At 48.2% G+C, this 72,089-nt stretch overlaps 4 protein-coding genes across 4 annotated transcripts; 3 read left to right on the top strand and 1 right to left on the bottom strand.

Annotated features, from left to right (window-relative positions):
* The first annotated feature begins 7,437 nt into the window (after positions 1-7,437).
* LOC136543013 (uncharacterized) lies at positions 7,438-8,526 on the top strand. Its single transcript, XM_066535601.1, has one exon. It carries the CDS (start codon positions 7,438-7,440, stop codon positions 8,524-8,526), a length of 1,089 nt encoding a protein of 362 aa, XP_066391698.1.
* Positions 8,527-21,796: 13,270 nt separating this feature from the next.
* Positions 21,797-22,509, bottom strand: LOC136543012 (uncharacterized). The gene is given in 2 exon segments (XM_066535600.1): positions 21,797-22,302; positions 22,305-22,509. Coding segments are annotated over 2 exon segments (711 nt in total).
* A 2,508-nt stretch (positions 22,510-25,017) lies between these two features.
* LOC136543011 (NAC domain-containing protein 86-like) lies at positions 25,018-25,574 on the top strand. The gene is made up of 2 exons (XM_066535599.1): positions 25,018-25,174; positions 25,261-25,574. Exons 1-2 carry the CDS (start codon positions 25,018-25,020, stop codon positions 25,572-25,574), a joined length of 471 nt encoding a protein of 156 aa, XP_066391696.1.
* Positions 25,575-45,117: 19,543 nt separating this feature from the next.
* LOC136543010 (uncharacterized) lies at positions 45,118-46,202 on the top strand. Its single transcript, XM_066535598.1, has 2 exons — positions 45,118-45,653; positions 45,737-46,202. The coding sequence occupies exons 1-2, from the start codon at positions 45,118-45,120 to the stop codon at positions 46,200-46,202; spliced, it is 1,002 nt and encodes a 333-aa protein (XP_066391695.1).
* The last annotated feature ends 25,887 nt before the right edge of the window (positions 46,203-72,089 follow it).

Below are 72,089 nucleotides of genomic sequence, written 5' to 3'. Positions count from 1 at the left end.
CATCCGACATGGTCGTTCTAACATTATTCATAAATCTTATATATCTCTCTTGTAGTTTCATAAACTACAAGAGAGATATGTTAGATTTGTGAACAAATTTACTTTCACTTTGTCATATGAAGAAAAGACCAAAACAAACATTGTACATCTTGATGAGTTATACAACTTTGTAGTTGAAAACTTTTTCATTTGAATTAATTTACTGCTTCAAAATGTGCTTTGAAATTTTCTTTGCCGAGTGTAAACAAAAAACACTCGGCAAAGAGCTTCTTTGCCGAGTGTCAAAAAAAAAACACTCGGCAAAGAAGCTTTTTTGCCGAGTGTCAAAAAAAACACTCGGCAAAGAAGCTCTTTGCCGAGTGTAAAAAAAAAACACTCGGCAAAGGCGTCTTTGCCGAGTGCCCGAAAAACAACACTCGGCAAACCACTTGACACTAGGCAAAGAGCCGGTCTCCGGTAGTGAAATGTCGGTAAGAATATGGATGGGTACGTCCAATGTGAAAACATACGGTTCGGTCCGACGTGAGGAACTGACACGGGACTCCCAAATCTGGACCAAGATATAGTGATTGAAATTTTGACTAACATAGGTATAATATAAACAAGCAAAACTGTCCATGCACTGCAACGGGCTTAATATGTCGTGGAATCGAAGTACATATCATCGTTAGACGCGAGCTGTTTATGAGTATGGGTCGTGATCTTCGGATTTCATACTGGACTGAAAGGTGTAGGGATATTTTGGAAAGTAAGAAAAAACGGTTGGAACAATTCCTTCCATGCATGGGCAGATCTGCTATTGCTATTACTAAAAGCACACACAGAAACAAAATGAACCAAAAACACATTTCGGAGTAGACGTTTGTATCATCGGAGTCCATTTTTATGTAAAATCGATAGATTCTTATCTCTGGGTCAGACTTTTTCATTTCGTTGATCGTACGACCCTTGATAGAAGGGCTAGCTGATCGTGCTGTAGCAAGGAAGCTCCTTTATGGCGGCATATCATCGCCGGAGCCCGGAGGCGTCACCGACGCAGGCAGCATCAACTTCGGCCTCCTTGACGTTCCGTGCCAGGCGACGAACTGCTTCATTGCCAGAATAATAAAAATTCTATAAAAACCGTACAATAAATTCACATTGCAACGCATCATCATATCATATAATAAATTCCATAAAAATTGCGAGAGCACCTTATAATAAATTTATTACGAACTCCGTGGATCTCAATATTCAGTATCGGTACAAGGTGTTTGGGACGGTAGCAGGATAAGAGCAGAGGACGGCAGCAGAGCAGGAGGACGGGGTCAGAGGAAGTTGTAGACGGAAGCGATAGCTTGTACAATAATCTTTGATACCCTCCTTCTCCTAACTCTCGGTATGTATAACGCTTTGCTTCATGCCTTGGCCCATTCGGCGCCCGAGACGCGCCGGTTAGCAACTCTGGGCCGGCTGGACCGTCGTAGCTGTGGCCCATTCATCTCCTGCGTCTTCAGCCCGCCCTCAGCGAGCAGCTCACGCCCATCTTCAGCATCCGTTGCCGGACTCGTCACAGAAGCCGGTCCAGTCGTAACACCCCCCCCCCCTTCCTTGCGCGCCGAGCCGGTCCCAGACGGCGGCGCGGGGAAACTGCTGACGAAGGAACTCCAAATCCTCCCAAGTAGCTAAAGACCTGGGCAAATTAGACCACAAAACGAAACCTTGTGTGATGGAACGCGTACCCTTGGTGATGGATCGAGTTCGCAGAATGCGTTCTGGAACGCTCCAGAGAATCACTTCCGAAGGCGGGTGACTAGTGACGGAATGAGAATTCCCCACTGACTTCTTGAGCTGCGAAACGTGGAATACCGGATGCACCGATGACGAAGCTGGAAGCTCAAGTCTGTAAGCCACTTTGCCCACACGAGCCAGAATACGGTACGGCTCGAAGAATTTGAAGGCCAGTTTTTTTTATTGCTACGATGTGCTAAAGAAGACTGCACATATGGTTGGAGTTTGACGAACACCAGATCACCCAGCTGAAACTGCCGTTCAGACCGATGCTCTTCAGCTTGTTTCTTCATCCGTTGCTTAGCACGGTTCAGATGCTGGCGAATCACCTCAGACATTAGAGCTCAGTCCGACAACTAAGTAGCCAAATCTGTAATTGGCGTGTCTGGATGAGCGGAGACCCCAAAATGGCGCGGTGCATAACCATACAAGACCTCAAAAGGGGATCGCCCCAAAGCTGAGTGCCAATTGGTGTTATACCAGAACTCGGCCTGATCCAACCACTGTCGCCACTGATGCGGACAAGCATGGACGAAGCATCGCAGGAATGTCTCAAGGCATTGATTGACCCGTTCCGTTTGCCCATCCGTCTGCGGATGATAAGCAGTGCTCATTCTCAGTTCAATGCTAGCCAACTGAAATAGCTCGCGCCAGAAATGACTGGTAAAGATTTTGTCGCGATCCGAGACAATGGCTTGCGGCATACCATGTAACTTATAGACTTGCGACAGAAAAGACTGAGCCACTGATCGAGCAGTAAAAGGATGCTTGAGAGGTAGAAAATGACCATACTTGGAAAAGAGGTCCACCACCACTAGTATGCAGTTATAACTGTGCGAAGATGGCAAGCCTTCAATAAAATCCATTGATATGACCGACCAGGCACTGTCAGGCACCGGCAAATAAGGACGGCACCAATCCCCGTGCCACTGGCATCAGTCTCTACCGCAAAGGGTCGACTGAAATCGGGCAAGGCCAACACCGAAGCAGTTGTCAAGGCATGCTTCAAAGCTGAGAAGGCCTGATCCTGGCTGGATGTCCAAACATAAACAACACATTTGCGAAGAAGATCCGTCAAGGGTTTGGAGATGATGCCGAAGTGCTTAACAAATCGCCTGTAGTATCCTACCAGGCCCAAGAAGCTACGCAGTTCTTTAACAGACCGTGGAACTGGCCATTTCAGAACCACCTGAACTTTTTTAGGATCAGTGGCCATGCCCTTCTCTGAGATGACGTGCCCCAAATAATGAAGCTGTCGTTGTGCAAAGTGACATTTGGACATCTTCACCTGCCACTGATCTTGCTGCAGCAACTGGAAGACCAACCGCAAATGCTCAACATGCTCTTCATAGGAGCGACTGAAAATGAGAATGTCGTCGAAGAAAATGAGTACACATTTAAGCAACAGGGGGTGGAGAGTAGTGTTCATAGCCTTGAGAAAGGTGGCTGGCGCTCCTGTGAGCCCAAACGCCATGACACGAAACTCGTAATGACCGGAATGAGTTTGAAAGGCAGTCTTTAATTCCTCTCCACGCTGCAAACGAATCTGGTGGTAACCCGCTGTCAGATCGAGGCAAGAAAACCAAGATGCATGTGTGAGTTCATCGAGAAGCTCTTCAATGACTGGGACCGGATACTTAGCCTTGACTGTGATGGCATTGAGTTGTCGGAAGTCCACACAAAAGCAATATGTACCATCTTTCTTCTTGACCAACAAAACTGATGAAGAGAATGGGCTAGAACTGGGTTGGATCAGTCTCGCTTGCAACATTTCAGCCACCTGACGCTCAATTTCATCCTTAAGCAAAGGGGAATAGCGATAGGGCCTTACTGAGAATGGACCGGCACCAGGATGTAACGGAATGGCATGGTCGCAATGGCATGCCAGCGGATAACCAGTCAGAGGAGCAAAGACAGACTGAGACTTTGTTAAGAGTGCTGCAATCTCTGGTGGAATAGGCTCCTGACGAGCTACAGCATCCTCCGACAAAATAGCGGTAACCTGAATGACCGAGCCGGTGGGCAGGCTCATCAGCTCACCTTGCAAACAACTATGGCCTTGGCCATAGGGAATGAGCATCCACTTGTTGTGCCAATCTACCTGCATCGGGCTGCGAGAAGCCAACCAATCCATGCCTACAATCAACTCATAAGATGACAGAGTCAACAGCTTGGCTGCGGAGACAAAATCACAATGCTAAACAGACCAAGACAACTGAGCAATATGAGAGCAACAAGCCACTTGAGAACCATCAGCTATGGTGACTTGGAGAGCAGGGCTGAAAGTAGTGACCCCAGACAGCTGAGAGGCCAGAGCCTGACTGACAAAGGTGTGAGTGCTACCGGAGTCCACCAAAATCCAAGCCGGATGACCCTGGACAGTGCCCACAAACTGAATAGCGCGCGCGAGCCGATTTCTGCCTGATGCTGCCATGGAGATAGCTGCACAATGGGGCTCTTCCTCATCCTGAACCGGTGTAGAATCCGAGTAGCCCTCCGAATGGCAGATATCCCAGAACTCTTGCAGAACATGAAGTTGGATAGACTCTGAACACTTGTGGCCGCGCACCCATTTGTCGCCACAATGGATGCAGAGACCTCTAGCTCGGCGGTAGTCGCGTAGGGTGTTCAGCTTGGATTCAATGCCTCGTCCACGCTTGTCCTGTGGCTCAGCTCCTAGCACGGCTGGCTTGTCCTGGCGCTCAGTCCGAAGAGGTGCCGGGGGCAGAGGCAAGGGTCCCCGTGGCGCCGCCTTGGCAAAAGTGAACGGCTCCGGCCGCCGCACATCTCGCCGTCGTCCCGGCTCCACCAACTCTTCCTGCAACAAGGCGAGCATGCAGGCAGTATCCAGAGTAGAAGGACGTTGCAAATGCACAGCAGCACAAATATCAACGCGAAGGCCATCGACAAAGCGCATGGCATAGTACAGAGGATCAGAATTGCGACCATAGGCTATCAATTGCTCAACCAGCCCGGTGTACTTGTCAATATATTCCTGCACGGACCCAGCCTGGTATATGTGGAAGAGCTGGCGGATCAGAAAAGCATGCTGATCCTTACCAAATCGCTCCATGACATCCTGACAAAATGATTCCCAGGTTCCCTGACGAACTTGATCTTCCACCGACTGAAACCAGCGAGCCGCGGCTGCAGTCATGTGCATGGTGGCGACCTTAACCCAACGATGGTGTGGTACCATGTACATGTCGAAATAATCCAAACAGTGTCCTAGCCACAATTTTGGGTTCTCTCCATCAAATGGGGGAAAATTCATTTTGGGTATGTGTTCGTGAGATACCTCCCTAAACCAATTGCCCCCAGGAACCCCTTCCCCATGCCAAGGACAACGCGAGAGGCCATCTCCCCCACCCGATCCACTGGGCACACCGGCTATGAGCGCTGACCCAGAGTAAGAACGAAGTAGCTTGGGTTTGGGATCAGGATTGGCAGGAGTGAGTGTACCCTTGACCGGGGATTGAGTTGGATACTCGAATCCCCGGTGGCTTGATTCCTTGCGGTGACCTAACGGGCTGAATTTGGTCTAGCCAGCGGGAATCGTCGCCGCGGACACCTTTGGAGGCGACGGCAGCACCCTGGTTGGCACGGCCGACGCAGCATCGAGGACAGAGCGGCTCACAGTCTTGCGCAGCGTGGTCATCTCTTCCCGCAACGTCTCCACCTTCTCCTCCGTCTTCCGAATCTCGCCCACCTCCGCACGCAACTCGTCCACCGTCGCATCCACCTTCGGCCGCCAAGTGTCGAACGCCTTAGCGGCATCCTCCAGGGAGCCGACGCGCTTGCTGACGGAGCTCTCCATCAAATCCATGCGGGCGGTGAGATTCGCCTGCACGGATCTGAGTTCGTCGAGGATGAGCTTGGTGTTGGAGTCCATATCGCCCAGCTGCTTGCGAAACCTAGTGAAGTGGTCGTGGATGATTTCATGGGGTCCAGCGGAACACCGGCGACGATCTCCGCACAGGGCAGCGAGCAGGCGATGAGATTTTGGATTCGAGCCTCTAAGTACCAATTTGTTACGAACTCCGTGGATCTCAATATTCAGTATCGGTACAAGGTGTTTGGGACGGTAGCAGGATAAGAGCAGAGGACGGCAGCAGAGCAGGAGGACGGGGTCAGAGGAAGTTGTAGACGGAAGCAATAGCTTGTACAATAATCTTTGATACCCTCCTTCTCCTAACTCTCGGTATGTATAACGCTTTGCTTCATGCCTTGGTCCATTCGGCGTTCGAGACGCGCCGGTTATTTACTCTGGGCCGGCTGGACCGTCGTAGCTACGGCCCATTCATCTCCTGCGTCTTCAGCCCGTCCTCAGCGAGCAGCTCACGCCCATCTTCAGCATCCGTTGCCGGACTCGTCACAGAAGCCAGTCTAGTCGTAACAAAATTGTACATGTCACGGACATATTTTTCATTTTTTTATAGTAACAGTTAAAAAACGTCGTTGGCCTTCACAATTACTTCACCACCAGCATTGCATGCCAGGCAACACGACACGAGCTAGGTCCGTGTGAACCCGACGATGACCCGCAATGCCTACACATCTTTCAGTCATTACCGATGTCGTGTGTGTTCAGATCGATCGAACGCCCTGCAGGGGTTGGTGGCATTTGGTATGGCAGCGATTCATGAGGATCAGCACCATGGCGACTTGCCACGCATGTCTTTGGCCTGTTTGCTGAGGCAGCGACATCCAGATAGAGGCGGCTCCTGTGGACGTGTCATGACGATAGGCATTGATTTGCGACGTCCAGCTCAGTATGCTACCTTGTGGGTTTTCTGTGATTGGAAACAGCGACGACTGCGGTGTTTGCTCAGGCACGGCAACCTTATTGCGGGGAGGGGTTCTCAGGTGGAAGCCTTGCTTGGCTTGTGCCGATGCCAACAATGATGATGCATCAGCGCCATGTCCCTCTATGGAGGCATTGTTGTGAGGCCCCTTATCTCTCCGAGGTTTTCTCCGGTTGAAAAGCTACTGCACTGAAGGCATGCATGGACGTCTTTCCCTCCCTGGAGGTAGCGTAAAGGAGATCCTCTGTTGTGCCCATGTTATTTTGTCCTTGCCGTAGTGGTGGTTGGTGGCAACCTGCGGGGGTTGGCGATGGCTTGGCTGGAAGCGGTTTGCGAATACCAGCGCAGAGGCACCTGCTCACGCTTGCCTGTGACCAGGACTGCTTCAGCAGCGATAGCCAGCTGAAGGCGTCTTCTTGTGATCGTTGTTGTGGCGGCGCTACAACGGTAGCCCTAGGTTTATTTCGCCAGCGGTGGTTCTATGGTGGTTTTGTTTTTTGTTTTTCCGTAAAGGTTTTGTTGTACTTTGCTTCTATTCTATTAATACATGCACAGAAAATTCCTTGCTGGTGCTTTTTGAAAAAAAAAGATCGATCGAACACCGTCTAGCTAGTAGGCCTTGGCCTTGCCTAATCGTGTATTCGTGTCGCCGTCAGTCTTCCTCGCATACGCTCTGGCATGCACGCATGTCGCATGGAGGATTGTATTGCAATTGCCTAAGGAGGAGTCCATGTCGAAGTCAAGTTGGCAGATCGAGTCCATGTCGAACCCACTCAGATTCTAAGTACATGTACTGTATGTAGTGACTAACAACTCCTCACGTCCCGTGCCCCGTCACACCGAACCAGATCCGATCGGTGACATGGCGGCTACGCTGGTGGAGGAGCTGGTCGAGGAGATCCTCATCCGCATCCCGCCGAAGGAGCCTGCCCACCTAGTCCGCGCAGCCCTAGTCTGCAAGGCCTGGTGCCGCATCCTCACCGATGCCGGCTTCCTCCGCCGCTACCGCAGGTTCCACGGAACGCCGCCCCTGCTCGGCTACATCCAGAACCTCCACAACCGCGTCTGTTTTTTCCCCACCTCAACCGCCTCCCCTGTTTCCGCGGCTGCACTGACATTGAAGACGATGCTCGATCTCAGCAGCTACTTGGCGGCCCTAGACTGTCGCCATGGTCGCGTACTGATCCACATCCCCCATAACCGGGACCAGCTCATCGTCTGGGACCCCATCACCGGCAGCCGGCAGCACCTAAGTCTGGCTCCTTACATCCACTCGCAGTCCTGCACAGGGTCTGTGCTATGCGCAACTAAAGCCTGTGACCACCTCGACTGTGGCGGTGGCCCATTCTTCGTCGTCTTTGTGTGGACGTGGATGAACGATGCCGTAGATGGTATGAACATACAGGCGAGCATCTACTGGTCAGAGACCAGTGCGTGGAGCACCCCGACCTCCATTGATACCAATTGCTACATCCATATGACTCCAGGTCTTCTTATCGGAGATGTGTTGCACTTCACAATCAATATTCATGAGGGGTTAAGCATCCTCAAGTATGACTTGTGCAAGCATGGTCTATCCGTCATCGACGTGCCACGAGGGGCTTGGATTCCGCTTGTCATGAAGGGAGAGCATCGAGAGCTACTACAACTTGCCACCTTATTGGACAATTGCATATACATGTGGTCGCAACAAGATGTTACTAATGGCATTCATGGTTGGGTGAAAAACAAGGTTATGGACCTCACCCCACTACTACCTGAACTTGGATATCACACACGCACGCGAAAAGTAATTGGCTTTGCAGAGGGTACTGAAATTATTTTCATTAGCACATATGCAGGAATAATCACACTCAACCTCAAGTCAAGGCAAGTGAGGAAGGTATGTGATAGGAAGACCTACACTATGTTCCCCGTCCTACCTTATATGAGTTTCTGTACTCCAAGGTAGCCACAAACACATTATACATATTTGTGTTACATCATAGTGATCCCCAAAAAGTTCAACAATACATAAAAAAAAGGCATTCATCAAGTTGTAATGATAGCAATAAGCTGTTAAATTAGATAATCCTGATCACATATGTAGCAATAAATTACTACCAAATATCTTTAATCCTTGAATTTCTATGCAATGCAATATTATTTCTTCATGTTTTTGAGCCATGATTTGTAAATAATCAATTATCATGTGAGACCAATGGGCAATTACAATGATGTATAAATTACTCTCAACTATCTTTAATTAATACAGATTTGTTTTAGCCACCGTAACTTTGGACTCTCCATTTGACACATTATATATCTATTTTAATCGTCTCAATGATGGCTATTTCATGGTGGGATGATAAAATAAAGTTGACTTCCTATTTCTCTTTTTTCAAAGCAATCTGCGTATCTTTTCTTCTGCTTGCCCTCGGCATACATATTAATTAACTTGAGCCTCATGCTTGTTGTTAGCAGTTACAAAGGTGTTGTTTACATCTTTCGTTTCTGTTGGCCAGCAAAACCCACTGAAGTCGATCAACCAATACCTGGATTAAAGTGGCTTAATTTGTAGCTAAACAAATCCTAAGAAATTATAAGTACCAGCTCCCAATGGCTTGATTGGATAGAGGGTAATCCTCTACAATCAACATGTATGGGAGAGATTGGCATGGAAATGATTTCAGTTGCACATTGTAATCCATGTTTACTGAGAGAATTTTTTATCCGAACAAGCCCTAAAACATCACTACACCATGACACACATTTGCCTATAGTTATTTGTTGGCAAAATGTGGGTTTCAAATAGGGCTGAGGCCAAAATATTTTTGTTAAATAGCGACCAAAATATTGAGGCCCGTGTCCCTCTCTATCATATCTCCCACCCGCTATTATTCTATGCCCCAAGCACAGTAAAAGAAAAAAATCCCCATGTCATTGCCCCAATCGCACATTGCCCCCACGCTACTGGCCCCGAAAGCCACCGTCGCCCCCACGCTGCTGGCCCCAATGCCGCAACCGCCCCACTGTCCACTGCACCAAAGCAACACTACCCAGGGTCGTCCACCGCCCCCACAGCCCACCGGCAGGGAAGGTGTCCCAGGCCACCTGCACGGAGCTACCTTGTGCGTCCGTCTACACCAAATATTGTTACGCCTCACTCTCCCTTGCCACCTCGTGGTCGAGGCCATCAGACGACCCAGCCAAAGGGGTGGCACTGCATACATGACTTGTCACCTTATTGGACAATTCCATTTACGTGTGGTCGTAACAAGATATGTTACTAGTGGCAATCTTGGTTAGGTGAGAAACAAGGTTATGGACCTCCCCCCAATACTACCAGAACATGGATCACACAAATGCGCGTGAAAGTGATTTTCTTGGCAGAGGGTACGGACATCATTCCCACTAAGATATTTCAATATTTGACATCGAGTTTGTCTGCCTCGCTGGATTTGAAATCCAATTCGTCTGTGTTTCAAAATTTGACACTGGGGTGCGAATTGTTTCGATTCTAGGGATTTCAGCCATTTTCTCTCATTTTCCTTTTTCCTTTAATCTTTTCATCTCTCCAAGCCACCTAAAAGGACCAAACTACCCCTGGCCTTACTGGAACATATCGATTCCCTTCAAGTTCCTTCCGTCATGACTCATACGAGTAGGCTCGTGCAAGATGGACGAGCAGCCGCCCGTCCGCGCCCATCCGCCGCCTCTCCGCTGGCCCTCCGCTGCCAACGAGCCCCCTCCACCCCTCCACCGCATCTACTCATCTGAGTCCGGTACGTGGAGCACCCCCACTTCAATTGATATCGGTTGCTACATCAAGCTCAGACCTGGTCTTCTTATCGGAGATGTGTTGTACTTCATCACCATCACTATTCATGAGGAGTTAAGCATCCTCAAGTATGACTTGTGCAAGCATGTGCTATCCATCGTCTATGTGCCGCGAGTGGGTTGGACTGCTCTTGTCATGAAGGGAGAGGATCGAGGTCGACTAGGACTTGTCACCTTATCGGACAATTGCATCTACATGTGGTCACAACAAGATGTTACTAATGGCAGTCATGGTTAGGGTGAAACAGAAGGTTATAGAGCCCTAGATGCTACTACCAGATGGTGAATCATACAGGCAAAAAGTGATTGGGTTTGTAGAGGGTACAAACATTATTTTTGTTGCCACATCTGCAGGAATATTTGTGCTCAACCTCAAGTCGAGGCAGGTGAGGAAGGTATGTGAAGGAGAGACCGAGTATATATACCATATCTTACCTTATACGAGCTTCTACACTAGTCTTGTACACATTACACATATTTGTGTTATGTTACGGTAATCGCCAAAAAGTTCAGCCAAACATAAAAAATGCATTCATCACGTGGTAAGTTAGAGTAATTAGGTGTTAAAATTAGACGATCTCGGTCACATACATAACGAATTACTCTCAACTATCTCTAGTCCTAGAAGCGTACACATGATGCAAGACGATTTCTACATGTGTTTTGTGCCAAGAGTTTAAACTAGCTGTTATGATGTAAGGGCAATCTGGAATCATAGTGCTATATAAATTACTCTTAACTATGTTCAATATATGGATTTCTTTTGGTTGCCATAACGACTTTCACATCTGGACTCTTCATTGGACAAACTATATGTTATTTTCATCATCTCTACGGGAGCTGTATCACATGGTGGGATCAAAAGCATTTTTTGTCTTCATATTCCTCCTCTGTGCCTAGCTTTCGACGTGATCATAACGACACATGACAACCCACACCACCGTGAACATACTGCCTAGGGTTGTGCCCTAATTCTCAACTACTTCGTTTTCCAAATTGCATATATATGCACCAAATAAATGACCAGAACCAGCCAACGACGTGGCATCTAAGTAGTCCCTAAATGACTTTAAATGAAAAAAGTTTCAAATAAAATGTTTTAGATCACGTCGAGCTCTACAATTTTGGTAAAGGGTGTGTCTCCATTTGAGATTATTTAGAAATTTCAAAAAATTGAATCTCAAATATGTGACTTTAAAACAAATCTTTCAGAAATTAAACAACTTCAAATCAATATCTAAGAACTTAAAACACATATTTGGAACTCTAAACAACTTTATAAAAACATGTCAACTAAAAGGTTGTAGATTATATTTAGAAACACAGCTTTGGTATATAAAATGGCAACATCTAAGGTTGTTTGAAAATTTAAAATTTAAAATTTCAAAATTTGTGATAGTAAAACAATGTTTTGGGGCTCTAAATAGTTTGAAATTAAATACTTCTCAACTACTAAGTTCTAGATCCGTGAGGGATACAATTTTGATATAAAGTTTGTCTTTACCCAACTACATATGGAAAAGTTATGGATTATTTCTTAATACAACTATTTTTAGAAACTTTAGGCACTTCTTTTAATAATGATTTTTTAAACTTTGTAGTTGAAACTTTTTTATTTGAGTTCATTTAGTAGCTACTCGGTGGCCCCGGACTGTCGCCATGGTCGCGTACTGATCCGCATCACCGGTAACCGGCTCATCGTCGGGGACACAATCACCGGCAGCCAGCACCTCCTAAGTGCGCCTCCTGCGCCTCCTTACGGTTACATGCTGTCCACGAAAGGGTCTGTGCTATGCGCATCTAATGCCTGTGACCACCTCGACTGCGGCGGTGGCCCGTTCGTCATCGTCTTTGTGTGGACGTGGAGGAAGGATGCCATAGATGGTACGATCACAAGGGCAAGCATCTACTCGTCGGAGACCGGTGCCTGGAGCGCCCCCACCTCCATTGATACCGATCGCTACCTCCATGTGAGACCCGGTGTTCTTATCGGAGATGCCTTGTATTTCACCATCAGTAATTATTTGGGGTTAAGCATCCTCAAGTACAACTTGTGCAAGCATGGGCTATCCGTCATCGATGTGCCGCGACTGGATTCTACAACCACACTTGTCATGAATGGAGAGGGTGGAGGGCTACTACGACTTATCAGCTTATTAGACAATTGCATCCACATGTGGTCGCAACAAGATGTTACTAATGGCATTCATGGTTGGGTGAAAAATAAGGTTATGGACCTCACCCCACTACTACCTGAACGTGGATCATATACACTTGCGCGAAAAGTGTTTGGCGTTGCAGAGGGTACGGACATTATTTTCGTTCGCACATATGCAGGAATATTTACACTCAACCTCAAGTCAAGGCAAGTGAGGAAGGTATGTGAAAGAGAGGCGTACTATATGATCTTACCTTATATGAGTTTTCATACTCCAAGGTAGTACCTTTGTACACATTATACATATTTGTGTTATATCATAGTGATCCCCGAAAAGTTGGAGCAGACATAAAAAACGACATTCATGAAGTGGTAATTAGAGCAATAAGCTGTTAAAATTAGACGATCCTGACTAAATATGTAGCAAATTACTCTCAACTATATATCTTTAATCCTTGAAGCTTATGCAAGGCAACATGATTTCTACATGTTTTCGAGCTATGATTTGTAAATAATCAGTTATATTGTAATGTAATGCCAATCGGGAATTATAGTGATGCATAAATTACTCTCAACTATTTCTCTTTTTTTTGGCAAATGCAAATGCACGAATACATGCAAACCCTACACCTTTGACCACTTACGAGAGACTGCGCAAGCAAATCTCGATATTGACAAATTCACCATATATAGCCACCTCGGTATCGATGAAAACACGTCTACCGTTGAAAACATGACGTCGTTAAATCCTAAAATAAGTCTAGAAAAGTACAAGATTTAAACCCGGGTGCACAGATTCCATCACAAGAAACCTAACCAAACTGAGCTAGGCTCATTTCATACTCTCAACAATCTTTAATTAATATTGATTTCTTTTGCCACCATAACTTTGGACACTGTAATGAATGCATTATATGCATTTCGATTGTCTCAATGAGGGCCTTCTCAATTGACTTCACATTCCTCTTTTTTCAAAGCAATATCTGTATCCGACCGCACTAATTAGCAGCCATTCATCCAAATTCAATTTAGCGAACGATCTCGAGCATGCCCAGTCAATTTCCTTTTCGGGAAAGCACTGTGCCGCTGAGCCATGCATACCAGCCATCATTCTCCCCGTTTCCTTTCTCTATTGTGATGTCACCATATGAAAAAAGAAAAAACATTTATTTCAAATTCCTATAACTTCTGAATGGTATACTTATTTTTAATTCCGTCTGCACCGATATGTTCTACGCGACAAGGCGAACAAAACTAGACCCTACTTGCATATGTTTCGAATAATTTTTTCGTATTAGCAATTTATGTGTACTAACTTATGACATATAACTTATAACGCATAACTTATAACGTATAACTTATACAAAAACTTAGAAACTTAAAAGTTATGAAAACACAACTTATGTACAAAAGTTATGAACCATAACTTATGTTCATAAGTTTTTCCGATAAAAACTTGTGCTAATAAGTTCTGCTCTGTAAAATATTATACTATAAAGTTGTGATATATAAGTTATGGTAATAAGTTATGCATAAAGGTTATGTGTATAACTTGATAGCTTCAAAAAAAAAAAACTTATGTGTATAACTTGCTTATATAACTTAGATATATAACTTGATGAACGACTTAGATGTAAAGATGGATATGTAATTTATATTCAAGAACTTAGATGTACAAATTAATATCATAACATATTAAAACTATATACGGAAAATAACTATGTAGCATAACTTATAAATATGTAACAAAGAAAAGATAAAAAAATGAGCCAACAAAAGGTTTCAAGGACATGTTATTAGCCCAAAAAGTCCATCTCTTGTGCTTTACTCCTCGTCCAGTCTGCAGTTCCTGTCCAGCAGGCACCGCCTGCTGCTGCTTGTGCTTGTCGAGCAGTTCCATTGCCTCGATGTAGGCAGACTTGATCTGCTTCCTGCGGCTAAGCAGAGAGAGGTGTCTGATGGGCAGCTCCTCGGCCCTCTAGAGCGCAAACTCCAGCTCGCTGATTGCAATCTGGAGCCTCTCCATCAAGTGGCCTTAGGATGCCTTCTCCTCACGCTTGCCCAACACAAAGGAGACGCCTCTGCTCACGGTCTCCTGAACAAGGGCTGAACATAACATTTCCGCCATGACAGGCATCTATGTTCAGTACAGTCCTCTCCACCAGGCAGTTGAGGATTGGATCTGACACGTGGAGACAAATAAAGGGAGTAACTTTAATTTGATGAATAAATAATATCGACTTGGTAGCCCTTACCTTAATTCTCCTCTAGATTGATGCAGCCACCCGCGTGTAGCACCAAGTGCATGCCAATGAGAGCCCTGGTATTGAAGCAATGAACGGTCGGGACAAGGTGAGATCAAGAACAGAGCACTAAGACTCTAAGAAGTGTACTGCTTGTATTCCTCTAATTGGACAACCAAGCTTTATACAGTGCAATAGAAAGAAAGTGGAGGTAGCTGGTCCATGTTTTGAGCTCAGTGTGTGAACAAGTTGAAATGGGCGGCTAGAATGTGTGATCAAAAACAGAGCTGGATAGGTCAGGGAAATGAAGTGAAGTGGATGGTTCCGTTCCTAGGATAATGGCACAAGGAGGAAGCTGCCGTGTAAATTCTGAATGTAGTTGTAGGCCACTTGGCTGTCGCTGTTGGATTTTGCCCCATCATGTTCACAGGGACTGAAAATTCTTCAATTAGTCTTCGATCCTCACTGCCTCATTTCACTTTTAAGATGAACGGTTACCAACAGCCTGTTCGCTTGTTGGTTTCAGCCAGGGCTTATCAGCCAGTCAACAGTGTTTTTCTCTCACAACAAACCAGCACCAGCCGGACTTATCAGCCCAGAAACCAACCAACAAACAAGCTCCAAGGTTTTGGGATTCATTTTGGAAAAAATATCGGTCCCAACCAAAATGGATGAATTTCGGGAAATTTTAGTCCAATTTCAGACTCAATTCGGTGAAATTTTGAGATTTGAAGCACAAAAGTCGTTTCGGACCTAACCGAAATGGACGAATTTCGCCGAAATTCGGACTGTCTCAGTCGAATCCTAGATCCTTGACATTTTACGTGGCTGTAAATGATGTGGATCTAGCAAGCATGACCACAAGGTTAGTAACTAGTCAGTTGTTAGGAGTTTCAGTGAAAGTAGTATTAGTGATCTTGGTCAATTAGAGTTAATGTTGTCGCCTAAGGTAATGTATGCTTCAGTTAACTTTTCAGCCAATTATTTTTTTTCAAGTCTGCTTGGCCCCAGCCACTAGAAACTGAACTCACCTAACTGTTTTATCTTATAGATTGAATTATTTCAGTTTAGTTACAGTTCGATTTTCGACAATAAAATTTTTGGCTGTTCTTGTTATACTCACCATTATCATGATGTAATAAGGACAGTTTTTCATGATTATATTTCGGCTTGGATGAGTTATTGTTTATTGTTTCAGTATCTGTCTCAGTTTTTACAAGCAAAACAGACTAACCATCTGATCTGCATCACATGAGTTTTACAACGTGTGAGCGGCCTCATAAGTCATAACTAGCAGAGTTGGCACTGCTAGAGACAACCTTACTGGTAGCCGGTAGCCGTTAACCTCTTCTAATGTAAATGATGAGCTGTTAATAAATTCTTTACATCTTCCGTAGTTCAAATAATGGCTGCAGGTTTACAGTTAAGCTTACACTACAATAGGATGAATTTTTAAAGCCCCCGTGTAGCACCAACTGCAGGCGATGGCAGGCTTGCTATTGAATTGAAGGAAATGAAAGGGCTGGGATAAGGTGAGAGCAAGAACACAGCACAGCACTGAGAGTTTTACGTACTGCTGCTTTTATTCAGCGAATCGGACAGCCAAGCTTTATATATAAATTAGTAAAGAAAATGTGGGGGTAGCAGCGCCATGGTTTTGAGCTCATCAATGTGTGAACAAGTTGGAATAGGCGGCGCTGCTCCAATGTCTGACCAAGAAAAGAGCAGGAAAATTCAGGGAGATGAAGTGCAGAGGATGGCCCTCTGTTCCTAGGATAATGGCATAACGAGGAAGCTGCCGGGTAATTAAAGCTTGCGATGGCTGTTGGCTGGCCACGTGGCCGTGGCTGATGGATTTCGCCCCATCACATTCACAGGCACGGGCACTGCAAAAACTTGATTTGGTCGGCCAGCCCCTTGCCGTGCGGCCATGCGTGCTGCTGTGTGTATACGCATGCAGGTTGAAACGAGGTGGAAAGCTCAAGGAAATGCAGATGACGACACAGAATGTCAAGCAGGCCGACCGATCGGCCAGGCAGGCAGAGTGTCACAGGCACTGCCGAGTCGTCCCGTCCTATGCGATGCGACCCTGCAGTTGGGCGGCCATCTTGGTCTTGTACCTGCTGCCGCTTGCTCTGCTTGATACTCATCAGTTGCTACGTGTGGGCTTGCCTTTTCCACCCTATTAATGCTTCCACCACCAGCCTTGCTGTTCAAGGAAAGCAAGCCTTGCTAAGGTGAGATTAAGAACAGAGCACTGAGGCATGACAAATTAGTTTTTATTTGTCAGACAACATTTTTCGAAGCGCGGACCTTAACAAATATTAACATTTTATTTTATATATATAATACAGAGCCTTGATATTGAAGTACCGAGGTGGTACATACAACAAGTCTAACTAAGCACAACTGACTTGCTACCTTTGAACTTCTACCGCTTTCTCTTGGAAACCCTCCGGCTGGGTCTTGGGATGGACTGCCGCAGAGTAACGAGTGCAACACCATGTGGAGAAAACCAATACAGAGCATAATCCGTGGGTTCTGGTTCATGGACCAAATAATCGAGGGCATCTGATCTTGCTATCTCCACCAGTTGTTACACACTACCACCGTTTCTATTTTCCTTTTTGCCTCCATACCAAACACAAATCTCCCGTTGAAGCAACAAGTAAAATGAGGCAAACCATACCGCCGCGCCCTCGCCACCGCCGGAGCCCACTGCTCCGCCGCAAACACCAATGCAGAAATGAGCTGAAGGCGGTGCCCCCCCCTCGTGGCCGTTCGCCGCCATGGTGGCCCTTCGCTGTCCCTGCCGGTGCACCAACGCCAAGGCCCCGGACTTTGCCAGGGCCGTGCCATGTCTGCTATCCATCCTGCTAGCTCCCAGCACTGCTCGCCATCTCTGCCTGTAAGTCTCAAGTTTCCTCAGCTCGATCATCTGTCATGGCTCTGTCGGGGCTCTCTTTTGCTACGGGCCTTAAGGTCCAAGATGACATCGGCCGTCTCTTGGGACTGCCCGTCTCTCTCCCGGTTCTTGGTCCCGCCTCCTTTGCACTGGTTGTTGCCTTTGGGAGATGCAAGTTTCGCCTGGATCCCTCTTCTGTGAGCTCCATCCTCCAGGCCACCATTGGTGGCTCGGCTCTGCATTTTCATGCCTCCCTCCTGCATGATCGCACCGTCAAGTTCTTCGTTTCTTCCAAGAGGGTGGGACTTTACATCTCTGAGTTGCGTTCCTTCTCATGCCAGCAATACTATCTTACCTTCCATCTTTGGGGTGATGGTGGTCCCAGCTGGAGAAGAGAGTTTGAGCTCTTTCAGGAGGAAGAGGCGCGTTCTTGGCAACCTGCCAATCAACCCCGTGTTTCTGTGTTCAAACGGTTGGGCAAATCCTTTGCTGATGCAGTTAGATCTTCAGCTCCTCCGCCTTCTGGCGCCAACAGTACTCCCCTTGGAGTTACTAATCATGGTGCACCCGCCCATTCAGTTGGCTCTAATCGCCGCTCTGTTTTTCACCGTCTTCAACCTCCGGCTGGAGCTCGTGTTCACGGCGTCCCGACAGCGCTATCTTCCAGACATCGCTTCGGGGACAGGCCCCTGCCTCCATTCTGCCAACGCTGCATGTCTTTGGGCCACCATAGGGCCGCCTGCCGTAGGCCAATCAGGTGCCATACTTGTTTCAAATGGGGACATACAGCAGTCAATTGCCGCATGGGGAAGCCGGTCAAACCGCGACATATTACCGACAACAGTAAAAAGAGAGCGGCGGGTTGGTTCAGCTCGTCGGCCGCTGGGCCGTCCTCAGCCAGCCCACCGATTTTCGGGTCCTTTGCCGAAATGGCTCGAGCCTTGGCCACTAATTCTTCTTGGGCCGCCGCGGGTGCCGCGCCCGTGATTAATGCGGCGCGCCCGGCTAAGCCCATCACTATTCAAGCGAATACAATCCGGGACCCGCTTCCTCTTTCACTCCAACTCGACCCTTCCGCTTTCCCTGCCGCTTCCCCAACGAGTCCCCCTGAAAACCCCACCGTGGAGCTACAGTACCCATCTCCGCAACGCCAAGGAAACAGCTCACCGTCGACGACGATGGCGTACCGGCGCGTCGACCCCCGACCCTTCATTCCTGACGGCTTCCAATGGAATGACATCCCTGGCGGTGGCCCTGATGAGGCCACAAGCAAACAACGAAGACTTGGCCATCGTCAACTTTGATCCTCTGTTGTGTAATCAGCTCAACTTTGCTGTGGTTAGGAACATAGTTAGAGATTTTCTGGATGGTCATCATATGAATCATCGGGCTGTTCTGCCAAGCCACCTGGGTCAGGCCTATGTGCGGTTTCATCATGCCTATGATCGGTATAACATGGTTAGATTAAGCCCAATGCCTTTTGGAAATATTCACATCTCTTTCACTGGGTCAGGCCTATGGGCTGTTCTTTAACGATGAGTGCCGGATGATGCTTTTGGGGTTTCTGGAGGACTACAAGTCTGAAAGGCACATTCAGAATGCCATAAGTGAATTTGGTAGAATTATTTTGTGGGAAGAGAGTGACAATTTCCCGGGAAGACTTATAGTCAGGGCTAGAGTGAAGAGTGACAAGTGTCCATGAAGTGCCTCAGTTCTTAGTCTATTCTGACCTTTTGGGTATGAATGGTGACTCATGGACTATACAGTGTGAAGTCATGCAGTACCACCCTCTTGACCATGGACCACCAGTAGAAGATCCAATGCCAGATGAACTAGAGCTGGAAAATGCGGTACCGTTTGACTTTTTTGGTCTTGGTCAGCCTGTCATTCAGCAAGATCAAAACAATCAGCACAATGAGGAGGTTGAGCAGCAAGGTCAGGAGCAGCAAAACAATCAAGAACAAGACCAGCCTCTGATGCAGCAACTGAATCCCTGGGATCCATGGCCTGCCTGGCCTACTGAGCTTCCAGCCCAACCAATGGCCCAGCAGGTGCAACAAATCCAGGACCTAAATGATGAGCCTGTTCAGATGGACATTGATCTCAATGAACATGCAGTGGCTGACCCTCTGGAAGTAATCATTAACCCAGCCAACCCTCCACCCATGGAGTTCCTGGAGCTTAATGACTTTATTGAAGAAATTGAAGAGAACATCCCTCAGCCAATCATTCAAAACCCAATGGGCCTGATTGAGAATCCAGAAGTGCAGAATGTGGCCCAGTTGAATCAACCTGTCTTACCTGAAGTGGAGGGCTTCCCTCTACCACCTCTTGATGAATTAGTTGGGTGTACAATTTTGCAAGATGGATGCTGAGGACCTGACCGAAGAGGCTTTAACAAAGAAGAAGAGGCGAACTGCTGCCATTGGTAAAGAGAAGGCTGAACAAAGTCATCAGGTGGCCCTTCCTAAAGAGGAGGACATGGATTCAGGGAGCAAGGATACCTCAGATGATGAGAAAAAGTTTGAGGATTGAAGAGCCCTTTTTGCTTCAATCTAGTTCCATTTTGTTGATGGTTTTTTTAAGAACCTTTGCTACATGCTGTGCTTATAAGCAGTTATCTTGTACTCATGTTGTTATGACCGGCACCCATTATACAAGCCGTAGGCCCATGTTATGGCAAGTGGAGCCGGCCCAGGGGCCACACGGTACTGTGGCATGCGTACTGTAGCGCATGAAGATTAGATTGGTTTGGTTTGTTAGGAAAGAGATATGTTAGATTGATTCGGTTAGGATATTTCCTTAGAGGTCAAGTCAGTCATCTCTATAAAAAGAGAACCCTGTATCAGTTATAGTCAAGCAGAAACAAGAATTGTTTCCAGCTTCCTGAAGGGAGCCGGGATTTCCTAACCCTAGCCGCCTCCTGCCGTGCCTCGCATGAACAGTGCTGTCGCTACTGTAGCACCACGAGAATTCTAGGGCTGCAGCAGCAGCCGCCGCGCTCTCACTGCCACGGCCCCTTGCCGACGTCGAGAGTACAGACCACGTCCTCCTCTCTTCCACCCCTATAACCTACGCAGTAACACCGGTAGGGCATCAAGTCCTATCAGCCTGGTATCAGAGATGTCAGGTCCTCCATCCACATCCACGCAGCCACCGTCCACCTCCGCCTTCCTGTGCCTGCCATCAGCGCCAGCACCGTCGGCCGCGTCGGGGTTGTCGTGCGCATCCTTGGGAGCGCCCCTGACGTTGGAATCTTTGGCCGCCGACGTGGCTGCGATTGCCCGCGGCATGGCAGCCATGCAGGCAACCCTGGCCGCCCTCATCCCACCACCTCCCCCTCCACAACAGCCGGCACCACCACCACCACCGCCGCCGCCATAGCCGTCGCAGCCACAGGCGATCTTCCCCTACGGCATGCCCCAGACCAGCGGGACGGGGGTGCCCTCCACTTGCTGCGGTGGCCAGCCTCGCCGTCTCCCATCCCGTCATGGGCGATGGGCTCGACGACTCCGCCCATCTACACGATGGCCACGACCCCTACACCGTCGGCAGCCGCGGTCGCGGTGTCCTCCGGGGTGCACCAGCCGCCCACGACCAGTGGCATCTTCTATGGAGGGACGGACGGTACCCTCGTCAACGGTGGAGGCGGGTACTCCGGCGGCGCCCTATCCGCGAAGGACTCGTCTGCCTCTGCTCCCAACGACGTCCACGCCCCTCCCAAATTTTACAAGCTGGAGTTCCCGACGTTCGATGGCGCCATTGATCCGCTCAATTGGCTCAACCACCGCGAGCAGTTTTTCTGCGGCCAGCGAACATTGGCTTCGGATCGCACATGGCTAGCTTCGTACCACCTTCGCAGCGCTGCTCAAACTTGGTACTATGCGCTGGAACAAGATGAAGGCATGCCGACCTGGGAACGCTTCCGCAACCTGTGATAGCTTCGTTTCCCCCCCCCCCCCCCCAACGCACGGCACGCGGCTGGCCGAGCTCGCCCGGCTACCCTTCCAGTCATCGGTCCAGGAGTATTCGGACCGCTATAATGCCATGCTCTGCCATGCTCGCGACCTCAATCCTCGCCAGAAGGCGAAACTATTCATGGGTGGCCTCCCTCAATCCCGATTATGTCCGTGTCCTCCGAGATTCTTAGCCTCATGCATAGATAGAAGCGTTTCTCAAGCTTCCTGCAATCGTCATATGTATACTCTAGTATGACCTCTACGCCACGCCCTTCCACAGTCACGGGATGTAGATACAAACTGAGTAATTGGCTTGGTTTCTTTACCATTATTTCACAACCGAGAGTTTTCCCTTCAAACAGATGCCTGACAAATGGATAGCGGAAGGTGACATGCTGGAGCGGGCAGCTTGACTCCACCTCTGCTACAAACTTTTCAGCCCAGTCTGCATACCTCTCAAATTTTTGGGCAACGGAGGAACTCAACTTCTCCTTGCCCAAGCCAACAAGAGAAGAGATGGACAAATTCACAGCTCTATTAGCAATCCTCTGAAGGTAGGAGGAACTCCTTACCACCGCTTGCCCGGTCTCTTCAAGCTCTTGCGGCATGTACATGTTGAGCAGGTCCATCCCCTACTTATGACTCGCTTGAAAATCTTCCATCTATGTAGCAAGGAGACATATGTGATTGCTATCTTTCCAGTCTTCTCGAGGACAAAATCTAACCGAGAGACTGCAATCTCGATCCTTGCAATGGTGTCAGCTGTCAACACCTTGTTGTCCAGTCTGGTTGAAATGTACGAGAACACTTTGCTCACACCCTCCTCAACAACGGCTGAAGGTAGGGCCATCAGGTTTCCGTACAGCTGTTTTGTATATCTGCCGAGGATACAAAATAATGAGAGCTGTACCTTGACGCGCACATATATATGAGAGAAGCTTGAATTCCAAAGGATACATATGGAATCTTCACTATAACACAACATACTTTTGCCGACACTTTCTATTGTAGGCAAAGGGCAACTTTGCCGACAGATAACCTCCCGCGAAATTTTTTCCCGACTGTTTAAAAACAGTCGCGCTAGAAGCCGTTGCCGAAACTTTTGCCGACAGTTAACAGAATCTCCGACACTTTATGTGTAGGCAAACGGTCTACCTACGCCGACAGTTGAAACCTTTGCCGACAGTTAAGACCTACGCCGATAGTTAAGACCTTTCCCGACAGTTTATATGTTGGCGAAACCATTTCCAAGCATTTTATGAAACATGCCCTCGTCAGCAAGTAAACCGTTGACAAAACTATATAGCAAATATAAATATCAATTCAATTTGAATGATTTGACAAATCCACTTTTGTTCACAGAGAAGGCATCACATTGAGCAAATTCACTTGATTTTATAGAAATAATATATTAAATGTTCCATACATACATCAAATGGATATTGCAAGTTAAAGTGATTATCATAGTACTCAGAGCTATACATATACAAGTCTAGGATATAGATGAGGCACTAGAAGACATATATAGACATATACTACAAGTCTTGTGCTAACTGATCATTAGCAGCTCTAAACATAAAATCAGCCCAGCAGTATGTTCATTAAAATAAAAGCATTATTATAGAACATTGACACTTGCTATATCAAATGATACCAACGGTATCTTTAGCTTTAGCTTTCAGAGCATATCAATTGTCTCCTTGTCCAGCTCCCGCCCCTGCTCCTTGCATGAATGATTAGCTCATATTTTTGAGCCTCCATGTTCAACTCGTGCAGCATCTTGCATTAGCATTAAGGAATGTATGTAACACCAGATGTCCTGCATAAACATGAGGAAAAAAATCATCACAGTACGTTGCATTAGAATGAAATCATCACAGGTGTTTTGGGCACTACTATACAAATGTCCACCAAAAAGTTAGCTATAGGGATATAATAGATTTCATAACTGAAAGCCCTTTCTGGAATGTCAATCAGATCCCCTTCCAGGTCAATAGCTATGACCAGTTTGAGCTAGACAGAGATGGTTTGGACCCTCCTACCTTGAAATTCTTGGCAACATGTCACAGCAAATTACCCTCCGAGAAGTGCCATGATAACAGATTTAAGATAACCAATATGCTGAAGAATACTTTTCTGTAGATGTTAGCAAAATAATAGTGTTGTATTCTATCATGTTTCTAAGCATCCGGCAAAACTAAAGTTCAGAAGTCTACCTTACAAGCATCTTCATCGTGAAACTTTGTTGCTAGCGTGTTGCCTCTGCAATGTTCAGAGTGCCCCTTGATGTCAACACACCACCTTAGAACCACCTTTGGACTGTTCCACCATTTGAACAGGCATATCAACAACAAAAGCAATTTGCAAATCTACATTTAGCTGCAAAATTTGCTTTAGACCACATGCAGCTGAAAGGGATGCATGTCTTTTTCTGTAGAATTGGGTAAGACTAGTTGCAGACCTCTTTAAATGCATGTTGTCATTGTAGTGTTGGGGAAGTTAAGAACAAGAAAACAGCGAGTTACCACAAGATGCATAGAACGATTTGTTACCCAACCAAGGTTGAAATCAAATAAAATCTCTGTTATATTGGTTGAGACTGTGATCATTGTTTATAAAAACATCCATTAAAGAAAGAAAGGAACTAGCTAGATCATATCTATTTACGGGGGAAGACAATCAAGTTTATGTCCAGAGACGTATATGCTAGACTAAAAAAGTGAATGACGATCCTTAGTACTCGAGTACTCCTTTATCAGAATCCAAAGCCAAAAGCTTTGTCTGATCTAGATGGCTAAATAGATAGCAATGCAAGTTCATTGACACTGGAAGGCCTCATGGCTGCATGGACCTTTAGTTTTCTTTTTACCTTCCATAAACTTTCTGTTTTGCAACACTGATCCCGATACATAGAGACATGTTACTAAAACACCCTCCCTTTAGTCCTGTTCTCTTCTATGACACTTCAAAGAGACCAAGCTTCTGAAACACAAAAACAAGTTCAGTGAACAAAAGAACATACCCCCACGGCACAAGAGGGCAATGCCGTGACAACTTTCATGTCCCAATACAGCCCTACACAATCTACTAGCATGAATATCATAAAGGTGTGTTATACAGAAAACAAAAATAAAAGTTTGTTTTGTTAAAAGATAAGAAAAGAAGATCCAGCGGTGCTGTAAGACGTCCAGAGCTTGTGAGAGAATCCTGTAAAGGGAAACACGGCTACTTGTAGGGCAGGCTTTGAATCATTTCACGGAGGAGCTAAAGAGCACAGTGGCCGGCAACAGAAGGGAAAGACAAAGGGTAAAGACAAAGAGAAAGATCAGCAACAAAGGAGGCAGCGAGCTGGGAGGCCATGGCGCCGGCTGATCTCCCACCAGGCTTTAGGTTCCATCCAACTGATGAGGAGCTTGTGAACTATTACCTCAAGAGGAAGGTCCATGGTCTCAGCATCGAGCTCGACATAATCCCTGAAGTAGACCTCTACAAATGTGAGCCTTGGGAGCTAGCAGGTAACCTGAAATCCAAGTTCATTCAGTTGTTCATCCTGAGATTTCATCACTCCTAACTGAAATTTGAGATATCTTTGTTTTGGAAGAGAAATCGTTCCTGCCTAGTAGAGACCCCAAGTGGTATTTCTTTGGGCCAAGGGATAGGAAGTATCCAAATGGATGCCGCACAAACCGTGCAACCCAAGCAGGATACTGGAAATCAACAGGCAAAGATCGGCGAATCAACTACCAGAACAGATCAATCGGCGTGAAGAAGACATTGGTCTACTACAAGGGTCGAGCTCCTCAGGGGCTGAGGACCAACTGGGTGATGCATGAGTACCGCATTGAGGAAAGCGAATGCGAGAACACCATGGGGATTCAGGTGACTCATTCATGTTCCTATGCATCAGTATTATGAGTTAAACCTTGTGTGTTGCTTCTATTGCATTTAGTGATCTTAGTCTGCATTCAATTGTATCAAAAATTTAACCGACTTCCCCAAATAAAAGTTGTTTGTTCTCTGTATCAATCAATGTTGTAGTAACCATGTCCTTAGATACACAAGAATTTCAAGGATATTATGCTAAAGAAACATTCACATTGAAACATACAGACAAATTAGGGCATTGTTTGTTCTAGGAAGCTACGTTGTTTATGCATGGAGTGCATGTAAAGTTAGGGCCCTTATCCCTTTTCTCCCCGTATCCTTCTGTGGCCATGAAGTATTCCTTGCTTCCATGGACCATAGTTCCTTTGCAAAGTACAGCAGAAGTTTCTTTCTAGTTATCTAATGGGTCATAAATGGTACACTTTTTCTGGTGCTCTTGATAAGACAAATTTAACATCCAATTCCTGGTTGGGGATGTGAAATGATAACACATGATTGTACACGGTTTAGTATGTGCCTCCATCACCTAATGATACAGACTTCAGAGTATACATATTCTGGGTCAGTTGCATGTGGATCCTACCTTAAAGCTTAGACAGATGTGTGGTGTGACCCAGTGTTGTGTCGGTGGCTTTACACTTTATTCTCCATGTCCCACAACTACTTTACTTAATAGTAGAAAACTTAAAGCCAGAACCCATAAAATGTCTGACTGACCCCATTTGAATTAGATCAGGCAATACAGGTTCTGTTAGAAAAGGCATTAATTGAAATTTCTATGAACAAATAAAAGTTGAACAAAGATTATTCATGACAACCTAATTCACTTCTAAAGCAAGTGCCATAGTAATTATTTGGAGGAATGAGTGATTGCTCGTGTTCTAGCCGCAAGATATTAACTCTGACTTCTTAGTAGACATTTCTATGAACTAAAGAAGAGTTGAGCTAAAAGCATTCAACCCAAGTACACAGTAACCACAAAATTGGTTCACGGTTCATTCCCAAGGACATAAAACTGGAGCAGTACTTAGCTAAGAATGTAGAGCAAATAAATCACCTAGACAAAGGGGAAAGGTGGAGGGAGAGAGGATCTGGGGGAGGAGTTAGGAGACCGAGGAGGAGAGGAAGAGGGTGACATACCGCCAGATTCAGCGGGCGAGGTAAGGCGCCACAGCCGCCGGTGATGATGAGGCCACGCACAGGCTTGGTCGGCCGGCCTGCGCCGGTCGTGGCTCGCGATGCATTCGGCGTCATTGAGATGAGGCAGCTAGAGTTTCGTCGACCACAGTAGCATAGGCGGATCGGTGGAAGGAGGCAGCGCCGAGTGGCACCCGCGCTGGCAGCCACCGGCAGGCCCTAGGCGCATCGCCGAGGAGGAGGCGCTGTCGGCCGGGGCTGAGGCGGCCACCCTCCGCACCAGCGCAACACCCGGCGGGGGGCGTCGTCGGCCCGCGCGGCCACGAGGCGTGAGGAGGGCGTGGGGAAGGAGGAGGAGGAGGAGGGCAGCCGTCGCCGCGTCGAGGGCCGGCGCTGCCGAGGTGCAGTGGCGCCGCCGTGGCCGCGTCGGGAGAGCTGGGGAGGAAGAGAGAGCGCTACAGGAAAGGAATCGACGGAAGGAGAGAGAGGGGGGGGGGGGGAGGGGAGGAGATATTTTTACCCAGCGTGGGCCTTGGCCGACACTTGCACAGTTGCCCTGTATAGGCTACTCGACACTTTGTAAGTCTTCTAATTTTTGCCGACACTTTTTCTGCCAGTAGAGAAACGCCGACAGATAATTTGTAGCCTTACAGTCTTATTGCCGACAGATGATTAGACATTAAAACGATATACAATTGCCAACACATAATATGTCATCCAAACCTGCCTTTTGCCAACACATAAGTGTAGGTAAATGTGTGTCACGGTGTAGTGCTTACTATCTTACAGAGAAGAAACATTATTATAGACCTCCGCGTGCTGTGAACATGGCCACTCCACAACGGCCAGATAACAATAGGCTCCGTCAACAGCCATGTCACAGCAGCCAATCACGAAGTGACACGTCGCCCAAGGGGACCCACGTGTCACCGACGTGGTGGACAAACCGCGAGCGCAGCTGGTTCTTCCAAAAACCACTAGTCGCGCGGCCACAGGTCAGCCTAACAGCAGGTTGGGCGCGTGGTGCAAATGGCGGCATGAGCGTCGAGGGAGGTGGGCCTACTCAGTGGCGCGTCCAAAACATTGGAACGGGCGGCGCGGGACAACAGGTGCGAGGGCGTGCTTACGTTAGGTGGGGCTAGGATGTCATCGGCTCTGAGAAAACACAAATCGCATGAACGGTGAAGATGGATCCGCGTGGCCTCCAATCCAGCCGTTCAGGATGTCTACGTGAGCAATCCATGACGAGCTGGTCTTCATGTACAGGTGCCAAGGCAAGACGGGGCCAACTGCATGCGCGGATGCGTGCGTTCACTGTAGGGGCAGCATGGTCACAGGTTAGCAGGCCGGATCCAGGTGTGGTTTCGATCTTTGTGGCCATTTGTGTGGCGACAGGAGGGTGTGGCCACTTGTTTTGAGCCATGTGTCGGCTGTTTTGCCGAAACCATGGGCGGCGCTAGTGGTATGCGGTTAATTTTTCTTTGATTTAGCCACCCTACAAATACACAGAGCAGGGGCGGCTGATAATAGCCGCCTCTATATACCAGCCGCCCCTACAAATCGACGTATTTGTAGGGGCGCTCGTATTACCAGCCGTCCCTACTGTGCCATATGTAGGGGCGGCTGCTGTGCTGGAGCCCAAACACGCCACTACAGGGGCTGCTCTAATGTCAACCGACCCTTAAAAAAAGTCCCGGGCTGCTCTAATGTCAACGGACCCTTAAAAAAAATCCCGTTGCTATTAACTGTTTTTCACATTACATTCCCTATGATTTGAGCTGCAGTACTTTTCTTCTATTTCTTCTTGCTGGCAGCTAGCAAGCATGCATGGCGACGACGAAGACAAAGACTTGCTGTGGATGCTAGAACCCAAATGGCAGTGTCAGCATGAAGTGACACGCACTACCGACACGCACTACCGGAGACCGGCGCTTTGCCGAGTGCCTAATGCACTCGGCAAAGGCTACTTTGCCCTCGGCAAAGCCTTTGCCGAGTGCAGCACTCGGCAAAGAGCCTCCGGTAAAAAATCCGTCGGCAAAGAATTCTTTGCTGAGTGCCTTTTATCAGGCACTCGGCAAAGTCTTTGCAGAGTGCCCGACACTCGGTAAAGTTGGAACAAAAAAAAAACCCGAAAAAATGGAAAAAAAAAGATTTTTTTAATCGGTGGAGGCCCCCACCGGCCAGTGCCCGCCCATCTCCGGCATTTTTCGAGTAAATTTCGCAGCATTCGAACCCGCGACCTCCCCTGCGCGCGAACCTCCTCTACCACTACACCACGCTGTCACTTGTGTCTGGATTCCGTTTTAGTTCCTAACATATTATACTAAACCGAGTGTAAATTTCTTATTTGAGGCCCTAAACGAATTCAAATAAAAAAGTTGTAAACTACAAAGTTTCATAACTTTTCGAGATCTACACTTTTAGTTTAGGAAGTTTTTCCATCCGAGGTCGTTTACAAAATTTGAATTTCAAAATTTTGAAATTCAAACGCAGTTTTGATGACAAGATGATTTCAAATCAAAAAGTTACCAACTACAATGTTTCATAACTTTTCGAGATCTACAGAGTTTATTTTGGTTGTTTTTTCATCCGAGGTCGTTTGAAAAGTTCGAATTTTAATTTTTGAAATTCAAACACAGTTTTGCATGACAAGATGATTTCAAATCAAAAAGTTGCCAACTACAATGTTTCATAACTTTTCGAGATCTACAGAGTTTATTTTGGTTGTTTTTCCATCCGAGGTCGTTTGAAATGTTCAAATTTTAAATTTTTAAAATTCAAACACAGTTTTGCATGACAAGATTTCAAATTAAAAAGTTGCCAATTACAAAGTTTCATAACTTTTCGAGATATACAAAGTTTTTTTTAGTTGTTTAGTCATCTGTTCATCCGACATGGTCGTTCTAACATTATTCACGAATCTTATATATCTCTCTTGTAGTTTCATAAACTACCAGAGAGATATGTTAGATTTGTAAACAAATTTACTTTCACTTTGTCATATGAAGAAAAGACCAAAACAAACATTGTACATCTTGATGAGTTATACAACTTTGTAGTTGAAAACTTTTTTATTTGAATTAATTTACTGCTTCAAAATGTGCTTTGAAATTTTCTTTGCCGAGTGTAAAAAACACTCGGCAAAAAGCTTCTTTGCCGAGTGTAAAAAAAAACACTCGGCAAAGAAGCTTCTTTGCCGAGTATAAAAAAAACACTCGGCAAAGAAGCTCTTTGCCGAGTGTCAAAAAAAACACTCGACAAAGAGCTTCTTTGCCGAGTGTCAAAAAAAACACTCGGCAATGGCATCGTTGCCGAGTGCTCGAAAAACAACACTCGGCAAACCATTTGACACTCGGCAAAGAGCCGGTCTCCGATAGTGACGGCAGCCACATACAGCAGTCACGGAGTAGTACCAAGCTACATATCGACAAACCTTATATAATTAATTTCCTAATGTGGCCAACATTATTGGTGAAGACTACGACCATTATTTGAGTACCAACGTATCATTAAGGGCCATCGGTGTTCGTGCCCTCGTTTTAAAGAAAAATAGAGATTTTATCCTTGTTTTCGAAATTTTGTGATTTTACCTCTATATGTTCTCGAACCGAAGAAAGAGATGGTGTCCCTCTGCCGTAAAGTCTTTTTACCTCATGTAATTTTGCATCTATTTCCCATGTTTTAAGGTCAAAGGTATATATTATATTTTGACAGACTTTTTTTATAGACGTGGACAGCTAAATCCGACAGAATTTACATTGTTTTCAAATCTGACACGTCGCCATTGACCAATGAACAGATGCATCACGAAATACACAAATTGCACAAGAAAATGAAACTATATACAGAAACATAATCGCAAAAAAACACTATATACAGAAACATGGGCGGGTCAGGGGTATGCCCCTTATTCCATGGAATATATACCCATATTTTTTGCAACAAAAACAAATATATGTGTAGAGATATATATGTATAATTATATAGTAGGTGGTAAATTAGTTCATAAGCACAATAGACCTACTGCTAGTCCACGAAGTCACATGAAACAAATATATGCATAAAGGTATCTTACTATTACTAATTAGAGGCCCCAACAGAGACACCATGTTAACTCTCACAAGACGCGCTAGGAAAAAAATAAATCCTAGAAATTGTCATAATAATCAGAAGCATCTGGCCTTTAATTTGGTAGACTCTAATCATCACCTCCGATAATAACCATTGGATCTATTGTAATTTATATAAAAAAATTACCCACCTCTGCCACTCTGCCATTATGAAAATACTTAAAGTAACCCCCTAATTTTGCATATAAATTACCCACATCTACTGTTACGAAAGATAATTTAAAATAACCCCCTAAATTTGTATATAAATGACCAACACTTATCATTATGAAAAATAATTCAAAAACCACCCTAAATTTGTATCTAAATTACCCACTTTGTCATTATGAAACATAATTTATAATAACCCTCTCACATTGCATCTAAATTACCCACCTCTCTCAAATCTATATGTAAATACTAATATATGCTATTAAAAGAATAGATCAGTATTTATAAAGAGACATATATATTTCTAAATTACAAACTTCTACAACTATGAAATTAAATAATCACAATGCTATGTTTGACCATGTATATACAAGACATATATATTTCTATATTACAAACTTCTACAATTGTGAAATTAAATAACCATAATGCTATGTTTGACCATGCATACCAAGTAAACATACATACCTTAGGATAAATATTTACTTTAATAGCTTAACAAACCACATAGCCATGACATAACACCGACAATTCCTTTTAAATTATGTTAAAATACTCCATAATAATGAATTTTATAAGTTGTTTTTAAATAACTTCATACATTGTATCTGAAAAGTTATGTCATATCAAAATTATGTATGTATCTGTATACATGATAACACAGATATATATGTACATAAATGATCTGAGTAGTAAAACTTTTCTTCTATCGGTTCTTGCTGTGGCTTATGCGCTTGCATGCATGGCGACGAAGACCTGGAGTCGACGCTAGCGGCCAAACGGTGGTGGCAGCACGAGGTGTGTCTCTCGCGCACACGAAAAGTGCTCAGCCAGATATCGACAAACATAATGTCACTACTACACAAACTTTACGGGAGACGAGCGTTTTCGGTTTCCCGCGACGGGCAAAGCCGTCCGCCGCGGCCTAGAGGCCACGGTAAATCGTGGCTTAACCGCGGCGGACGGCTTTGCCCGCCGCAGTTAACCGATTTACCGCGGCGGGCGGTGTAACATGCCCGCTGCGGTAAATATACTTTTACCACGGCGGGCACGTGACACCGCCCACCGCGGTAAATTATTTTACCGCGGCGGATACCTTTTGTGGCCTGCCGCGGTTATGTTCATTAGCTGTGGCGGACTTTATTATTTGCCCGCCTCGGTAAATTATTTCCTGAATTAAAAAAAATACAGCAGGCGTATAAATTTAAATAACATACAGCAGGCATATAAATTCAAATTCAAATCACATCCAGATTTCACAGATTAAACTTAAAAAGTATGCAGGCATTACACATGAGATAATATACATATATATACATTCACTTAGTCGTTCTTGTCATCGTTAATTCATTACATTTACATATTAAAGTCGTTATACATGCACTAAGGTGTAATCTTGCGGACGCATCATTGTGGGCCATTTCCTCAGCCTCTCGTACTCCGGTAAAATCGCTAGCGGGTTGTTCTCATTGAAGAACATGCCCCCTTCAAGCACGTATTTGTCTAAGACAAACTTACATATGTCCGCCTTTGTTTGCTTGAAGCTGTGTTGAGTGCTCTGCACGTCTCTCGATCAGTTCAATCCATTCTTGAGCACCCTCCAACTGCTGATGTACTGCTTGCACACCCTCAGGAACTCACAGGCGTAGAAGCCATGGGTTTGTGATCCTACCGGTTGTTTGACTCACTGCATGATTGATACACAAGCATTACAACACAGGCATTAGAACGCATATGAACGGAAAGCACAATTAAACTTTTCAAATACTTACCGGAAAGTTGCGTCTGATTTTGATGCGGTTCTTATGCTTAGCCTTAAATTTCTCTGTTCTTCGATCATAGCATTCAGGATCCTTCATGTACTCCTTATAAGCGCTATATAAAATGTACTATTATTAGGCAGGGCATTAGAACGCATATGAGAAGACAGTTCAGTCACTTACACTCTGAGGCAATTTTCAAAGGCCTTGTACCCTTTTAAGTTTGGCACTGTCAACGAATCAAATACGCATGCCCTGCCATCCTGAGGGTAGATGATAAATGCAACCCAGTGACCCTCGAGGCCTTGGCTGCGCCATTGAAACAAAATACAGGTTACGACAAGAAATAATAATTCTAGCTAGCTACCCACTTATCTCTACAGGCATGTCTTCGACTTACCCAAAGTGGTAGGCAGCTAGGATACACCCATTTCCCCTGATCTTCTTCATTGCTCCTAGTATGTACCTTGAAATGTTCAACTTCTCATTGTCCATCAGTTTCTTCCTATGCGCCTCTTTCTGTCGCTTGGTCAAGTCTTTCATGGTTGGATGATTGTCATCTAGGTGGTAACCAATGATGATTCTTTGAGCAATATGCATTGGAGATAGATAGATAACATCAAGTTTTAGTTCTTTGGATATATAGGCCATCAACCTGCAAGGACAAGCCATCGTGGCATATATAAGTAGTCTTGACCGATTCAAAGGCAGGTGATATGTGAAACTCGCAATTCATCACTTACATAGAGAACAAGGTGACTTGGGCGATGTGAAGGTCTTGTTCCTGCAGTAGTTTGTACATGTCATGGAAGTCCATAGGGAGTTCTACATCGTTACCGGGTAAGTGGAAGTACTCCGCCACAACCTTGACTAGAAAACCATGTAGGCCAGCTTTTGCCGCTTCCATGTACCAGAGATGAAACCTCCTTGTCTCCCACCTGTCCTCATGGACGAGTTGGGCCTTGGTTATCATGAACTTCCCATGCTCGTAATGGCCAGGGCAGTCATCCAATTCAGGAAATAGATGGAAAGGTGATCTCGGCCTGGGATAGAAATGTTAGTACCATATTATGGCAAAGAAAAGTTATTAGCAAATTATGCTCGCCGCTACCATACCTTTCAAACTCAAGTGAGTATGTGAGCTGCCCTTGGTCGCCTTTAGTCTTTGCCGGCGGTGGAGGACAGTGGCTTTGCTCGCAATGGCAGCAGGCGGTGTCTTTGCCCCCGGTTTCTCTGTGCCTCTCAATCCTTTGCTCGTGCCCTTAGACGGACTGCCAGGAGGTGGAGGTGGACTTGTTGTTGGAGGAGGAGAACGAGGGTGAGGGCTTGTGCCTCTCGGTCCTTTGCTCGTGCCCTTAGACAAACTGCCGGGAGGTGGAGGTGGACTTGTTGTTGGAGGAGGAGAACAAGGGTGAGGGCTTGTGCCTCCTGGTCCTTTGCTCATGCCCTTCGACGGACTGCCGGGAGATGGAGGTGGACTTGTTGTTGGAGGAGAAGAACGAGGGTGAGGGCTTGTGCCTCGGGGTGAGTTCCTTCCCTTGTCATCCCCGCCATTGCCTTTGTCATCGCCGTCGCCGTGATCTGGATCATCGGGGGTACAAGATCCGGTAACGGATGGTTGTGATGCTGGTGTCGCCGTCAATGTAGAAGTCAGCGTCGAGAGAATGATCTCTATGTCGTCCTTGTTCCACAGGACTTCAGAACCCAAGGCAGCTCCAAGGATCATTACCCTTTCTGCAGTTGGATATTCCATTTCAAATTCTTCGTATTGGGTCGCATACCATGTAAGTATCATGGCAGCATAGTTGGCAGGGATCTGGTCTTGGTTGAAATCTTTGATATCTTCTTTGGGGTGCATGTAACCGTCACCCACAGTTAACTTTTTTGCCCTACCGAACAGGATCGTGAGGTGGACACGCATGGGTTCCTGGATGTCATTGACGGGGTGCCTTGGGCGATCCTCGATCATCGATAGTGGCTGCCCTTACGTCTTCCCTTGTGGAACTTGAGGCACGGCCACGCCAGCCTGTCAAAGCATCTGTGACCTCATCGACACCATATCTGGGTCATTGCTCGTGAAGGCTTCTTTTATGGACCGGCTGATCATTTCAGCCATGCCTTGATCATAGCCCTTCTAAAAGATGCCCTCCTTATACCTCTGCCTTGACCGGTATGTGGCAGCGTCGGATTGCCATGACTCCACTGAGTTCCAGCTCATCTTCGACGACATGCCACGGACACGGCCACGGTGCTCGGGGGTTCCCAGCACTAGGGTTAGCAAGTCCTGGCCCCTGCGAACCTCGAAGCTATCCTTGGATTTAGCGGCCTCGATGACAGCCCTCTCCCCCTCCTCGAACTTGGGCTCATTGAACTTGCTCGCGCCCTCCTTGAGCTTCTTCGGCTTGCGGGCATAGATGAAGTCCTTAGCCCTCAAGTCTACACCATCGTATGGATTGGGAAGCCCAGCGGCAGCTCTAGCCCTTTCTTCCTCCCGCCACTAGGGCCTCTTACCAGCAAACCTAGTCATGCCCAAGTGGTGGGGGTGCAGGTTCTTCTTCGCGAGTGCGCTGAACTTGATGCTCTTTTCCTTTGCTTCTTTTGTTGGTCTTTGTTTGCAGAACTCTTCCCAATGATGTTCCTTCACCATAGTGTATTTGACACAGGGTGACTTGCCTAGCTTCAGGTAGTACCTGGTCAGCATGGACTTGAAGTTTCTAAAGGCTCTTCCTGCCACGTGCATGACCCACTCCCTGCACTTGTTCAAATCGGCGTCCTCGGGATAATGGAAGCTCCTCGTCACCTCACCCTAGATATGTGTCTTGTAGTCGACCGGGACATTGTTCCACTCCTCCCAAGTGATCTCCACCTTGTCCTTGACTATACATGCCACCTGGTTGCTGAACTTGGCAAGGACCATGGGTGGCGACAACGGGTTTCCCTCTGGTCCCACCTCATGGATCACATGGACTTCACCGTGGGTTTCCCTCTAGTGCCTCCCGTGTTCCCCCCTTCTCAGCTTTGTCCTCTAACCCCTAGACTTGCCTAAAGTGGTTGGAGATGGAGCGGGGGGTTCTTTGTCCCTGACTTGTTCCTCCTCGAAATTCAATTCTCGAGGCACCACCGGCATCTGTTCAGGGTTTGGAGACCGCGCACTTTCAACTTCGTCATCCCTCGGTTGGTAGGTCAGATCATCTTCATCCTCTGTACGATGTTTCTTTGTTGGCCTCGGGGTCACGGACACTTGGCTCTTGAGGCTAGTTGATGATGATGCACTAGAGGTAGGGTCGCGCCATTCGCTTATCGGTTCCTCCACCATTGGAAAGCTACAATGAATACATATTTCAGTTGTATAGACACAGTTATAGAGTAGTAAAGTAGAGTAGTACTAGAGTAGTAAAGTAGTAGTAGTTGACTCATATTTGCCCCATTGTCATCACATCGCTTTTAAACTGGTTGCTTGTATCTGGTATACAAGCCATCCTAGTTTAGCGGGGGCACTCGATCATCATCGTCGCTGCCTCAGCATAAAAGGGTTCACATCATTGCATATGCCACTGCCTCAGCTTAGAAGAGTGAAAAGAATCATCATTGCAAATACCAAACAAAAGCCATCAAGATAGTTTCAAAATTCGGCCCCAAAGGGCTAAGTCCTTTGGCCATCAAGATAGAGTAGAAGACTAGAGGAGGTGAGAGTAGAGTAGAGTAGAGTAGAGTAAGAGGAGTAGAGTAAGAGCTGTACAGCTCAAAAGTTTGTTTGGCAACATAGGCAGCAATAAACCCCCATCACAGCTCAATCAAATTTAGTCAGTAAAAGTAAGAGTAGTAGAGGAACTGCTCAATTTAGTCAGCAAGAGCATAGTAGAGGAGTAGGCAGTAGAGGAGGGGGGAGTAGAGGAGGAGGGAGTAGTAGTAGGCAGTAGTAGTAGTATACTAGTAGTAGTATACTACTAGAAAGTAGTAGGCAGTAGTAGTAGTATACTGCTAGAAAGTAGTATACAACAGTAGTATAGAAGTAGTATAGGAGTAGTATAGGAGGACAGTAGTAGCAGACAGTATAGGAATAGATTAAGTAGAGAAATAGGTAGCACCACCACCAAAATTATATCAAATTTGGCAAAATTGCAGCAGAGTGACCAATTCCTCTCAAAATTCTCACAAATTTAGCATGTGATCAGTTTAAAGGCAAGGTGCATCATAGGTAGTGGCATATGCTCAGAATTTTGTCACAAATTTCTTTGGCATCATAGGCAGCAAAAAGAATTGAATTCAAATGCTACGGTTCACCAAAAGCATCATAGATCAGTAGTATAGCAGTTCAAAATTCACCAAGTGTAGTATATCCTGTACAATTTTCAGCCATCCAATCCAAAAGGAGTTTACTATATCCTGTACAATTTTGACTAGTTCTGTGAACCCTATATAATTAATTCTTACCATGGCCATATTAATATTCAAATATAAATGAATTATAGAAGATGTAACTATAGCTACACATCATATTTTCAGACTTTTCACTCTGTTGAGATGTCCACATTGGAGACCCATAGTTTACATTACAAATATCTAATAAAAAGCAAAATAAAACAAGCTATGGCAATGCTGTTGAGATTTGAAGCATGTAATTACAGAACCAAGGTACTACTGCCAGATAAACTTCTCCAGCAGGGATCATTTGCAAGAAACAAGCAAGCAGAGTAGAATTTAGTTTGCTAGAACATAGTTCTTACCTCGGCCTGGGCGCAGCAGGTTCCAAGTGAGGAGGTAGCGGCTAGAGCCCGTCTGTGCTTCGAGGATGGGGCCCGACGTGTGGACGGTGACCGGGGAGGAGGACGGGGGTGGGGGCGCGTGCGGTGGCTGCGGAGGAGCTCGGTGGCTGGCGCTAGGGTTCCGGGGACAGGGCCCAGCGTGGAGGAGCTCGGCGGCCGAAGCAAGGGTTCCGGGGAGAGGAGGATCGGGGGTGGGGCACGGGCATGGGGGAGGAGGACGGGGGCAGGGGGCGCGTGCAGTGGCCGTGGAGGAGCTCAGTGGCTGACGCTAGGGTTCCGGGGACGGGGCCCAGCACGGAGGAGCTTGGCGGCTGGAGCAAGGGTTCTGGGGAGAGGAGGTCGGGGGTGGGGCACGGGCACGGGGGAGGAGGACGGGGCCGGGGGTCACATATATAGCCACTGATTAACCGCGGCGGGCAATATAAGCCACCCACCGCGGTAAATGTTTACTGCAGCGGGCACCTTAGACTGCCCGCCATGATTAATCTATTAACCGCGGCGGGCGCTGTTACATGCCCGCCACAGTTAATATTTTTGCATTTCCTCATTCAATCTAACACTGATATTTATTATCAACCTAAAACTTATTTTTGCATTTTGCATTTGCTGTGTAGTAGTAGAGTACATGTGTGTAGTAGAGAGTAGTATTAGTACAATAGATAGTAGCAGTAGGTTGAGTAGTACTAGTAGAGTAGTATGGTTCTGTGATATTAATAATAAGTTACAAAACTTGTCTTCAATAGATCGAGCTATATTATTACATATATGTCTCTGGGATACATATATCATTTTGGTGCAGGTGCTTTCACTGTCCTCTTCTCACCGTCAGGGTGGGCCCACGGCATCATCCTGGACTTGTTGAATCGGTCATCGATGGCCTTGATCTTCTTTGGATGATCGGTAAAAAGCTCGAGCTCTTCGTAGTTGTTGTATTGTTTGGGACTCTGCACCCCATCAGCTCCCACAATCCACTACTTTCTGAACACAACCACATGCCTTTTTGGGGCCTCTAGATATATATAGTAGGCCACTTGCGCGACATTGGTTGCTAGTACCCATGGGTCATCTTTGTAGCCGATACTTTTGAGGTCCATGGTGGTTAGCCCATAACTGTCCACTACAACCGCATTTGGTTTGACCCACTGGCAACGGAAGACGGTTATGCGTAGGTTTTGGCCGTAGTCAAGTTCCCATATTTCTTCGACTTGCCCATAGTATTGCCTCCTCTAGCCCATGGACTCTTCTTCGCCCTCGTATCGAACACCGTAGTTCTATGCTGAGCTCTTCTTGTCCTTGCCTTTCGTGTGGAACCTGTAGCCCTGGACGTCATACCCTTGCCACATGGTGATTTGGCTGGATGGGCCTAACACAAGCCTCTTAACGGTCTCTGTATCTTCATCAGGGCATCCTTCAAGGGGTATGTGTTGCTCTTTGAGCCACTCTATGAAATTGCTCTTGTGATGGTTTTGGACCCATGCCTCCGTGCGCTGTCTGTCATTAGCAGCATGGATCTCTTCCAGGTGCTTTTCAATGTATTTCTCCATGCTCACTAAGCGATGAAGGATGCTATAATGAGCTTCTTGCACCGTTCGGTTTGCCACATCGGTGCGTACTTTTTGGCCTGTGCACCCCATCCCTAAGGTTTTGCCTTCGTGGTGATGGATAGGCAGCCCAATCACTCTCCCATCTCTTATGTTCCTCATACACCAGTTCACGGCCTCCTCCGTTATGTATGCCTCGATCATAGAGCCCTTTGGGTAAGCGCGGTTACGGACGTATCTGTTGAGGGTGGACATGAACTGCTCATACGTCCACATCTGGTGTAGGTACATGGGGCCCAGTTGATGGATCTGATCAACCATATGCATCATTAGGTGTGGCATAATATCAAAGTAAGATGGTGGAAAGCACATCTTGAGCTAGCAAAGGGTCTCCGCGATGAACTCCTTCAGGGCAGGCAGCTTAGCCTTATCAATGACCTTTTGGGTGATGCGGTTAAAGAAGTATGACATCCGTGTGATGACCATCTTCACGTACTCTGGACAGATAGCCCTAATCACAATTGGTAGGAACACCGTCAGCATGACATGGCAGTCGTGTGAGTTGTAGCTGGTCATTATGAGGTCTTTCATGGAGACCAGGCTCTTGATGTTGGAAGAGAAACCAGTCGGCACCTTGATACCCCTAAGCAACTTAAGAAAAGCCATCATCTCGTCTTGCATTAGGTTGCAGGCCGCACCCGGGATATCGACTTTACCGTTCTGAGGTGGTCCCGGGTGAAGGTCTGGCCTGATGCCCAGATTGACAAGATCCGTTCGTGACTTGATACCATCCTTTGTCTTGCCCTTGATGTCCAGCAGGACACCGATCGTGCTTTCAAAGACATTTTTCTCTAGGTGCATGCAGTCCATGGCATGGGGTGTATTCAGTGTTTTCCAATATGACAGGTACTTGAAGAAAATTGACTTCTTCTTGAAAGGACCGGTGGCGGGGACTTCCTCCGTCTGGTCCCGCTTTCGCTTCCTTGTCTGCTTGGGCCCCTCTTCAAGTGGCTTCTTCATCTTTCCAAACTCCACCTGATCCATGTCCTTGACCATCTCATACAGCTTTGTCCCCCAACTAGTCTGCGTCGGTTGATCATGCTGCAGCTCGTCCTGATTGTCAAAGTATTTGTTCATAATACTTCTTCTATACCTATGATTTTTGGTGAGGAACCATCTATGCCTCGTGTACACCATCTTATTGGATCCCTTAAGGTAAGTGTAGCAGGTCCCATCGATGAAAATTACGCAGCCGGTCTTCCCTTTGATCTGCCCCGACAGTGAGAAGAGACCGGGGTAATCGGTGATGGTGACAAAGATGATTGCTTTTAGTGTGAACTTCTCCTTGCGGGATGCATCCACCATCTGGACCCCAACATCAAATAGTATCTATCTGTGTTTTGGACCAATGGGCACTCAACCAACTAGTAAAAATATGCTGTGTGCCCCTAATCCCGGATGGTGATGCAAAGAGACACAAGGTTTATACTGGTTCAGGCAATGGGTGCCCTACGTCCAGTCTGAGAGATTGATCTTGTATTCCTTGCACCGAAATGCTTGTAGTAGGGGGTTACAAGCAGGGCGAGAGAGGGAGCTAGTCCTAGGTCTCTGCGTGGAGCAGCGTGGATTGCTTAAGATGTTGATCTCAGGCAGCGGAGAAATGTGTGTGTTATAGAATGTTGAGTGTGTGTTCGTCTACCTCATGAACCCGTGAGCCTCCCTCTTCCTGAAATGGCCTAAATCCCTCCCTTTTATAGTTGAAGGGGGTAAAGGGGTGATACAAGTGTTAGCTATGCGGCGTTGTGCGAACAGAGGCGGCATGTCCGAGCCCTATAGCCTATTACTATGGTGGCATGGTTGATGGAGTGGTCCTACCCTTGAAGTGCTGGAGAACCACGCCGGTCACATCTGAACTTGTGCGACGTGGGAGCCCCAGTGATGGCTGGATGCAGGGCCTGGCGAGCGATGTACTGGTTGCTGTGCGTTGACTGCGTGAAGAGCCGAGGCCCAGTTGGTGCCGAGGCCGAGCCATCGTAGGGGGATCGGTTGGCATGAATCCCAAGGTTGCCGAGACCCTAAAGTAGACTACCAAGGCGTGGGGGAGCAGTTGGTTCTGTACACTGATTCCGAGGCTATAGTAACCTGGACTTAACTTCGCACGCCGCGTTGTTTCTGGAGCAGGGGTTAGGTAGCATAGTGCAGTACGAGCGCCGGTCGTGGGCAAAGTACCGAGCATAGTGCCCGGTAACCCCTGTCCTGTCCTGGATGGTGTGGCTTCGATGTGACTAGCGTCCAGTCGGCCACGCCGCTGTGTCGAGCCGTCGTTCGGTTGATATCGTGGGAGCGGTCGAACACACCGGTCGGACGTGACGTCTTGTCCGAGAAGTTGGTCGAGGCGGAGGCGACAGGGTTGTTTTGCCGAGCCGGCCTTGAGCGAAGCGGAGAATTGGCGTCTCATCTGAGGCTGTATGCGCGGGGCCTTGGGCGAGACAGAGAATTGGTTCCTCAGCCGAGGCCTTTCGCGCGAGGCCTCGAGCGTGATGGAAAACTGGTAGGCCATCCGAGGCCTCTCATGCGAGGCCCCAAGCGAGGTGGAGATTTGGTAGGCCGTCCGAGGCCTTCTGTGCGAGGCCTCTAGCGAGGCGGAGAGTAGCTAAACCTCAGACATGTCTGGGGTTTAGCTAATAGTTGTCCCTTGGCTTTGATTTTGATGGGGTCTAAGCAATTTTTTCTATTGTTGCTTAGGGGACCCCTTCTCATGGTACAAGACAGTAGCCCCCAAGCCTCAGGTAGAGTGTGAGCGCTCTCTTTGAGGTTTTGACGAGGCTCAGCTTGCAGCAGCTCCTGGCGGGATGGTGTTTCGTACTCGAGGCCTCGGTGGGTGCGCGCAAGTGCACCCGCTGGGTGTAGCCCCCGAGGCCCTAGAGGAGTGAATTTATTCCTCTAGGGGCTTTTCTTGTGTTGTGAGAGGGGTTTTATTGTGTTTGCTGAGCCCGTGAGTGCGAGTTCGGGTCGCTGAACCTCAGCAAGGTCACAGGAAGAGCCCCCTAGCCTCTATGTAGAGCGAGAGGGCCGTCAGAGGTTCCCCTATCTTTTTGTGCGGCCCTCACGCATCCTTTTCGTTCGGAAGGAGGGGTGGAGGGTGCCATGCTATCCTTCGGTGGGCACGAGCAGTGACACCCCCGGTGAGCTATTATCGGGTAAGTCCGAGTGGAGGCCCAAGCCCCATTCGATAGGGGTCGACTAGCGGTCCAGAGACGCACTCCAAGAGTACCAGAGGGTTTCTCTAGTGGGTGCCGGGGCCATTCGCTGGGCCCTGGTGGCTCGATGCCTCCCTACGGTGGGATCCCATTCGGAGACCTCCCTGCCAGTCTTGGACACGACTTAGGGCATCCCGAGCGATCGTTTGCTTGGGCCTTGGCCATGCGCAGGCTCGCCCATAGTTGTCCCTGACTCTACTACCCTGGGCGGCTGTCGAAACCCACGGGGGCCCAGCCTTCGAACCCCTAGACCGTAACGGGCTCGATGCCCTTTATCATGTTTTTTTGAGTCTTCAAGTGCAAGCTTAGGTTGCTTGTCTTTGTCTTAGGTGCAGGAAGAGCCCCTGAGCCTCCGCACGGAGCGAGAGGGCGGTCAGGACTTCCCCTGGCTTTTGTGCGACCCTCATGCATCCTTTTTGTTCAGACAGAGGGGTTGTTTGCCGAGCCCCCTCGAGTGCGAGCCTGGGTCGCTGGGCCTCGGTTAGGTTGCAGGAAGAGCCCCCGAGCCTCTGCACGGAGCGAGAGGGCAATTAGGATTTCCCCTGGCTTTTTGTGCGCCCCTCGCGCATGAGGGTTTGTTTGCCGAGCCCCCCTCAGGTGCGAGCCTGGGTCGTGGGGTCTCGGCATATTTGCAGGAAGAGCCCCTTAGCCTCTGCATGGAGCGAAAGGGCCATCAGGAGTTCCCCTGGCTTTTTGTATGACCCTCGCGCAACCTTTTCATTTAGAAGGAGGGGTTGTTTGCCGAGCCCCCTCGAGTGCGAGCCTGGGTCGTTGGGCCTTGGCAAGGTTGCAGGAAGAGCCCCTTAGCCTCTACACAGAGCAAGAGGGCCATCAGGGGTTCCCTAGCTTTTTGTACGACCCTCGTGCATCCTTTTTGTTCTGAAGGAGGGGTGGAATATGCCAGGCTACCCTCGATGGGCGCGAGCGGTGGCACTTCTGGTGAGCTATTATCGGGTAAGTCCGAGTGGAGGCCCGTGCCCCATTCGCTAGGGGTTGGCTAGTGGTCTAGAGACGCACTTCAAGAGTACTAGAGGGTTTCTCTAATGGGTGCCAGGGCCGTTCGCTGGGCCCCAGTGGCTCGGTGCCTCCCTACGGTGGGATCCCATTCGGAGACCTCCCTGCTAGTCTCGGACATGACTTAGGGCATCCCAAGCGTTTCGCTTGCTTGGGTCTCAGCCCCGTATGGGCTCGCCCGTAGTCGTCCCTGACTCTATTGCCCTAGGGCGGCTGTTGAAACTCTCGGGGGCCTAGCCTTCGAACCCCTGGACCATAGCGGGCTCGACGCCCAGTTCCTTTGTCTGAAAGGAATCGGGTGGGGGGTATTCCCTCCCCCCATCGGTTCGATAACAGCAGGCGCGCCTTTTGAGGCAATTTTCTTAGGGAGGCAGAACAGCACCTGCCACTATAGCGGTCGAATGCGACACTGTGTCAGCGGATGGAACATAACCACACCCGCTATTAATGAGGAAAAGGTGGGTACGTGGGCGGTAAAATTGGATCTAGATTAACTGTGCCGGATCTGAGGGAAGCTTTCCTGATTTCGTCGCCCATCCGTTTCGCCTCCTTCCTGTATAAATACGCAGCGAGCCTCACCCCTCCCCTCCTTACCTTGCCTACATTCGCCTTTGCCGCCCTTGTGCCGTTGCTAGAACAGAGAGCGCCATGGAGAAGGAGAGAGAGGGTCAAGGTAGAGAGAGCGAGAGAGGCTCACCGTCGTAGTCGTATTCTCCATCACCCCCATGGCCGGTGCCATTGTCATTGAGGCAGACTCTTGGGGTCAGTCTGACATATCCGTGGAGACTCTCCAGTCGCTTGTCAATGATGGCCTTCTCCATTCGGTTACCGACCCCAATAGGCCAGAGTGGATTCCTCCGTTGGGCGAGCCGGAGCCAAGGCCCCGCGACAGCTACGTTGTGAGCTTCGTGTCCTTTCATGAGCGCGGCCTCGACCTGTTGGTGGACCGGTTCATGTGGGCATTCCCGCACTACTATGGTGTGGAGCTCCACAACTTCAACCCCAACTCCATCGCATAGGCGGCCATCTTCGTCACCGTCTGCGAGGGGTACCGGGGGATTGCTCCCCATTGGGAGTTGTGGCTCCACCTCTTCCGGGCAGGGCATACCACCAAGTCGATAGGCATGATGGGCACGAGGAGGGTGGTGAGGGTTGGTGGCTGCACTCTCCAAGTGCACCAAGATTGGCAGCACCTCTACATCCCGGCCCTACTTGCCTCGACCAATCGCCACTGGTACACCAGCTGGTTCTACCTCCACAACAATGACGGCGGGCTTACCCCCTACACCGGGCGGATCATGGAGAGCTGTCCAGAGAAGTGGAGGTATGGCATCCTAAAGGAGGATCAGCCCAAGCTGTAGCCGCTCCTGGAGGGACTGGAGAGGCTGCGCGGCCATGGCCTCATGGCGGCTGTGGTCGTGGCGGCCTTCCACCATCGGAGGGTGCTGCCGCTGATGGCTCGATGGTGGCGCCTGTTTGAGATGAGACTAGATGAGCCGATCGAGGGCATCCGGATGTCCACCTCTGCCCTCCCTGATGAGGAGATTCTACATCGAGTGAGGGAGATGGTGGATGGGAAGTTGAGGAGTGGTGGTCTGGCCCCTATCGTGATGTGCCCGTCGCAGGGGTACTTCTCTTTGGTAAGTCACGCGCTACTACGGCCCCCGAGGCCTCTTTGTTCCTTACTATTTTCCGGTCCTTTATTTTTGTTCGCCGTTCCTACAGGGGATGAGGGATGTGTGAGCCTCCCCGCCGCTCGTTCCTGAGGACGTAGCACGGCTGGCGGTGAACCGGGCGCACGCCGAGGCGTAGAAGATGCGGAAGGACGCCAAGGAGGCAAAGCGTACGAGGAGGATCCTCGCGCACGAGGAACTAGAGAAGCGCCGCCTACAGCAAAGGCAGGATGGTCTCCCGGTGGAGGCGCCCCCATCACCATCACTATCAATAGACGCTTCAGATGGAGATGATGAGAGCGAGAGGGGGCGGGGTCCCCTGGACCATCTCCCTAATGTTGGGGAGACGGCGCTCGAGGCATCGGCGAGTGGGCCAGCACCCCTAGGAGGAGGAGGAGAGGATGCCTCGGGGCCGGCCATCGCCCACTCCAGGGCCGAGGCTGACACACCCGAGGCGCGGGCGTTGGGAAAATGCGCCGTCAGCCTAGTGGGCTCGATGGCAGAGGTGGAGCAGGTGGTGGCAGGGGCGATGCAACTGCCCCCGCAGAGGACCGAGGGGGTGCCAAAGTCCGGCGAGGGCCGGCTAGCACTAGCGGATACGGAGGCCGTGCCGCTGCCGCCGCCACCGCCATTGCAGAGGCGGGTCACAGTGCCGAAGCGGTTGCACCCCCACTCGAGGTGAGTGTTTTTTTAGCGGAGTTCGCATCGTTTCCCGCTCATTTTATGGTCATATGCTGACCAAGTGGGTGTTTTGCCTTCAGCCGGAAGTGTAAGGCGGAGGTGCCTGCCCTAGCGCCACTTAAGTCACTCAAGGTGAGCACGGGCTCCACCGCTCATCAGGTGGTGGAGGCACAGGACGCCGTACAGCGCGATGGGGCATCGGCGAGGGCTGACCCGAAGGAGCTGGTCGCCCAGGGGGAGGTTACTGAGGCAGCCATGGACCGAGCGGGGGAGGAAACGTCTATGCCCCGTGAGGCTAAGGCCCACGAGTCAGATGGGGCCGAGGCACCCTCAGTTGCCGAGGCCACCGAGGGCGAGACAGAGGCCCCCCGGACTTCCGAGGCCAAGGCGATAGAGGTCGGGGTGCCCAAGACTGCCGAGGCCGACGTGGCGGGGACCAGAGCCCCCAAGACCACTAAGGCCGAGGTGGCGGGGACCAGAGCCCCTAAGACCGCCGAGGCCGGGGTGGCAGGAGCCGGCGTGAGTGCGGCGAAGCCGGCGGCCTAGGAAGTGGAGGGGGAGGCAGGGCAAGCCTCAATACCGCCACCGGTCCAAGGCTTGCCGCCGTTGCACGAGAGCGTCCGGGAAGTGGAGGTCTATTCGATCACCTCCGATGATACTTCCTGGGCGAAGGAGGTGGTTGATGCCGAGGCGGCCGGCACTATGGAGCAGCCGGCTCCAACCTCGGGCGAGGGAAGCTCGGCCCTCGTGCGGGTGTGACCCGAGCCCCACGGGTGGGATCACCCGCATGTCCTTTGGAAGAGCCGGGATGACCCTAAGGGGGAGCCTCTGTTCGCCCTCGAGGACATGGCCGAGGGGGGCGCTAGGACACCTTTGAGCAATACCGCCAGCTAGCAGACTGGTCACTACGGATAGCGCGGTCCGTCGTGGCCGATGATCAGCCCAGGGTAGCCCAGGTTCGCGCCTTCTTTTCTCATGCGATGTTGTCTTTTTCCGAGTTTTCTCGTAGTGAATGACCCCTGTTTTGCCTATCTAGGAGCTTGAGACCCGGTCCCTCGGGAAGTCATTGTTCCTCTGACGGGAGAGGGACATCTAGGACTAGCTCCAGCAGTAAAAGGGCCTGCTTGCTAATGCCAACGAGGTTCTGTCGGCGCAGAGCGCGGAGGTGGAGGACCTCCGCCTCCGTTGTGCCGATATGAAGGCTGAGGTGGCCACAGCTTAGGAGCAGGTCACCCCTTTGGCGGCATGGGTCAAGGAGCTGGAGGAGGAGCTAACCCAGGTAGCCAGCGATCAGGGCGCGGGTCAAGGAGCTAGAGGAAGAGCTGACCCAGGTAGCCGGCGAACGGGACGCCTTTTGGTCTCGGGCTAAAGAAGCGACAGCCTCTACCAAGGCCCTCGCTGGGCAGCTGGGGTCGGAGCAGGGTGCGCACCTGCTGATGAAAGGCTCCTTGGTAGAGGCCCTCAAGGTGGCCGAGGCCTCTCGGACCGAGGCTGTGGTCTAGAAGGGAAAGGTCGAGGGTGAGTCCGGTTCCTCTTGTTTTATTTGTTTGTGTTCGACTCCTAACTCCCTGGTGTGGTGTAGAGCTCGAAAAAGAGGCTTCCAGGGCGGCCGAGGCTTCTCGGGTCGAGGTCCAGGGCTAGAAGGAGAAGGCCGAGGCCTCTCGGGTCGAGGCCCAGTGCTGGAAGGAGAAAGCCAAGGCCTCTCGGGTCGAGGCCTAGCGCTGGGAGGAGAAGGCCAAGGGTGAGTCCCGTAGGCTTCCGCCCCTATTTGGCTTGTTTCCCTTTGCGCTCAACCCTATTCTGTTTCCTTTTGGCACAGAGTTAGAGAAGGAGGTCACCCGGGCAGCCGAGGCCTCTGTCGCAGTGTAGGCGGTGCTTGAGACCGAGATCGGGGAGCACGATGCGCTAAAGAGTGATGCCCGTACTGTATGCGAGGCCCTAGAGGTTGAGGGGGCCTAGTCGGGTAGCTCCCTTAAAAGCCGCTTGGTCGCGTTAAGCGGCCAAGTGCACGAGCAACTTTGGGGGGTGCTGCACGCGGGGGTCAAGCATGCCCTGGCCATCATCTCCTCGCACTACGCTGGCATCGACCTCGAGACCATCAGCGACGGCTATGTCTTGCCTGAGGATGTCGAGGAGGCCGACGAGGAGGTCGCGAATCTGATGGAGGCAGCAGAGGGCCCCGGCACGGCACTGGCCAGGCTGTTTGAAGAGGAGGTGGTCCCTCCCTCGCCGTCTGCCGATGCTGGAGACCCTGAGCCCTGACCTGGGCCCGAGAGGCCATGTAAATAAATTAGGGATTATATTACCGTATCATAACGCTGGTGGCCTGTCGAGGCCTTTTTGAAATACTTATGCGTCTACGCTTCTTAATCATTTTTCTTTATTGTGTTTCCGAGCCTCTACCCTCTGTCCTATTTCTGAGCATATCACTTGCAAACGACTTCCTCAGAGCCTAAGCTGTCCCTAGGGCGAAAAGGTGGTGAGGGAGTGCCGTAGCCCAGAGGCGTAAGCTGTCTCGTGACTCGGCCGACCTTTTGGCCCTAAGACAGACTTTTGGTCCTTAGGTCTTTTACAATTGACTTGTCAGAGCGTGATAGAGAGTTTGGCGTAGAATTTTTTTTTAAAAATGACTAAAAAACGGTGCGTGGGACTTACGGGGGAGTCCCCCCTTCTAGCCCCCAAGGAAGGCTCGGTTCTGCAGAGGCAGAGTCGTGTCTCGTTTGAGCCCCACAGTGGGCACCTCTATAGAGGTGGAGCCGAGTCTCCCTAATGAAGTTATCGTATCGCTAAGGCCCTTGATGGGCCCGAGGGTTTCTCGAAAGATTAGAACAACTAAAGAACGCTTCTTAATTGTATTTCGAGAAACAATGTATACAATGCTTGGAATTTTAAGGGTAAAAGCGACGTAGCTGTTCTATTTCCAAGCGTTGGTGAGGATTTCGCCCTTCTCGTTGGCTAGCTTGTAGGTTACAGGCTTCAGCACTTGGGCGACGATGTATGGTCCTTCCCATGGTGGGGTCAGCTTGTGGCGGCCTTGTTGCTCTACCTTAGCCTCAGTACCAGGTAGCCCACTTTCAGGTCTCGGCCTTGAATGCACCGGGCTTGATAGCGTCGTAGGGCTTGCTGGTACTTGGCCGAATGTAGAAGCGTGACGTCTCGGGCTTCCTCCAGTTGGTCGAGGGCGTCTTCGCGGGTGGTGTGGTTGCTTTGCTCATTGTAGGCCTATAGCCTCGGGGAACCATATTCTAAGTTAGTGGGGAGGACGGCCTCAGCCCCATAGACTAGGAAGAATGGTGTAAACCCCGTGGCTCGGCTCGGGGTATTCCTCAGGCTCCAGATGACTGACGGGAGTTCGACAAGCCATTTCTTGCCAAACTTCTTCAACCGGTTGTATATTCTCGGCTTGAGGCCCTGTAGGATCATGCCATTGGCATGTTCTACTTGGCCATTTGTCCTAGGGTGTCCCATGGCCGACTAGGCCACACGGATGTGGTGGTCGTCACAGAACATCAGGAACTTGTGGTCGGTGAATTGTGTCCCGTTGTCAGTGATGACGGTGTTCGGAACCCCGAACCTATGGATGATATCTGTGAAGAACAGCACCGCTTGCTCGGATTTGATTTGATTGATCGGACGAGCCTCGATCCACTTGGAGAACTTATCAATTGCTACCAACAGATGGGTGTAGCCCCCGGGGGCTTTCTATAGAGGCCCAACCATGTCCAGCCCCCACACAGCGAAGAGCCATGTAACGAGGATGGTTTGGAGGGCTCGGGCCGGGAGGTGCGTTTGCCGCGCATAGTACTGGCATCCCTCGTACGAGCGTACTAGCTTGGTGGCGTCAGCAACCGCCGTTGGCCAATAGAACCCTTGGTGGAAGGCATTTCCAACGAGCGTTCGAGGCACCGCATGGTGCCCACAGGCTCCCGCGTGCAAGTCCCAAAGTAGGGCTCGACCTGCCTCGGTAGTGATGCATCATTGGAGGATGCTAGATGGGCTTCACCGGTACAACTCGCCATCACTGAGGACACAAGCTTTGACTCATCGCACAAGCCATCAGGCTTCGGTCCTATCTGCGGGAAGCTCTCCTTGAATGAGGCAATCAAGGAGCTGGACCCACTGGTCTGTGCCCTAGTCGGCCTCGGGAGGTTCCGTGTTGACTTCCATCACCTCGGGCTCGGCCAAAGGGGTCTCGGCGATGGAGGGGGCCTCGAGCCCTACAGTGGGCTCGACTGATGGGCCCTCTCCTGCCGCCGAGGCATGGTCGATGGAAGGCTTGCAGAGGTCTTTGGCGAAAACGTTCGGGGGGACTAGGGCCCGCGCCGATGCCATCTTTGCCAGTTCGTCCATGGCCTCATTGAATTTACACGCGATGTGGTTGAGTTCGAGACCATCGAACATGTCTTCGAGGCGATGTACCAGCTTGCAGTATGCCTCCGTCTTGGGGTCGTGGCAGCTCAACTCCTTCATCACCTGATCGACGACAAGCTGCGAGTCGCCTCACACGTTGAGGCACCGTACTCCGAGTTCAACGGCGATCTACAGGCCATTGATGAGGGCTTCGTATTCGGCTGCGTTGTTGGAGGCGGCAAAGTGGAGCCGAATCATGTAGCGCATGTGTACTCCAAGGGGCGAGATGAAGAGCAGACCCGCGCCTACCTCGGTCTTCATCAGGGACCCATCAAAGTACATGGTCCAGCATTCCACCTGGACTAGGGCAGGTGGTAGTTGGGTGTCGGTCCATTCTACCATGAAATCGGCCAAGACCTGAGATTTGATCGCTTTCCGAGGCGCAAAGGACAGAGCCTCCCCCATGAGTTCGATGGCCCACTTGGCTATCCTACCCGAGGCCTCCCGGTTATGGATTATCTCCCCCAGCGGGAAAGACGACACCACGGTTATCGGGTGGGATTCGAAGTAGTGATGTAGCTTGCGTCGAGCCAAGACTATGGCATAGATCAGTTTCTGGATGTGGGGGTAGCGCATTTTGGTCTCGGAGAGTACTTCCCTAATGAAGTAGATAGGTCGTTGGATGGGTAGAGCATGCCCCTCTTCCTACCTCTCGACCACTACGGCTGCGCTGACCACTTGGGTCGTTGAGGTGACGTAAAGTAAGAGAGCCTCGCCCTTGGCTAGCGGTACTAGGACGGGAGGATTAGTGAGCAATGCCTTGAGTTTGGCGAGGGCTTCTTCGGCCTTGGGAGTCCATGAAAAGCATTCTGATTTCCTCAAGAGGTGGTACAGAGGCAAGCCTTTTTCGCCAAGGCGCGAGATGAAGCAGCTCAGAGCCGCAAGGCATCCCATAACCCTCTGTACTCCCTTAAGGTCTCAAATCGGTCCCATGTTGGTCATGGCTGAGACCTTCTCTGGGTTGGCCTCGATGCCACGTTCCGAGATTATGAATCCCAAGAGCATGCCTCGGGGAACCCCGAACACACACTTCTCGGGGTTGAGCTTGATGCCCTTCTCTCTGAGGCATTTGAAGGCTATCTCCGGGTCATCGACGAGATCTCTGGCCTTTCTAGACTTGACCACGATGTCATCCACATAGGCCTCGACGGTTCGCCCGATGTGCTCACCAAAGACCTAGGTCATACACCGCTGGTATGTGCCCCCCGCGTTTCTGAGGCCGAAAGGCATAGTCACATAGCAGTACATGCCAAACGGTGTGATAAAAGAAGTCGCGAGCTGGTCAGACTCTTTCATCTTGATTTGATGGTAACTGGAATACGCATCAAGGAAAGATAGGGTTTCGCATCCCGCAGTGGAGTCAACGATTTGGTCGATCCGAGGTAATGGGAAAGGGACTTTCGGACAGGCTTTATTCAAACCGATGTAGTCTACGCACATCCTCCACTTCCCATTTTTCTTTTTGACTAACACAGGGTTAGCTAACCACTCCAGATGGGACACTTCCTTGATGAATCCAGCCACCAAAAGCTTCTGCACCTCCTCACCGATGGCTCTGCGCTTTTCCTCGTTGAATCGGCGCAGGTGCTGCTTCACCGGCCTAGAGCCGGCCTGGATGTCTAGGGCGTGCTCGACGACCTCCCTCGGTATGCCCGACATGTTCGAGGGACTCCATGTGAACATATCGGCATTCGCGTGGAGAAAGTCGATGAGCACGGCTTCCTATTTGATGTCGAGGGTGGCACTGATCCTCAGCGCCCGGTCGTCGGGGCAGGTGGGGTCGACCGGGACAAGTTTGATGGCCTCCGCGGGCTCGAAAGTCCCGACGTGACGCTTGGAGTCGGGCACCTCGCTACCGAGTTGGTTGAGGTTGACGATGAGGGTCTCGGCCTCTATGATGGCCTCGGCATACTCGATGCACTCGATGTCACAGTTGTATGCATGCTCATACGTGGACTCGATAGTGATGACGCCGTTGGCGCCCAGCATCTTAAGCTTGAGGTACGTGTAGTTGGGGATCGCCATGAACTTGGCGTAGCATGGCCGCCCTAGGATGGCGTGGTAGGTTCCCTTGAACCCAACCACCTCGAAGGTGAGGACCTCCTTGCGGTAGTTGGAGGGAGTACCGAAGCAGATGGGCAAGTCGATGCGCCTGAGGGGCTACGTATGTTTCCTCGGCACAATGTCATGGAAAGGCGCGGCACCACCCCGAAGCTACGACTGGTCGAGCTCCAGGAGCTCCAGGGTGTTGGTGTAGAGGATGTTGAGGCCGCTGCCCCCATCCATCAATACCTTAGTGAGCCAGGTGTTACCGATAATGGGGTCGACGACAAGTGGGTACTGTTCGGGGTTTGGGACATAATCAGGGTGGTCATCCCAGTCAAAGGTGATCGCCTCCCGAGGCCAGTTGAGGTACCGGGGTGTAGCCACCTTCACCGAGAAGACCTCCCGGCGCTCCCTCTTCCGCTGGCATGCCGTGAGGCATGCTGAAGGCTCGCCGAAAATCATGAAGGCGTTGTGCACCTCGGGGAATCCATCATCCTTGTCGTCATCCTTGTCGTCGGTGCCCCTCCTCTTGGCATCGTCATCGGGGAGCCCGAGCTTGGCATAGTATCGCCGAAGCATGGTGCATTCTTTGAGGGCATGCTTTCCCGGGCCCTCATGGTAAGGGCAGGTGGGATGGTAAGGGCAGGGTTTCTTAAGCATATCGTCGAAGAGCCCGGGGCCTCTAGGGCCTCAGGGATTTCTACGCTCTGTGGCCATGACTAGGCCAGCCTCGAGGACTTCCTGCTTCCCCTGGCGACCCTTCTTCTTTTTCTTGGGGAGGTGGGGAGCCGAGGCCCCGGAGGCCTCGTCCCTCCGCTTTCCCTTGGCGTCGTTGTCGGGGAAGATGGCCCCAACGGCCTCTTCGCCCGAGGCGAAGTTGGTGGTGATGTCGAGGAGTGCGGCCGCCGAGGTTGGTACATTCTGGCCCAATTCTTGGACCAGGTCTCGGTAGGTGGTGCCAGAAAGGAAAGCCTGGATAATTTCCGAGTCGTCGACGCTTGGCAACTCGGTGCATTTCTTGTAGAAGCGCCAGATGAAGTCTCAGAGAGACTCATCTGGCGCCTGGCGACAACTCTTGAGGTCCTAGGAGTTCCTAGGGCGCACGTATGTGCCCTAAAAATTCCTGACGAAGACCCTTACCAAGTCGCGCCAGTCGTGGATCTACGAGGGAGGGAGATGTTCAAGCCAGGCTCACGCCGAGTCTGACAAGAACAACGGGAGATTGCGGATGATGAGCAGGTCATCGTCCATGCTGCCTAGCTGACAAGCCAGGCGGTAATCGGCTAGCCAAAGTTTGGGGTTGGTCTCGCTGCTGTACTTCATGAGGTTGGCCGATTGCCGAAACCGGGCCGGGAAATGAGCAACGCAGATAGCTCTGCTAAAAACCCGAGGGCTAGGCAGCTTGGGAGAAGGACTATGGTCCTCCTCACTATCATAGCGGTTGCCCCAGTGCGGATGGTAGCCCCGAGCGGGCCCCTCATTGTCGTGGCACCGTCGTCGGGCGACCACCTCGTGGTCGCCTTGTGCCTCGCGTTAGTTGTCGAGGCGGTCGCAGACCGAGGGGACCCTATTGGCTGTCGATACCTAAGCGGGCTCAAGACGGACTAAGGGCCCCCTATCCTGCCGAGGCAGTGCCGTGGGAAGTTCTAAAGCACCCCTGCGCTGTCTAGAGGCGGAACTCTCGGCCTGCTATACCACGGCGGTCTCGAGGAGATCCCAGAGCTCGCTGCGGACCCGTCGCCCCTCCATAGTAGAGGGCTCGGGCATCGTTCGGACTAGCATTGCTGCGGCCGTGATGTTCTGGCTAGCGCGATTGAAGATTGGGGGTTTCTCACCCCCTTCGTCGTTGTTGATGCGGTGGTGGACGTCACGGGCCCTCTGCCGGGCTCCTCCACCATCACCGTGACCCTACTGCTCCTGCTCGAGAGTGTCTCAGGGCTGCTGCAGAAGGAGTTGATCTTGCTCGACCTTGGCCTAAAGCTCACAGAGCTGCTCCAGGTCTAGACATCGAAGTTGTCTGGGGGCAAGGCTCTCATTCAGCGCTGCCGGTGGGACAACGCGTGAGGGTGTGGCATCGCCCGCTCCCTAGCGAAGCGGGGTACGGTTGCCTGCCCCCTCATCCTCATCGCCCATGCTCGGCATCCCAAGTCCGACGTGGAAGCATTCACGAGTGGGATCGTAAGTGCCTTCGCCGTCAGAGTCGGAGTAGCCGAAGCAGTAGTCACTCATGGCCAGGAAGCGACGCATGGCTTCAGGGTCACGAAGTCTAGAGAAGTCCGCTCTAGCCCACGCCTCGTCCTCCTCTAAGGAGTCACTGTGGGAGTGAGTTGAAGTCATGGTGCTGAAGTCAAGGGCGAAGCGTTGGTAGCATCCCGAGGGCTCTGCGTGAGCAGAAGCATAGGCGGAAGCATAGGTGGTGACAACATTTCTCAACCCGAAGGGATACGGGGATGATGCCATCGCCAGGCTTTGCTCGGCCGAAGTTGACTCCTCAGGACGTGGTGGGGCAGAGCTTGATGTTGGGGCATTGTCGTGCGCCACTAGCGTCTTTCTCTTGTCCAGGCTTAGGCTAGACAGGTCCCCAACCAGGGACCTTGTGCCAACAGCTGGGCATGGGATACCGATGGAGAGCGGCGTGTCGCCCTGAGTTTGCGTGGTGTCAAGGTGGCCCTGCTCATGTCGTGCCTAGCGAGCGCGACAAGAGCGGCCGCCCAGGCACCGCCTGCGCCTAGGCTACAGGTGCGTGATGTCGTCATCGGTCGGTGGGGCTCGGGGTGTGAGAAATACCATATCGTACTCACATCCTAGAGACATGAACTCTAGGCTCACGAACTAGATCACCGTGCCGAGACGCAATGGTCATACGGGATCTGCCATCCAAAACTTGTTAGGGAGATGAAGCTGACACACAGAACCCCTACCTGGCGCGCCAACTATCGGTGTTTTAGACCGGCGGGCCCTCAACCAACTAGTAAAAATGTGCTGCGTGCCCCTAATCTCGGATGGTGATGCAAAGACACACAAGGTTTATACTGGTTCGGGCAATGGGTGCCCAACGTCTAGTCTGAGATATCGATCTTGTATTCCTTGCACCGAAATGCTCGTAGTAGGGGGTTACAAGCAGGGCGAGAGAGGGCGCTAGTCCTAGGTCTCTACGTGGAGCGGCGTGGATTGCTTAAGATGTTGATCTCAGGTAACGGAGAAATGTGCGTGTTACAGAATGTCGAGTGTGTGTTCGTCTACCTCGTGAACCCGTGAGCCTCCCTCTTCCTGAAACGGCCCAAATCCCTCCCTTTTATAGTTGAAGGGGGGACAGGGGTGATACATGTGTTAGCTATGCGGCGTTGTGCGAACAAAGGCGGCATGTCCGAGCCCTGTAGCCTATTACTATGGCGGCATGGTTGATGGAGTGGTCCTGCCCTTGAAGCGCTAGAGCAATGCACCGGTCACATCTGAACTTGTGTGACGTGGGAGCTCCAGTGATGGCTGGACACAGGGCCTGGCGAGCGACGTGCTGGTTGCTGTGCGTTGACTACGTGAAGAGCCGAGGCCCAGTTGGTGCCGAGGCCGAGCCATCATAGGGGGCTCGGTAGGCGCGAATCCCAAGGTTGCCAAGACCCTGAAGTAGACTGCCTAGGCGTGGGGGGAGCAGTTGGTTCCGTACACTGATTCCAAGGCTATAGTAACCTGGACTTGACTCCGCACACTGTGTTGTTTCTGGAGTAAGGGTTAGGTAGCATAGTGCAGTACGGGCACCGGTCGTGGTCACAGTACCAAGCACAGTGCCCTGGTAACCCATGTCCTGTCCTGGATGGCATGGCTTCGATGTGACTGGCATCCAGTCGGCCACGCCGCTGTGTCGAGCCGTCGTTCGGCTGATATCGCAGGAGCGGTCGAACGCACCGGTCGGACGTGACGTCTTGTTCGGGAAGTTGGTCGAGGCGGAGGCGACAGGGTTGTGTTGCCGGGCCAGCCTTGAGCGAGGCGGAGAATTGGCATCTTGTCCAAGGCTATACGCGCGGGGCCTCAGGCAAGATGGAGAATTGGTTCCTCGGCCGAGGCCTTTCGCACGAGGCCTCGAGCGAGACAGAAAATTGGTAGGCCATCCGAGGCCTCTCGTGCGAGGCGGAGATTTGGTAGGCCGTCCGAGGCCTTCCGTGCGAGGCCTCTAGTGAGGCGGAGAGTAGCTAAACCTCGGACATGTCCAGGGTTTAGTTAATAGTTGTCCCTTGGCTTTGATTTTGACGGGGTCAAAGCAATTTTTTCTATTATTGCTTAGGGGACCCCTTCTCGTGGTACCCAACAGTATCTTCATTTCCTCCATGAACGGCTCTAGGAACACATCTATATCGTTGCTAGGCTGCTTCAGTCCAGAGATAAGCATGGTCAGCATAAGGTACCTACGCTTCTAACATAGATGGGGAGGTAGGTTGTACATGGTGAGCACGATGGGCCAAGTGCTGTGCGAGCTGCTAAGCTCACCGAATGGGTTCATCTCGTCGGTACTCAGCGTGAACCTAACATGCCTGGGCTCCTTGCCAAACTCTAGGTAGGCCTCGTCGAAATCCTTCCACTGCTTGCCATCGGATGGGTGCCGTAGCTTGCCATCGTCTTTCAGGCGGTCAGCTGATGCATGCCAGGACATGAGCTTGGCATCGTCCGGGTTCCCGAATATTGCACGCAGGCGATCGGTCACAGGCAGGTACCACACCGACAGTGCTAGACTTTTCCTATGCGCGTAACCCTCTTCTTCATCATCCTGCTGAGCCGAGATCTGTTTGGCCACACTACTCTTCTTTGCCCCCTTCTTGTTCTTCTTCCGACCACCCCACAAGCCTCCCTCGTCTTCTGCATCCACGCGACAACCAGCATTTTTCTTGTACCGACTAAAGCCACAATACAGGATGCAGTGGTTAGGGCATGCATCAAACTTTCTAAGCTTCATCGCCACTGGCCGGATCAGCTTCTTGGCCCGATAAGTATTGGCGGGCACCTTGTTAGCCGTTGGGTACGTGGTGGCAAGGTAGCTTAACAACTCATTGAAGCTAGTGTTAGACCAACCATGATGAGCCTTCAACATCAACATATGTAGGTTAAAACGGAGCGCCGTGCACTCCTTCGGACAATCGCCGCCATCCTTATAGAGAGGATCAACTGCCGCCTGCTTCAACTCTCTAAAATTCTCCAACCACTTTGGGCAACCCAACACAACGTCATCTTCATCGAAGTGTTTGACTAGATCTTCAACAAGCTACACATCCTCGGGTTGGCTCACAGTATCTTGACCATCCCCACCGTCGCCGGCTTCGTCGGCCATGTCTTGCATTAGATCATCAACCGTGATGTAATCACGACAACTGTTGTCACTGTCGGCTGGCGTAGCTGCTGCTAAAGATGATGAGGAGCCGGATGCTCCTAAAGGATCTTTATTCACCGGTGGTGCTGTCGTCGTCGGCATCGAAGAGCTCACTCCAGATGCACCGCCACTCGCACCAACTCTTTCGCCATGAAATGTCCAGACTATGTAGCCCTCGACGAAACCATACATGATCAAATGAGTTTGCTCCACGCTGTCTCGGTGGGCTTTCAGGTTCTTGCAACGAGAACATGGACATATGGTTGTCATCCGCTTCAGTCTCTCACGGTGAGCTTTACCAGCAGCAATAAACTTCCTTAATTCAAAGAGGTACCGCGGATCATTCACTCTATCGATCCGGTACATCCATTTCGACCTATCCATCATACTTGCGAACATTATCCGTCATAATCAACATTAAATAAAGAAGAATTAGGAGAAATTGATGATTTTTATGTCCAAAATCATGAAAAAGAGAGGAAATGACGATGTGAAAGATGAAGCATGCATCTATGATGAATCTAAAGTTAAAGAAATACATGACACTATTTTTTCTATTAAAATTGATCTAGATCTAGAGAGAACTCTAGGTGATGGAAATAGAGAGGATGGAAGGAGAGAGGGAGAGCCTTTATGAACCACTTACGATGTCCTCCTCCCTCAAATTCAAGCCCTTCAACTCAAATCAAAAGTTTCCTCAAATTTTAGGGCAAAGCCTCCCCCCATGAGTTTGAGAGAGGAAGACCTGTGGAGAAGATGAAGGGGTGGTGCTGTGTATTTGTACAGGCTTTACCACGACGGGCAAGATAAAGCACCCGCCTCGGTAAAACAACTCTTTACCGTGGTGGGCAGTTTAAAAAGCCCGCCACAGTCAATCGTATTAACCGCGGTGGGCGATTCATACCGCCCGCCGCGATAAATAATGATTTTCTGCGGCGGGCAAGTAAGGTGGCCCGCCGCGGTAAACTCTTTTCCCGCAGCGGGCGCCTCGGTGGCCAGCCACCGGATAACCGTGGCGGGCAAAAGAGGTGCCCGCCACAGAGCCCATTTTGGCCACGCTGCGCAAATTGATTCCTGTAGTAGTGTGTAAGAGCGTTGCCACGAGACAAACTATTGAACACTGTATATTCCCTATGATTTGAGCCGCATTACTTTTCTTCTATTTCTTCTTGCTAGCAGCTAGCAAGAGCATGCATGGCGACGACGAAGACGAAGACTTGCTGTCGATGCTAGAACCCAAATGGCAGTGTCAGCATGAAGTGACACGGCAGCCACATACAGCAGTCACGGAGTAGTACCTAGCTACATATCGACAAACGTTATCTAATTAATTTCCTAATGTGGCCAACATTATTGGTGAAGACTACGACCATTATTTGAGTACCAACGTATCATTAAGGGCCATCGGTGTTCATGCCCTCGTTTTAAAGAAAAATAGAGATTTTATCCATGTTTTCAAAGTTTTGTGATTTTACTTCTATATGTTCTCGAACCGAAGAAAGAGCTTGTGTCCCTCTGCCGTAAAGTCTTTTTACCATGATTGGTACTTACGTGTTCTCCTAACGAGCATAGACATCGTATAAGCATGCTTCCCCACTGGCACATTTGGAAACCTAGCCGGAAAAATTATCTTTGACTTCAATGACATACAGACATGCTTTCACCTTGGAGCAATGAAAATGAATCTAATTCGCACGTAGTGCCTATAAGTCCTTGCCCTCCCGATATGATATGAATATAATCTTTTGATTTTGTTGTAACTAACCCACGCTGTAATTTGTAAAAAAAAGTGCATATTGTAAAACAAATGCCAAGTGTGAAAGCTGGGTATATAGACCCTCAAGCTATAGCACAAACAAATTTTAATTATCCTAGACAGTGGATACTGGATGCCAAAGAGCTAGCTAATGGAAAGACCCTTCGGGAGAAAGACGACATCCGTGCGAAGAAACTAAGGCAAGAGTCCCTTAAGGTTTTGGCATACATTGCCTTGGCTTTTAAAAATCTCCAACAGCACCCTATGGCTACCATACAACTTCGAGTAAGTTCAACTCTATACTTAAAGCTTTGTTCGATATATTTTATTCGATGCAAAAGAGCTTATCTAGTTCTATGATTAAATTCATGCAACAACCACTGGATTTGTATAGGTGTCGATGTCGGGAGGGGCATGGCATGGGTCTTTGATTCAATAGATAGGGACCCGGTAACGTACAAAGACTTCATATCGATTGTCAAGATGTGTACATATCTGCAATCCTCATTAGCTTATATGTTTATATACATACTTGTAACGTTCACTTTTAGATACTAACAAGTTGTATTTGCTAAAATAATTCGAACAGGGCATTCAGGTTCTATGTCAATGAACATCACGGAAGGCATGATCCAGCAAGAAAGGAAAGGCTAGCTATAAAAACACTATGTGCGGTAAGTGTAACTTACTTTAATACTCCATTACATGGCTGTAAAAAGCATTACTTAACATTTCTATATGCAAAATACACAGTGCCCCAAGCAGAAGCCTGGGAGTGTACATTGTGGATACTATATATGTTCTATGATAAGTAACACCAATGCCTACAGGAGACACCCCTTAAGGGTAAGTTTGAACCTCTTCACCCGTAGTATAAAAACTTCATACATGATATGAAATACTAAACCGAAACTTATTCTCTTGTAGTGGAAAGAAGAGAAAGAAATAAAAAGAGACCCAAACAAGGATGACCAACTCTTAGAGCTCGTCGGCGATCTTTGCAACTTCATATTGGATCAGATTGTACATGTCAAAGGCACCTACCATGACCGAGATTCTAACTTAGGTAGAAATCTTCAGTACCAATCACTGGTAGAGAACAGAGCTTTACTCCCGATGGTTAACCCCCTCTAGTCCCGGTTCCCCACGTGGGAGCAAGCATCCGGGACTAAAGGGGGGTCCTTTAATCCCGGGTCAGGAACCGGGACTAAAGGAGGACCTTTAGTCCCGGTTCGTATTACCAACTGGGACTAAAGGTGCCTCCTGACATGCCACGATGGCCGGCACCTTTAGTCCCGGTTGGTAATACGAACCGGGACTAAAGGTTTTTTTTCCTTTTTTCTTTTCTTTTTATTTTATTGTTTTCTTTTCAAAATAGGTTTTTGAAGTCGTATTGTACGCTGCTAATTATACATTTATACGCGCGTATAGTATGTTTCGGTTCAAGCATAATGAACGTATTAAATCACACAATTCAAGCATAGAAAATAAATATATATATATATATATTTACATGCATGCATGCATATGTGTATTTTACATTATATTATTTCATGTGCATATATTACAAAAAGATTGCATTACAATTGTTGTGATATAACAAGTTTCCTCTCATCCTCTAGCTTGGCTTCCATGGCAGTGTTGGGTCGAAGTAGAACTCGCCCTTGGAATCGATGACCTGCTCATTAAAAAATCCGGCTATAGACTCTTGAATTGCTTTGATTTGGTCTTGCCGTATGACCTTTTCCTCCAACCATCGAGTCTACAGGTTTGAATTAAAGGAAAATAAATAATATATGTACATATATATATAAAGACATAGTAACACAATTAATAATAATAATTAAATGAATATATAGTGTATTTTTAACGTACTTTGAGTCTCTCTGTAGGAGTTCTTTGGGAGACCACCATGATAAACTTGCAAACATAGTAACCACAGTAGTTGTTCCCCTGTTCCTGCCTCAGACACCACTTTACGAGAAAAAGATTTGTCATCCAATCTGGTGATCCGGTGAAAGCTATATGTCTAATTAATAAAGATGATGTGATTTAGGGGACTTACTTTCAAAGGGATTACATTCAGTGGCGCTTTGCATTTTCCCATGTGTTGCTTCTCAATAAAGGTTTTCCAAACACTGCCCAATAAAAAATTTGCCACGTCATCAGATATAGTTAATCATCATGTTTGTGTGTATATATAGTTGCTAGAGATACCGAAATTACCTCTGGATAATATCTATCATATCTTGGTAGTCTTGTTGTGGTTTTCTCATCGAGTCATAGATTATCAAGTGACTTTTTACCAGATCGATGTCCATCAATATCCAGTGATCGCTGCATGTGTTTATAGGATATAACGCATAACACTCATTAATTAACTAGAATCAACATATGAGCCATTAAGGATGATCGACATTATTAACACTCACTTGAAGTTGTAGGGAAAGAGTATATCCTTCTTGTGGCGTTGGTTCACTAAGAAGTTCATGAGGTTACTCTCTAACTCAGACTTCCAATTAGTCTTTGGAGTAACTGGGTCTTTGAATACTATATGGGGATCAACAAAACTAATTTCATTGCAGCCTTCCTTTCTGAGCTCTGTCATTATAAATCTGCATATATATATAGTACTTGTTAGGATAATTTATATGCATATACACACATATGATGAGTTTAATAATAGATCGAAAGAATTATTACTTACAGGCAATAGCAGCTAATGATAACTTTGTCCAGAGAGGTCAGGTGGCATAGTTGATGAAATTCTGTAAAGTCAACATACATAACATCATCGCCACAGAACCAATGTTCGTCTCTAATTCTGACACCAACGCAGAAGTCTCCACCGGTAGACGCCTGCATGTACCACTTGTTTAGCAGGTACATTTGCGTCCCTATATCAGATAAGGCTTGAGGGTTGTATAGACTCTGGCCTAGTACAAATTTTTTCTTCCAAATATCAACCTCCACCGCACTCTCAATGTTTCCATCACCAAACATCTGGTAAAGGTCGAGAACAGTCTCATCAATAAATTCACCAAGGTGATCCAAATCGACATCCGGAGGTATGTTTGCCTGATGCATTAATCCTAAATTCGAACCATATTCATTACCAACAACTAGCGGGGGGACTGATTGGTGCGCTTGTTGTCCGAGTTGGGCAACTCCTTTCCCTGCCCGCTTCTTTTTCTGTGCCACCTCAATTGACTTGGTGAGAGTGCGGTCATAGTCCGATAACGTTGATTTGGACGGCTTACGAGATTCCCGCTGTTGTTGCTGGTAAGAAGCCACCCTTTTTCTTAGAATATCTGGAGCTACGAAGAAGTACGGTTTCTCCGGGTTTCTCCTTGCTTCTTGATTCTTTTTAAGTTTGTCATAGAATCTAGACATATCTTTTTTATATGCATCAGTTCCTTCTTCCTTCTCTTCAGATATTATTTTGGGAATAGCCCTTGGTTTCACGGTGGCTTTCTTTGCCGGCGGGGACTGGTTCTTCGTTTGCGGGGCTGGCCACTTGCTAGGCTTCTTGGTAGGTGGGGACAGGGGAGGCGTTGGAGACCTCCTTGGAGGTGTTGGCAGCGGCGTTGGAAACCTCCTTGGAGGTGGCGGCTGCGGCATTGGAGACCTCCTTGGAGATGGTGTGGATTTAGCCTTGCCTTCCAACACAATGTCATCGTACAGAGCACTATGATGATCTGGCGATTAATAATTGGATTTAGGTTGGGGGAGTATCTGCTACAAAAAAAGGAATGACATATTATTATAAGTAGATTGTTAATTATTTAAGCCAATACAAATTAATGATGTAGTGTTTTCATCCGCACGTACCTATGGTGAGGTAGTTCAGGAGGAGGTGGAGCCGACATCCCTGGAATGATGATGTAGCGCTTGCGCCATAGAATGAATGTCTTCTCCGCTTCTCCTAGAGTCTTCTCGCCATCACCTCCAGGAATGTCAAGAGGCAAATCACTAAAACCTTTTTCAGCTTTATCTACCGAGATGGTAGCATATCCTTCTTGGATTATATTCCCATGAATCCTTGGTGTCTTGGTTCGGTCAATAGGATTAACAAGACCGATAGCCACCTTGATTGTGGAATTCCCCTTCGGAATGTGTAGCTCACACGTTGTACAAGGTTCAGTGACGTCATCCACAGGGAAGCGCAGTCCTGTGTCCCCTTGATTTGGTATCTCCGTGGAAGCGCAGCTGCTTTTCAACTGAACAGATTGACTAATGTTGATTCCTAGCTCTGATGCCTGCTTGCTTGCACTCACTGCTATTTGCACTTGCCTTCTGATTTCCTCCTGCATTCTCGCTTCAAGGTTTTTTTCCCGCTCCTGTGCTTCACGCACCGCTTCCTCCAACCTTTGGAGCCGCTGTGCCTCTTCTTCCTTCTTTCTCTAGCGGCTTCTATAGAAAGGCCTGTCCTGAGGGAATCCATGCTCCCATGAGACACTTCCTTTGCCTCTAGTTCGGCCACCATGTTGGGCCTCTAGTTCCTCCAACCTTTGCGTATGTCAGCTCATCCTTCTCTCTGTTGGGCCTGAACGCACCACTAGTAGTAGCTCTCTGAGCATAAAACAATCTTTCTGCTGCTTCTTGCAGTCTTGCGCCATAAATGCACTTCCCTGTCTCCTGGTCCAGTGTTCCCCCATGAGCGAAAAACCAATTCTTTGCACGTTCTCCCCACTCGAGTGATTCTGGTCTGATACCCTTGGCAAGAAGGTCTGCTTCCATTTTGTTCCACTTCTTAATGGCAGTCGGGTAGCCACCTGATCCCAAGTTATGGTGGTATGTCTTCTGTTGGGCATTACGTTGGTTCTTTATCACCCGACTCACACCCTCTTCCGAAGTCTTGTACTGTACAAACTCATCACAATAGAGCCTCTGCTTTGAGATCGGGCCTGGGACAGTAAAATCTAGTGCTATGTTCTTCTTGACATACGTCGTGTATAGGTGTTTCTTCCAAGTCTGAAACTAGGTGTCCATCTTCTTCATTGCCCAATCCCTAACTCGCTCCTTCAATTCATCACCATCTATTATATCATCATAACCATCTGTTTGGAGCGTGAAATGTATCAAGACATCTTTTCAAATTAACGTCTTGTCACGATCAGAGACAAAACTGATATGAGGAGCATTGGTCTTCTTCTTCCATTCGCAGGTACTGATCGGGAGCCGGTCCCATACAAGGTAACCATAGTGGTGCACAAATTTCATTTTATTCGGCCCCCGGTTCTCCTGTATCCACATTGAACTCCGAGATGATGAAGCGGCCCTCCAATGGCTTTTTGGGACCTCGAACATTTTTACTCTTTGTTGTAGTTGTTGATGTCGATCCAGAGGGCTACAAAACATAAACATTATTTTTAATGTCATGAGCACACATAAGACATATGATAATATATATAGCTAATAATAAAAAATATATACTTGGCCAATATGTTGTTGCTCATTTTGTTCAAGAGCTAAGTACTGACTCCCGTCATCTGCATCCTCTTGCACGTTATTTTTAGCACCATCATCGCCGGCAACTTGAGTGCCAGTGTTGATCAAATTCATCATCAACTCCTCCTCATCCATGTTTCTCGGGTCGGCCATCTAGCTTCAAAAAACAAAACCAATATATAGTACGTCAAATCTTTGCTTACATGCGTAAAATCTACGAACAATATGCATTATTAAATCTTGCCCCTCGGTCACGGACGCAATTTGCCACACTAGGGCGAACTGCGTCGGTACTAGGGCGAATTAGGGCTATACATAAACGGTTGAGGGCGAATTGCGTCGGTGACTAGGGCGAACCACGTCGGTGACATCAACAGCGCGGTTCGCCCTAGTGTGATTGTTTAGCATTAACGATAACAATAATACGAATGTTGATCGACTAGGCCGCGAGAGAGGGCAGTGTGACAAGAGTGGTGGTGCTCCACTCCTCCGTATATATGTCTGTACACATGGGTGAATGAGGGCGGCGGTGCTCCACCGTATACATAGAAACACATGGGCGAACGAGGGCGGCAGTGCTCCACGACGTATATATACATGCATATGAATACAAATGACGTATATATACGTATCGGCGTGGTGGCCGGTGTGCTGACGACGATGACGTGAGGCGGGCCGGCGTGCTGACGACGACGACGTGAGGCGGGCCGAGGCGGTGTCGGTGCGTGATGTTGTGATCCTATGTACCATGTGAACCATGTAGTCATTCATCATATGACAAAATTCTATGCTGATAATGTAAGTATAAGTCATTATGAAATGTAAGTATATGTGTCTTATTGCTAATATAACCATTACTATTTCCGAAATGATAAGAATTTATTTTCTTCTTCTACAAGCACAGTACTTCGTCTCTGATGCTATGATATAAAGTTTGAAGATAGTCTTCCCAGAAAAAATATGTAATGCTCATATTACTTTAGCAACATTAATATATTATATCTGTATATTCAAAGTTCACAGATGAAGAAACGTTGAAGTTTTCCTTCATTTTTATATGATATTTGCGTATATAAAATCTAGGACATTTGTAATTTACTTTAGAACATCTATATTCGGTATCACAGCAAAATATAACATTTTTTGAAGTTTTCCGGCCACCGTCTGAGAATGTACAGAGAGACGAACTGATCACCTCGAGCTCGGCAGTGGAGGGCCTCGGACGCGCGTGGAGGAGGGCGAGGTGGAGGGCCACGGGCGCGCGCGGAGGAGGGCCACGGGCGCGCGCGGTGGAGGCCGCACGATGAAGAAGAGGGCGGCGGTGTCACGGAAGCCGAACGGACGATGGTGCGAGGAAGAAGAGGGCGGCAGTGTTCGACAAGGAAGAAGAGGAGCGGATCGATCTGCACCAGGCGCTGGTGGTTATATACCAGAGAGATTTACTCCCGGTGCCAGCCACCAGCCGGGAGTAAATGGTCTTTACTCCCGGTGCGAGTTACCAATCGGGAGTAAAGGTTTTTTTTGGCGAGCCACGAAACTGCAGCCCACCTTTACTCCTGGGTGGGCTTCCCACCCGGGAGTAAAGGTGGCCTACAGTTTCGTTTCCCGCCAGTTTTAAGCAATAGTCTTGTTAAATATAATAGAAATGCAATAGTTTTTGTTAAATACATAGTAAATTAAATAAAAGGCATAAAATTATTTTGTTAAAAATATGGATTTTCTTTTTCTTTATTGCACATAGGAAAAATCTATAACCTAACTTTTTTTATTTTTTGTTACAATTATAAAACATAATGTAACTAATATTTATTATTTCGTTAATGCAAAAATGTAGTGTTTAATTAAAATTATTAAAACTATTGATTTTGGACAGGAAATTTGTTTTCACATCATTTTAACGTTAATATTTGAATTTTTCATCACTCAATATCCTAATTTACCTTTTTGAGAGAGAAATCCCACCAAATCAAACATTGATTTAATTTGAAACATGACATAAGAAACATCTGAATTCATAATTATTACATAATATCTCAAATACAATCTACATTAAATCACTATATCATCAAGTGGGCACAGCAGTGAACTTCTTCTTTACGTATGTCCCTTGGTTATGATCGCGTCGTAACCATGGAGTGTCCTCATCATTTACCAAGATGCTAGGGTCTTTGTTCACTTTGAAGGGCAGAATTCGGTCATCCTTTTCATAATCTTCTGACATGTCTAACTTGTCCACAATTCCCACGATGACTCTTTTCCCTGAAAGAACTATGTGGCGCTTTGGCTCTTTGGTTGAGTCATTATCGTTTTTCCCTCTTTTTGGTTTGGTAGACATATCATTGACATAGAACACCCGATTCACATCCTTGGCAAGGACTAATGGTTCGTCTTTGTACCCAATATTACTAAGGTCTACTGTTGTCATTGCATACTCGTTGTCTACGGTTACCCCGCCTCCGGTCACCTTGACCCATTGGTACTTGAACAATGGGATCTTCAAAGTAGGTGCATATTCTAGTTCCCATATTTCATCTATGCATCCATAATATGTCTGCTTATTCCTATTCGGGTCTGTGGCATCTATGCGGAAACCACTATTTTGGTTGGTACTCCTTTTATCTTGGGCTACTATGTAGAATATGTTCCCATTTATCTCGTACCCTTTGTATGTGATGATATGCCATGATGGTTGCATAGCCAATAAATACAGTTGCTCATGGATGCTCTCATCACCTTGACATTTTTTTCGCAACCAACCGCCGAAAGTTTCCATGTGCTTACGCATAACCCAAGCTTCAGTCTTCTCTGGAAACTCGGATCGTAAGAGATCCTTGTGTGTCTCAATATACGGATCTACCAAAGAGGAGTTCTGTAGAACTGTGTAGTGCGCTTTATTGAAAGAAGGAAGGAGGGAACACCAACTCAAAGCTGACGAGACATTGAACCACATCATTCTGTAGTTTAGCTAGATTAGTTGGATCAATTGCCTTCTGAGAAATTGCATTGAGGAATGCACATAGCTTCATGGTGGCTAGACGTACATTTAGAGGTAGAATTCCTCTTAATGCAACTGGAAGTAATTGCGTCATGAGAACGTGATAGTCATGGGACTTTAAGTTATAGAATTTCTTCTTTGGCACATTTATAATACCCTTTATATTCGAGGAGAATCCAGATGGTACCTTGATGTTGTTTAAGCATTCAAACATGATTTCCTTCTCCTCTTTGCTTAGAGTGTAGCTAGTAGGACGTAAGTAATGGCGTCCATCATCTGTCTTCTCTGGATGCAGGTTGTCTCTTTCTCTCAAACAACGCAGGTCCTGTCGTGCTTCAAATGTGTCCTTAGGCTTTCCATACACACCCATGAAGCCTAGCAGGTTCACACAAAGATTCTTCGTCAGGTGTATCACGTCGATCGAGCTGCGGACCTCTAGGACTTGCCAATAGGGTAGGTCCCAAAATATGGACTTCTTCTTCCACATGGGTGCGTGACCGTTAGCATCGTTCGGAACAGGTTGGCTTCCATGTCCTTTTCCAAAGACGACTTTCACATCATTGACCATATCGAGTACATCCTCACCGGTTCGGTTGCGAGGCTTGGTCAGGTGGTCTGCCTTCCCTTTAAAATGCTTGCCTTTCTTTCTTACGGGGTGATTTGCAGGAAGAAATCGACGATGGCCAAGGTACACGACCTTTCGACATTTTTTCAAGAATATACCTCTAATATCACCGAAGCGGTGTGTGCATGCATTATATCCCTTGTTTGACTGTCCTGAAAGATTACTTAGAGCAGGCCAATCATTGATTGTTACGAACAACAATGCTCGTAGATCAAAGTGTTCCTGTTTATACTCATCCCACACACATACACCTTCTTTATTCCACAAAATGAGAAGGTCGTCAATAAGTGGTCTCAGGTACACATCGATGTCATTGCCAGGTTGCTTCGGGCCTTGGATGAGCACAGGCATCATAATAAACTTCCGCTTCATGCATAACCAAGGAGGAATGTTGTAGATACTTAGAGTAACAGGCCAAGTGCTATGACTACTGTTCTGCTCTCCAAAAGGATTGATACCATCTGTACTTAAAGCAAACCTTAAGTTTCTTGCGTCATTTACAAACTCCGAAAATTCTCTGTCGATTGCTCTTCACTGGGACCCATCAGTAGGGTGTCTCAACATATTGTCTACCTTACGGTCTTCTTTGTGCCATCGCAAAAATTTTGCATGTTCTTTGTTTCTGAACAGACGTTTCAAGCGTGGTATTATAGGAGCATACCACATAACCTTGGCAGGGATTTTCTTCCGTGGACGTTCGCCCACAACATCACCAGGGTCATCTCGCCTGATCTTATACCACGACGCATGGCATACCGGGCATGCATCCAATTTCTTGTACTCTTTGCCATGGTACAGGATGCAGTCATTAGGACATGCATGTATCTTCTCGATTTCTAGCCCCATAGGACAGACAACTTATTTTGCTTCGTAGGTAGTGGCGGGCAATTCATTGTCCTTCGGAAGCATCTTCTTTTGGATTTTTAGTAACTCTCCAAATCCCTTGTCAGATACACCATTCTTTGCCTTCCATTGCAGCAATTCTAGTGTGGTTCCCAACTTTTTCTGCCCTGCATCACAAGTTGGGTACAACAATTTCTTGTGATCTTCTAGCATCCGCTCGAACTTGATCTTCTCCTTTTCACTTTCACATTCTCTTTGTGCGTCACGAATGACCTGAGAAAGATCATCAGCCGGCTCATCTTCTGCGGCTACCTCTTCTTCAGCTTCTCCCATTGCAGTATCATTGAAGCACGCACCATTGGGAATAATATCATTGTCGTTCCATTGTTCTTCTTCACCTTCTTCCATTACAACACCGGTTTCTCCGTGCTTCGTCCAACAAATATAGTTTGGCATGAAACCCAACTTAAACAAGTGTGAATGAAGAGTCCTTGAGCAAGGATATTCCACCGTATTCTTACATATGGCACATGGGCAGCACATGAAACCGTCGTGTTTGTTTGCCTCGGCCGCACGTAACAAAGAATGCACACCGTCAATGAACTCTTGGGAGCGGCGATCAGCATTATACATCCAATGCCGGCTCATCTGCATTACATGACATAAATACCATATTAAAACCTAGATCATAATTAATTATTTATACAACATGCGTGCCACCACAAAAGATACAAATTTATGAAAGCATCGCTACAATGTAGACAATCCCAACTACCACTAAAAGAACTAAAGCTAAAATACATTTCAGGAGCACAAGGATTTTCCGACCAATCTCAACTAAAATAGACAGATCCCCCGATTGTGCAACATCTTTGGGCTTCTTCGGCTAGATCACTGCCTCATTAGCCGCCGTATCTGCCTGTTGTGCAAGATATTTTTGCACGAGTTCAACATACTATTCCTCCCAGTAGAAGCCTGAACATCGTCCACTGCCATCCCACTGAAATTAAAACAAAAAATTAGAACTTTAATCACAACCATCATGAAAATAGGTATAAACTAACCATAATCATTAAATACGATAAAATAACTCACATTGCGATCCGGACACTTGTAGAAGATACGATCCTTGTTGGGACCCTCATTCTTCACTCGGTACTCCATCACAATCTTTGTCTCATCACGACACTTGCCGCATGGAATGAGAGGGAGGCCTAGCCTAAGTCGCTTTGGAAACCCATGAGAGGCCGAGGACCCGGAAGCAGTTGCCATCTACTCTCTATACTCATTTTTTAATACACTATAAATTTCTCCTTTTATAAACAAATAAAATTAAGAAACTATAAAATTATCTATATCTCTATACTCATTTTTAATACATTATAGCTCAAAAACATGTTTTAATAAATAACCATCCGTACTAGTTGACCTTGCTTACGTGATCATCTCGGCGAGCATTTCTCCACCGGACGGCACCGTACTTGGTCAAGGAAGAGCTCCGACTCTACAAGGAAGGGAACACGGTCTTCCACGACCGTTGTCGCTCTCCCTCGTAGAATCAAAGCTCCTCCTTGATATCTGTTACCGCTCGGCAGAGAACATGCATCGCCGAGCTGAACACGGTCCGCAAGTTCAACTAGTACGGATTTTCTATAATTTTCTAACTATTTTGTAAGTTTATATTTATATATACTACATTTGGGTACGGTGATTGACAGACTACTGTGACGATATCGGGACATGTGAATAAATAATCATCCGTACTAGTTGAATTTGCTTACGTGATCATCTCGGCGAGCATTTCTCCACCGGATGGCACCGTACTTGGTCAAGGAAGAGCTCCGATTCTATGAGGAAGGGAACACGGTCTTCCACGACCGTTGCCGCTCTCCCTCGTAGAATTAAAGCTCCTCCTTGACGTCCGTTACCGCTCGACAGAGAACATGCTCGCCGAGCTGAACACGGTCCGCAAGTTCAACTAGTACGGATTTTCTATAATTTTCTAACTATTTTCTAAGTTTATATTTATATATACTACGTTTGGGTACGGTGATTGACAGACTACTACGACGATATCGGGACATGTGAATAAATAACCATCCGTACTAGTTGACCTTGCTTACGTGATTATCTCGGTGAGCATTTCTCCACCGGACGGCACCGTAATTGGTCAAGGAAGAGCTCCGATTCTATGAGGAAGGGAACACGGTCTTCCACGACCGTTGTCGCTCTTCCTCGTAGAATCAAAGCTCCTCCTTGACGTCCGTTACCGTTCAGCAGAGAACATGCTCGCCGAGATGAACACGGTCCGCAAGTTCAACTAGTACGGATTTTCTATAATTTTTTAACTATTTTCTAACTTTATATTTATATATACTACGTTTGGGTACGGTGATTGACAGACTACTGCGACGATATCGGGACATGTGAATAAATAATCATCCGTACTAGTTGAACTTGCTTACATGATCATCTCGGCGAGCATTTCTCCATCGGACGGCACCGTACTTGGCCACGGAAGAGCTCCGATTCTACGAGGAAGGGAACACAGTCTTCCACGACCGTTGCCACTCTCCCTCGTAGAATCAAAGCTCCTCCTTGACATCCGTTACCGCTAGGCAGAGAACATGCTCGCCGAGCTGAACACGGTCCACAAGTTCAACTAGTACGGATTTTCTATAATTTTCTAACTATTTTCTAAGTTTATATTTATATATACTTTAACCTTCTTTCATGTAAATATGCAAGCTTGAAGTGATTTTGAGCTCAAATTGCTTACAAATGAAAAAAACCACAATAAAGAACCATATATATATAGTGAACAAAATGACATAAGACAATGGTGAAAAATGAGAGTATGAGATTGGTAACCTTTACAACTGAAGAATCGACGGAGGAATCGAAGAAATTGACGGAGGAATCGAAGAATGGATGGAGGAACAATGGAGGGA

This window comes from Miscanthus floridulus, chromosome 3, assembly GCF_019320115.1.
Source record: "Miscanthus floridulus cultivar M001 chromosome 3, ASM1932011v1, whole genome shotgun sequence".
NCBI lineage: Eukaryota > Viridiplantae > Streptophyta > Magnoliopsida > Poales > Poaceae > Miscanthus > Miscanthus floridulus.
Note: the sequence above shows the minus strand (reverse complement) of the source record. Positions and strands in the feature narration are given on the sequence as shown.

Coding starts and splice junctions, on each gene's coding strand:
- LOC136543011 (XM_066535599.1), top strand. CDS start 25,018: ATGGCGCCGGCTGATCTCCCACCAGGCTTTAGGTTCCATCCAACTGAT. Junction 25,175..25,260: donor TGAGCCTTGGGAGCTAGCAG/GTAACCTGAAAT, acceptor TTGTTTTGGAAG/AGAAATCGTTCCTGCCTAGT.
- LOC136543010 (XM_066535598.1), top strand. CDS start 45,118: ATGCGGAAGGACGCCAAGGAGGCAAAGCGTACGAGGAGGATCCTCGCG. Junction 45,654..45,736: donor CGGTTGCACCCCCACTCGAG/GTGAGTGTTTTT, acceptor TTTTGCCTTCAG/CCGGAAGTGTAAGGCGGAGG.
- LOC136543013 (XM_066535601.1), top strand. CDS start 7,438: ATGGCGGCTACGCTGGTGGAGGAGCTGGTCGAGGAGATCCTCATCCGC.